The sequence below is a fragment of the Nothobranchius furzeri genome, chromosome 9, assembly GCF_043380555.1.
Source record: "Nothobranchius furzeri strain GRZ-AD chromosome 9, NfurGRZ-RIMD1, whole genome shotgun sequence".
Lineage (NCBI taxonomy): Eukaryota > Metazoa > Chordata > Actinopteri > Cyprinodontiformes > Nothobranchiidae > Nothobranchius > Nothobranchius furzeri.
This window is the reverse complement of record NC_091749.1, coordinates 43,412,193-43,484,281: the sequence shown is the minus strand read 5'-3', so window position 1 is coordinate 43,484,281 and position 72,089 is coordinate 43,412,193. Positions and strand designations below refer to the sequence as shown.

General features: G+C 44.4%; 1 protein-coding gene across 1 annotated transcript; it reads right to left on the bottom strand.

Moving 5' to 3' along the window:
• Positions 1-18,760: 18,760 nt before the first annotated feature.
• Positions 18,761-44,144, bottom strand: LOC107381739 (mothers against decapentaplegic homolog 6). The gene is made up of 4 exons (XM_015953580.3): positions 42,858-44,144; positions 41,726-41,779; positions 41,286-41,363; positions 18,761-19,819 (listed from the first exon to the last, which is right to left on the bottom strand). Exons 1-4 carry the CDS (start codon positions 43,591-43,593, stop codon positions 19,185-19,187), a joined length of 1,503 nt encoding a protein of 500 aa, XP_015809066.3. The 5' UTR covers positions 43,594-44,144; the 3' UTR covers positions 18,761-19,184.
• Between the last annotated feature and the right edge of the window lie 27,945 nt (positions 44,145-72,089).

Sequence of the window (72,089 nt, the reverse complement as noted above, 5' to 3'; positions counted from 1 at the left end):
GACCAAGTTCACAGAGAAACGCCTTGCAAGGCGATGCCTTGTGAGGCCAGGCGCCTTGTTTACGAGGACACTGTCCTTCCTCGGTCAAAGAAAACGGTTAAATGGAACAGAATTACATCACGTGACCGTGATTTCTGTGGAACGTAAAAAATATAACCTTATCTCCCATGTCACGTGATGTGACACGGGAGATAAGGTTATATTTTATACGTATACGTTTCAATATAAATGTATAACGAGCCTTTTACTTTTTAAATTGTGTATATTGTCAAATTAAATATATAAGCGAGTTACTAACCGCTAGTCACCGAAACTGGACCTACTAAGCAACTAACCAACCATAGATAACTTCTTTGGATCTTAAAAAAAAAATACTTTTTAAATTAGTTGACTTACTTTGAAACTTGAAAGTAGTTGACGGTTTTTGATCCACCATCCTTTTGAAAATACAGCGGTGTACTCTGGGAAATTTTTGGCCAAGGCTAGGCTACAAGATGCCTTCCGTGTATCCTTGCTCAGCTAGCTAAATGGCTAACAGCTGGAGAACACACACCTTGGTAGAACATGAACATTGGAACACACCTTGGCCGTACCTGATGACGTATCTCCTAGGAAACTGGGCTGGGCCAACACCTCAAGGCAAGGTTTCATGGCATTGAGAAACACCCCCGCTGTCTTATGCTCACCTCAGATCCGGTTCCCTTTTAGCAGAGGTGTGACCAAGTCACTGCTTTACAAGTCACAAGTAAGTCACAAGTCTTTCCAGTCAAGTCTTGAGTCAAGTCCAAGTCTGACACAACCAAGTCCAAGTCGAGTCCAAAGTCAATGATGTGGAAGTCCAAGTCAAGTCCAATTCCTTAACTTTGAATTTTCTAGTCATAATCAAGTCATTTGTCCAACTTCAATTTAATGACAATGATAATGAATAAATTCCAGAAATAAAGCTTCTTAAAGCTTAAAGCTTCTTTCCGGGGTATTTCTCTTATCTGATGACACCATCTAGTGGCTGACAAGCATATCACACAAAAACTCTGTTGCTTTGTTTGTTTACAATTGCAACTTCATGTTTCTGTTTATAAATGTGTTTCTGTAGCCAACACGCTGTTTTACGAGTATAGTCATCAGTAATTAAAGGATGTTTTTTTATTATGCAGGAACTTTCCCACTGAACGGGTAAAGCAACCATGTTTGCATTGATGAATGAGATGAATGGGTGACAAAAACAATCAGGTTCAGGAGAAAGCAGAGCCTCCTGAAGTACCGCCCCACCTCCCCAGCAGGAGGAAACCCGAGCTGGGTCAGTACCGCGCTCGAATCGACCGCACTGCCATCCACCAGAGCCAAAACCTCATTCTGGAAGTTTGGAAAGCAGAGCGCTGCAGTGACAGCATTTCCTGCATCCATTTACAGTCCCACAATATGGAAAACATTTCAGCCTCCTAAAGGAGAAAAGTCAAGTCATCTTCTGGTTAGCCTGCGATTCTTTTAGGGTGGCATTTTGGGTAAATTTGACATTTGCAAAGGAAATCTTTTATCTGTGAACAATAACAAATGGAAAACAGGAGGGGTGCGGGTTTGAAGACTTGATTACGCGGTCTCACAGCAGAATTGTTCTTTGTGAAATAAATTATATTTAAATTTCTGTGAAAGAAGTCAAACGTTCTCCACGTCTCTGGAAAATGTGCTGCAGCTATTGTCTGGGTGGTGTGGCTCCGGGCCAACATAACCAGGCATGATATTTACACGGACCACTACGAACCCACTATTTAACCAACATATGCTGTATACATTTCAATGGTTTCTGAAGCTGAAGCTACATTTACTCTAAAATATCTGGGGAAGACCAGAAATGACATTCTGACCCTGAGACTGAAGCGAAAGATGCCCATCAGGGTTTAAACTTGTCTACGTGGCTTTAAAGAACATTTCATTTTCTAAAAGCAGATGATTTATGCTAGAATAAACAACAAAAGCATACATTTAGTTTAAACCTTTCCTTCATTTCTAGTGAGAGAAGAATCAGGCAGAGGGTTTGTTAATGTTGAGTTGTTTCCACAGAGATCCTAAATTAAACCACAGTTTCATGTTTTTCTGGCAGGGAAAGAAAAGAAAACGTCTCCAAGTTTGGTGTGAATGACTCAACGGCAATTAGCATGATTTTGCTACAAGTCAGCCATTTGTGTCAAAGGTTTATCGCATCAAAGTTATACCAGGAAGGACAGTTATACTGACCCTAAATGATGTGAGTGACGTGTTGAATTTAAATAATAATGCACTTTAATAATGTCTTTGGTTTTTTGTTCTTGAGTTTTAATATTAGATACATGACATGTAGCAAAATAATGAATTTTTAACAACACTCTACGAGATATTTTTCCTCTGCAACAATGAAATGTTCTTTTTAAATGATGATGGACTCCCAGACAGTGGGTTCGTGTAGTTTGTGCTGCAGCAGCTGCTCTCAACTCTGCTTTTTCAGAGGAATAATTAACAATAACAGCACGTCACCTCTCACTCTTGAGCTTGGGCGTTTTTCTAAACTGGCGGTGCGTTGGAGCAGGACTGGACTAACATGCCTTAAGGCAGATTTGTATAATTGCAAGAAATACTTGCAAATGTTCCACGACTTATTAAAAAGTTACAGTGATAGACAACTTAAGACATGACAGGTAATTACTGAGATAATCTTTTCTGAATGTGTGTTTTCTTTCACAGGAACCAACAAATAAATAAATCATGCATTATTCACTTTTTTTGTGATCTCTTTGCAAGTTTGTTTGAGCCTCTTGGATTTGATCTATTTTCAGGAACTCGTGAAGTGAATTAGAAGAAAGAAAAAAGTCTTTGGGTGATCTGAGGGGTTTAATGGGAGCTGAAGAGTCTCTTGGCTGCTATTCAAGAGGCAAGCAGCTTCAGGCCGTACTGGTTGTGGCTCACAGCCGCTGAAAGAGAAGGCTGTCTCCAACCCCCCCCCCCCCCCCCCCCCCCAACACCACCACCCGCCCCTCCCGTGTCTCTGTCTCCATATAATTACGCTGAGGCTGACAGACATGGTGCTTAAAGTAACAAAACAAAGACAGGCTGGAAAATAAACAGCGCCTCAGTCATTCACTGAAAGGGCGAGTCCGAGAAGTGTACACTGCTCAGTTTTTACAGTATTAACTTAATGGGGACTGGAAATGGTTCAAGGTAAAAGCAGAACGATGTCCTCGGAAGCCACTAAGAAGACAGTAACTCAGAGAAACTTGTATAACTAATCATTTAATGTATTATCCTAGAAATAAAACTAACAGACTTCTGGGAGGATGTGTGTTTTCATGGGAGTTTCAACATCACAGTTTATTACTCATCAGTTAAAATGACAAGCTCTAGGATTGAATTTCATAGTTACTTTCTCAAATCAGTAGAAAGAGTAAAAACAGCATGCTTTGGTTGGCTGTGTAATTTAGATAATAAGAAATGAAAATTAAAAGGGAACCTAAAGGAAATGAATTATTGCACTGAGGTCATGCGGACCTGACCTTTTTTGTGAATACGTGTGATGAAGTGTTTGGATTTTTTAACATGATTAACTTTAGTAGCAGCTCAGAGCTGTGGTGGAAGATTTATTTTAAGTTTTTGTTTTGTTTGGTTCAAACTTGTGAGTTTCACTTTTCGTGAAAGCGTTACAACAAGATATTAATCAAAGGAGCCAGATCATGTTATTTTAAATGTATGAGTACAAAGGTAGGCACAGTGTATGAAACAATATCATCGTTGGCACTACTGAGATGTCGTCGTCGTTGTCGTCATCTTCCTCTGCTTATCCGGGTCCAGGTCACGGGGGCAGCATCCCAACTAGGGAGCTCCAGACCGTCCTCTCCCCAGCCACCTCCACCAGTTCCTCCGGCAGGACCCCAAGGCGTTCCCGGACCAGATTGGAGATGTAACCTCTCCAAAGTGTCCTGGGTCGATCCGGGGGCCTCATGCTGGTAGAACATTCCCGAAACACCTCCCCAGGGAGGCGTCCAGGAGGCATCCTGACCAGATGCCCAAACCACCTCAACTGACTTCTTTCGATCCGGAGGAGCAGCGGTTCTACTCCGAGTCCCTCCCGAATGTCCGAGCTCCTCACCCTATCTCTAAGGCTGAGCCCCGCCACCCTACGGAGGAAACTCATTTCGGCCGCTTGTATCCATGATCTCGTTCTTTCGGTCATTACCCAAAGCTCATGGCCATAGGTGAGGATTGGGACGTAGATCGACCGGTAAATCGAGAGCCTGGCTTTCTGGCTCAGCTCTCTCTTCACCACGACAGATCGGCTCAGCGTCCGCATCACTGCAGACGCTGAACCAATCCGCCTGTCGATCTCCCAATCCCTCCTGCCCTCACTCGTGAACAAGACCCCGAGATACTTAAACTCCTCCACTTGAAGTAGGACTCCCCCGACTCAGAGTTCGCAAGCCACCCTTTACCGGTTAAGAACCATGGTCTCAGATTAGGAGGTGCTGATCCTCATCCCAGCCATTTCACACTCGGCCGTGAACCTACCCAGCAAGAGCTGAATGTTAGAGCTGGATGAAGCTAGGAGGACCACATCATCCGCAAAAAGCAGAGACGAGATTCTCCTGCCACCAAACTCGACACACTCCACACCACGGCTGCACCTAGAAATTCTGTCCATAAAGGTAATGAACAGAACCGGTGACAAAGGGCAGCCCTGGCGGAGTCCAACCCTCACCAGGAACAGGTCCAACTTACTACCGTCTATGCGGACCAAACTCACGCTCCTCTGGTAAAGGGACTGAATGGCCCTTAACAGAAAGTCACCCACCCCATACTCCTGGAGCGTCCCCCCACAGGGTGCCCCTGGAGACATGGTCATAAGCCTTCTCCAAATCCACAAAACACATGTGGATTGGTTGCAAGGGTATAGAGCTGGTCCACAGTTCCACGACCCCTCCTCAGAATGCTCGTAGGTGGAATTGAGGAGCTCCTCTAATTATTCCTTTCACCACCCGACTATAGCCCCAGTTGACCTCAGCAGCTCCCCATCCCAACTGTAAACAGTGTGAGCGAGTTGCTGCCTTCCTCTCCTGAGGCGCCAGACAGTTTGCCAGAACCTCTTTGGCGCAGATCGATAGTCTTTCTCCATGGTCTCACCAAACTCCTCCCATGTCCGAGATTTTGCCTCGGCAACTGCCACTGCTGCACCCCGCCTGGCTATCCGGTACCCGTCTGCTGCTTCCGGAGACCCACAGACCAGCCACGCCCTGTAGGCCTCCTTCTTCAGCCTGACGGCTCCCCGAACACCAGCGGGTACGGGGGTTGCCACCACGACTGGCATCGGCCACCTTGTGACGACAGCTAGCAACAGCCGCCTCAACAATCGCAAAGTGGAACAAGGCCCACTCGGAGTCGATGTCCCTCATCTGCTCCAGGACGCTGTCAAAGCTCTGCCGGAGGTGGGAGTTGAAGACCGTCTCGACAGGTTCTTCTGCCAAGCATTCCCAGCAGACCCTCACCCTATTGAGATGTCATTTATCTTAAATATCAGTTACGTTTGTCAGTCTGGTTCTATACCCAAATTAAATAATTGGTTTCAGTGAAACTCCGCCCACACCCGCTCCAACAAAACACACCTACAAGGGCACCTTTAGAAAGGCATATATTGTCTACATTTTGTTCCAGTGGTGAAAGCACCTGTGTTTCATTTTGCTTTTGCCATGTGCTGACACTGGATCGACTCCCGCTGTCAGCAGTAACTTATTTAGCCAGCTAAAGCAGATTTCATTGATTGAAATTTCAGTTTTATTGATTATTTTTTGTAAAATATTTTGAGTCTCTAAAGATTTTTGAATTTGGTCATTTCCAAGCAGCTTTTTATTTGATTTACTTTGCTCAGCTCACATGGACTCACACAAACTAAGAAAGTAAAAAACCAGATTAGCCCTTGTATTTGAAATGATTTACCAATGAAGGGTTGAAAAGATAATACTGCAGTGTAGCTGAAATAAAAAATAAGAAAAAAAAAGTTACTGCCCAGGAGTCGAACTGATGCAAAACAGCACACTAAGAAATTACACTAACCACTAGGCTACCAAGTCTTTTACAAATATGTTGTCACCCATCACACATGTTCTGTGCTGGTCATTACGTGCGTCTGTGGACAGGACTCATGGCTTTTACAAAGGTGTTTTGTCCCCAATGCAGAAGGAATTTGTCAGAATATCTACTCTGGTACCGGTGGAGGTTTAAAGCAGTCATGTGACATGAAGGACACATTCGCAACTGCAGCATGAAATCGATTCTAGGAGAAAGTGCGTTAACGTCAGTGATCTACTTCCAAGGGAGGAGGCAGGTTCTAGATCCGAGACAGCATCAGGGGGAGGGGCAGGGCCTGATGATGCACTTGGGCTACTTTCTCCCATCTGCAGGCAGGAACTAATGTTCAAAAAAATTGAAGTTGAGGCAGGAAAATGCACGAATGCAGCCAATAAAAGTTTTGTGTGTATTTTAAAATGACAATATCACATTGTAAAAAGCAAAACAATGGAATGTTTCACGATTTGGAACCTTTTCAGCACATGTACAACTTAAGTTCCTTTTTTCTATGTTGTTGCTGGAAACTGTCTGAACTGATGGATTTTTCCACACCAGTAAACATAAAAACATTTACTTTTTCTGTGCCTGGTAGTTATTTCCTGGTAATAAATGAATGAGAGCCTGCTTTGGGCTCGTCTACCATGACTGCTTTCTTGTGAGTATGAGGATCATAAATGGTGACGTGGCCTTGGCCACGAATCAGTCAGTAGATGTTTGAGCTGTCTGCGGTTTCACACTCAGGAGAGCTGGCTAACAGCAGAGGTATCGATCCACGCTCACTCGGAGGAGCAACGTGACAAAACACCATCAAGATGATGATGTGAGAGAACAGAGTGGTAGGTTTCTCATTCACAGCATGTCCAGGTTCCTGTAGATTTATTCTGACAAAGTTCATTATTCAATAAACAATTGATATATTATTAGAAAATGTTGCTGAACAGTGTAAGGAATTGTATTAAAAATCAGTTTTAAACAAGAGGGATATTCCAGTCAGTAACTGGCATCATGTCTAAATTACTGAATCAATCATTACTTTCATTTAATTTAATCTCCAGAATATATTTTTAGCTGTACTATGTTAGAACATTATTAAAAGGCCTGAAACAAGTGTTTTAAGCTGGCTTGTTTTCCAAATTTGCTATTTCAGCTTTAATGACATCAGCTACTTCAATCTATGTTTAGCCATTTCACATAGTCTCTGTCACAAATCTTTATAAATAATTACTGTTTCACTCACTAGACATCGGTGGCCATTTTTAATGGAAAAACTGACTTTATAATTGAACTGATTGATGAGCTAATGGCTAGTCTGAACTGGCTAACACTAAACCTTTTCCCTTCTGTTTCAAACAACTTTAATCTACAAATTTAAAATGTATTCAAAATCAAACTTCTGTCATTTGCACAGAGTGTTCTGCCTATAAACAAGCATTATTATCAGCAGCAGCATGTTGCATTTCCATTTCCTCCAATGATCAGTTCCTGCAGGGATTTCTTAATATCTCTACCAGTTAAATGTACAATTTGTCAAGGTTTCAAACAAAATGTTGCATAAATTGTGGAGGAATGTTTGGGATGACAGCGATCTGTACCACAAGCTAGCATTAGCTAGTCTGGTCAGGCCCACCTGGACTGGCTAATAGCAATAAGAACAAAACAAAAACTGCATCAATGTCTAAATTAATATGTGTAATTGTGTCTCTGGGTATTTAAATGAACTAAAGAGCTAATGAAAAAGAGGTTATGTGACCTCTGTTACAAAAATAGTAAATCACAAGTCTGCTGTTGGAACCAGTTTAACCACAGATTTACAAAAACATATTTTCTGCTCGGCTTTCCTAACCTTGCCATTTCTGGTCTGGCAGTTGCTTTACGCTTTTCCATTCTTTTCTCCCTTTTCTTTGTGAATTCCTGGTTTTTAGTCCCTCCAGTTTTTCTGTGCTACTGTCTTGGTGTTGTTGGCTCAAACAGCTGCAGTGATAATTAATTCACTTCAACTGAAAGTAATCATCCTCCTGCGGCATATCTTCTCCATGATTTGTCAGTTTTTTGGTAGAGATCAGGCCAAGTTTGGGTCTGTTCTGATTAAGATTCTGTCTAGGGCCCAATCCCAATACTCGCACTTGCACCCTTGCGCCCCTCAATTGCGCGTTCTCGGCCAGGGGTGCAAGTGCGTAGGGTGTCCCGATTCTCAAGTGTGGAAGTTGACCACGCCCCCACTGCACCCTTAATCTGCACTTCACCCAAGTCCGCAGCGACTAGCATCCCTGCATGCGCTGTGATCGATGACGCAATGCTCCCTGTCTCAATTCTGCAATTATTTGCACACTCGTGTACTATGCACTCGAAGCCTTACAGCACACTTTCTCCAAGTGCACTTTGCTGAAGTCTGCAGGGCACAGTGCGAGTATTGAGATTGGGCCTAGAACTGCATGTCTGTGTGCTCCACCATCAGAGACCCTCCTGGAAGAAACATGGAAACAAACAGTTTAATCCACTTTATACCATTCTCATCTGGAGAAGCTCTGGGGAAACAATGGAACAACCTTGAATCCTATATGTGATGCCTCCTGGCAGAAGGAGAACAATTCTGAGGTCAGTAAGCATTTTCTGTAGAATAATTAAATAGTCTTTTGCTTTTGTTAAGAGTCATAGTTTGCTTAAATATGTCAAGATAATAAAGAAAACTATTGGTGCAACAATGTTCTTGCTTTTTATTTGAATAATTGCATTGGTCAACATTGCAGACAAAGCTAAAACATCAGTTCAATCCTCAGAAATCTCAATGTTTATGCTAATTAAATTTGTCAAAAGTGATTTAACTTTTTAAAGCTGCGAAATCGTAACTCAAAATCTGTAAAACTGTCTGAGTTAGTGATGTGATGTGATGGTTGATTTCTGCTATCACTGTAGAACCTCATCTGTGTTTGAACCATTTTGATCCAGTTGAGCTTTCATAGATATAAAAAATATTAGCTTCATCTAAACCTTCAACTTGCATTCTAGATCCAATCCCAATCAAATTATTTAAAGATGCATTTCCTTTGGTTACTGCCCCCATTCTAGATATAATCATTCTATCCTTAGTAAATGGATATGTACCACAGTATTTTAAGGTTGCTGTAATCAAACCTTCATTTAAGAAGCCTTTTCTTGATCCAGATGACCCAATGAATTATAGACCAATATCTAACCTTCCATTTGTATCCAAAGTCCTGGAGAAAATAGTGGCCATCCAAGTATGTGAGCATTTAAACACTAATGCTCCGTTTGAGGAATTTCAGTCTGGTTTTAGAGAGTATCACAGCACTGAAACTGCATTAGTGAGAGTTACAAATGATATTCTCATGGCCTCAGATAAGAATCTTGTGTCTGTTCTAGTCTTGTTAGATCTCAGTGCTGCCTTTGACACAGTAGATCACAATGTTCTTTTAGAAAGACTTGAACATGTTGTAGGGATCAAAAGAACAGTGCTAGGCTGGTTTAAATCCTACCCGTCTGATAGATTTCATTTTGTAAATGTACATGACTAATCTTCTTCACACTCCAGGGTTACTTGTGGAGTACCACAGGGTTCAGTGCTTGGACCAATTCTTTTAACTATATATATATATATATATATATATATATATATATATATATATATATATATATATGCTCCCAATTGGTAAAATCATTAGACAGCATGGGATAAACTTCCACTGTTATGCTGACGATACTCAGTTATATTCATCCAGTAACCCTGATGAACCTAATCGGTTGGGTAGATTACAGGCTTGTCTTGAGGACATAAAAAATTGGATGGCTCTAAACTTTTTACTTTAAAATCAAGACAAGACGGAAGTTCTCATCTTTGGACCAGAAATCCAGAAAAGCAAATTGCTTAGTCAATCACCTGACCTGAATGGCATTACATTAGTCTCCGAGAACAAAGTAAGGAACATTGGTGTTATCTTCGACCAGGACTTGTCATTCAAATCCCAGGTTAAACAGGCTTGTAGGATTTCCTTTTTCCACCTTCGGAATATTGCTAAGATTAGAACCATCCTTTCCAGGAGTGATGCTGAAAAACAAGTTCATGCATTTATTACATCAAGACTGGATTACTGTGATTCATTACTCTCAGGAAGTCCATAGAATGTAGTTGAAAGTCTTCAGCTTGTCCAAAATGCTGCAGCTAGAGTTCTGATGAGAATTCTTCCCTACATTGGCTACCTGTTAAATTCAGAATAGATTTTAAGATCCTCCTTCTCACATATAAAGCTCTTAATAATCAAGCTCCATCATACATCAGTGATCTGATTGTTCCATACGTTCCTAACCGAGCACTTTGTTCTCAGACTGCAGGTTTACTGGTGGTTCCCAGAATATCTAAAATTAGGATGAGAGGCAGATCTGTTAGTTGTCAGGCTCCTCTCCTGTGGAACCAGCTCCCAGCTTTAGTCCATGAGGCAGACACCTTGTCTACTTTTAAGACTAGGCTTAAAACAGTTTTATTTGATAGGGCCTATGGTTAAAATCTGATGTTAGCCTAGATCTGGACAAGTGGGGGAGTAGAGGGAGGTGGAGAGTACAGTTGGTAAAGATGGCTCTCCCTTGCACTGCCTCCATCCAACATGCCTCCATCTAAAAAGGCTAGGATATCCGTAAGGCTGGGCAATTAATTGAATTTTAATCTCAGTTACGATATGGATTTTTAACGATCATGAAAAGAAAAAATCCGATTATTTTGTTCCGTTCATTTGTTTCCCCGTGCTGCTTTGTGTGTAGCACAGCGCAGCACTGCATGTAAGCCTGTGACGACGCTCTCTCACATTAGCCACGTTGTGTGAGGCACAACATAACACAGCACCGGGAGCCCGGGAGACTCTGTCAGACTGCTCTCCCCACAGCCAGCCCCATGTGTGCTCGTCTTCAGCAGCGGTGCTAAAGTTTCAAGCAAGGCTAGTGTGTTAGCAGTCACGCAGAAAAGATAAGGGGGAGACAATGACCAAAGAAAGACAACCGCTGGTGGAGAAAAAAGGAAAAATCGCTTCTGTGGTATGGAAACACTTCAGGTTTGAGGAAGCAGATGTGTGTCAGCAAACAATAATATGTAAATATTGCCATGCCATTGTGCGTGCGCCACAAAGCAACACGAAAAATCTTTTTAGCCACTTAAAGTCAAAATAAAGTGTGATGTTTGACCTTGATTCATGAAGGATGATTGAAAACAATTGGCTTTCACATTTCATTTTTTTACTATTGAAAGTAGTTTCAGTAGGTTGTGGAAGTTCATGGAAAAATGTTCTTTATATATGTATTCTATTTTAATACAGTGTGTTTTTGTACATTTCAGTTGTTGTTGCACTTTACACAAAGTTACACGTTTAGTTTGGGAGAATTAAAAGTCAGTTTTGCTAAATGTCTGTAAAGCTACAGATGATAAATGTTAAAAAGTCAATGTTATGTTCAATAAATGACTTAAATCAAAGTTACTGAATAATCGTGTTAAATAATCGAGATATCAATTTCATTCAAAATAATCGTGATTTTCATTTTTGCCATAATCGTGCAGCCCTACTCTGTAGTTATGCTGCTATAGGCTTAGACTGATGGAGGACACACTAACCACTTTTCACACACTACTACTTTCTTCCACAATCTGCTCTTTAACTGTACTATTTCCTGCTATTTCAGCTGTTAACTTAATTTTTCTATACGTGTTTTTCTCCCCAGAAGAAGCTACATTGATGTTCTGCTGAGCTGTGGTGGCCTCATGGAGGGGGCCATCGTCTAGCACACTGCTGCTAAAAACTTAAACTTTCTCCCTCTCCTGATAATAACTTTTTGCTTTCCTTGACGTTGGATGTGCTACTACTAATTTACCTGTTTAATCATAGATTCACTAAGATAAATAGAATAAAGTTTATCTCTCGCCAAATAGAATATTTACTAAGCAATCACAATGTAACCATAGACACATTGCTTTGTGTGTGTATGTGTGTGTGTGTGTGTGTGTGTGTGTGTGTGTGTGTGTGTGTGTGTGTGTGTGTGTGTGTGTGTGTGTGTGTGTGTGTGTGTGTGTGTGTGTGTGTGTGTGTGTGTGTGTGCTCTGTCTTCTCGATCCCCAGTGAGTCATGGTGGATGGCTGCTTATACTGAGCCAGGATCCTCTGGAGGTTTCTTCCTGTTAAAAGGGAGTTTTCCTCTCCACTGTCGCTAAATGCTTGCTTAGTATGAGGATTGCTGTAAAGTCACTGACACTAGTCAGTTACTTTATGCAATTTGCTGGGTTCCTTATATAGGATTTTTTTTTCTGATTGGCTTAATGAACTGACCTGAATTGGAATGTTTATTATGCGAAGTGCCTTGAGATAACCCTTGTCATGATTTGGTGCTATATAAATAAAATTGAATTGAATTGAATTGAATTTGGCGCTGTATAAATAAGATTGAATTGAACTGAATTGAATTGAAATGGATTGAATTGAATTGAATTGAAATGAATTGAATCCATCCAGTGATTCATGAAACAACACAACAAACACTCGGAAAGGCAAATCTAATAAGTCTACTTTTCACCTTTTTAAGGCAGGTGATGATTGGAAAACCCAAATTCCTGGCCTGGTTTTATTGGTCACTCTCGTTTGTATGGCTAGAGGTTAGATTAATAGGTATTTATAGGTATTTATAGGTATTAACACATTTAATCACATTTCTTGAGAAAAGTTCAAATAGTCTTCAGGTGGTAGTCACTACTCACTAACAGAAAAAACAGGTTAAGATGTTTTTTTATTTCTACAAGCACAAAAAAAATTAGCTCATAATAACAGAAAAATTTACTTGTCGTATTTATAATTTATGTTTGTGTGCCAGTAGGAGCTAAAACGACCTTTATAGGGTGAAGGAAGCCCCTTCTGCCCCTTGAGGCAGCATATAACTTGAACCTCTCTGCCCTGAGGTCTCAGAGTCACATATCTTGGGAGAAGCTGTAAGGCTTTACAGCAATCCATGTTTACACCTCAGAAAAAACTAACTATGACCAGGTTGGCATTTATTGTATCATGTTCATCATGGCAGAGCCTTCAAAGTAATAAAGGAAACCTTGATCTGATAAGACAAAAAGAGAACCGCCGACCACACTAGCAGTCAAATTAGAGTCAATTCAGGAGTTTTCTGAATCACAGAGCTCAAAGACAAATTAAGGATCCAGATTGGAGGCAAACCTAACGATTATCCTATTGTGCTTGTAAGTAATAGTTAAATATGTTTTCTTTGTGCATGCTTTAGCTTTCTCCAGGTTTGTAATTATTTCTAAATATGTTTGTCATGTGGTAGTGATCACGTCTGTTATCGATCGTCCAATCACCCTACGACCCACTTAAGCTCTCTTCTTACCTGTCAGTCATTCAGTCTTTGATGTTGTCTCCAAGCTCCTCAATACTCACACACCTTCAAATCCTCGTTTAGGAGTCTCAACACTCATCACCACCTGGGGCAACTGTTGAACCACCCTTATCCAGTCCCGCTAGCTGATCACGTTGCCGGCTAAATTGTTGGCTAGCCGCGTGTAGCTTCTAGAGTAGCAAGCCAATATCACCCAGGGCTCGGACTTTTGTGTTTGTATTTACCAACATGCAACAAAATTCCTCCTCTCAGGATCTTTCTTCATTGTTGGTCATATTTTATACCGGGAAATCTGTTAGTCAACAGTAAAATGGCTAGCTAACATGCTAGTGCTGAGGTGTGCTTCCAGCATGATTCCTGCCTGTTTATTAAATCTTTTTCTGCTTGAACACAGCTGATTTGTTGATTTAGTGATGAGCTGATGAAGGCTGAGTAGACATTTCAGCTGATAACACACATCGAGGAGGAGAGTTAGTTTTTACCACTGTGAATTAAAACGGACAGTAGGGGGTGTTAAAAGACGCCAAAACTTCCTTAGTGTGCCTTGAAAGCACCATAACCACAGCTTCAGATCTGCAGATTAAATTCTAAAACAATCCACCAGATTAAGATCTGTTATGCAGGACAAGCTACATGCTGCTAATGTTTAAAATGATAAAGGAATCCTCTAGGTTGGATCCTTTAAGGCAGGCATGTCCGAAGTGTGGTCCTCTGAGTGATTGTGTGTGTGGCCTTCACCTGAACTTCTAGAATGATGGCTTTTGTCTCTCCAGTAAGCTGTTGACATAAATCAACACTTTTCTTATTTTTATATTCAGATTTTTATCAATATGCCTATTTGGACCTAATTTCATGGTTTTTGGGAGGAATTTGACCCAAATGCAGAACTGGAAGCCCTCCAACAATTCTGCAGATTAAAAAAATACAAACACAACCAAGGATTCTAACAAATTTTAGTAGAAATTAATGGAACTAACATTAAATAATGTTTGCATTTTCAATTTGGCCCTCATCCTGAAAAGTGATTTAAAGCAATCCCTGACCTTAAGTAGGGAGAATAAAACCCTAGAAAATATCTTCCATTAATTAAGCATGCCTCATAATTATAACATTATAATGTGTTCAGGGGTAATTACACAGTGTGGAGGTGGAGCTGGAGCAGCAGTGGCAGAATTAACCAGGTTTTCTCCAGTTCAGCCCGAGGTCACCAGCAGCCCCCACAAAAAGCCTCTTCTACTGCTTTCTGCCTGGGATGCGTTCCACCGCCTTCATGACTGTAAATCCCTACAAAGTAAAACAATTAGGACAGAAAAACGGGCTTGGGAGTTCTCATGTAAGGCAAAAAAACAAAATAGGAATGGAAAAGAAACATGGTTGGTTTTTGAACAAGTCCTGCCAACAGCTCTCCCACCCCAGCCCCTCCTCTCAAGCCTTTCACTGGATCCAAACCGCAAATCCCACTCTTTGCCTGGAAAAGCAAAGGGGAGACTTGACAGAAATATATATTGGAATTTTTTTCTTTCATAGGGGGTGTGTGGGAATGCCCAGAGCTTTCAGAAAAGCTGTTACTGAGTTAGCAAAATAAGAGTTTATATCTTAAATAAGGTTTTTCCCATAACCATGAGCTCTATTTAAAGCCCTGACAGTACTGTAACCGTGGACGGATTCTGGAATACTGCAATACTTAATTTGTTTTTCTCGGAAGTGCTGCAACTTTCTAATCAAACTCCCTTTGCTTTCCAGGCTGACGTTAATTACAGGTTTCAGCATTGCTGCCTGCAGAAGTTCTAGTTCAAAACAAAATTGCCTGAGCTGAGTCAGAGCTGCTGCTTCTCTTTCACCCTTTTAAAGTCAAATGGGAGTTTAAATAAATAGCAGTGCTGTCACGATGCCTTCATGCTAAAAACAAAAGAAAAACCCTTCCTGCTGAAGTGGGGTTGGACCAGCGCGCCTTGCTGTGGTTTTCTGTGTAATCTCTCAGTTATGCACTTATTTTTTTACCACTGGCATCGTTGGGCTTTGCAGGGTTTTCCATTTCTACTCGTGCTTTTAATGCCAACATGATCGTTATAGTTTCAGCCTGCGTGGAATAGCACTTGTGTCAGCTTTAAAATGAAGCTTTTACAGAATTTACATCTAGATCCATCCAGCATAGCTGTTTCTGGAGTCAAATCCTTTTTTTTTTGTTTGATTATGAGACTGCTGCACTCTATATCCCACAGAGCAAACCAGTTTACATTCCTTCATGTGCTTTGCGTGTAGAGCGATGGCAGGATGTGCAGTGGTTGAAACTGATTACAGCAGATAACCAATATTTTGCTTCATCTTTTTATATTAAAAAAAATAATAATAAAACAAGAAATATGAATGTTGATTTGTGTGAATTTTACCTTTTAGCCTCAGATTAGATTGCAGAGATTCTCCCGTGGATTATGAGACCTGCTGGAGGAAACAGCAGCTGTTTTGTTACTAAAATTTATTTTTATAAATAATAACTGCATGCAAACTTAAACAGGGTGGCTATTGGTTTGAATTCATTTGCATGTTGCATTTGGCAAAGCATAAGGAGTTAGGAGCTTTGATTTTTGCAGCCCAGCTGAACCCCCCTCAGAAAACAACCTGAACAGCATTCCAACCGCTTAGCGACTATTTAGTTTTACTTTAGGGATCATTAGCTTTACTCATTACTTTGTTTTTTTTCTACTAATTTCTTCCAGGCCAGAAATTCTGCGCAGCTTTTGGCATTTATAATACACACACACACACACACACACACACACACACACACACACACGCACACACACACACACACACACACACACACACGCACGCACGCACGCACGCACGCACGCACGCACGCACGCACACACACACACACACACACACACAATCGCAAAATAAAATATTGACTTACACCTTACCATAAGGATCCCTTTATTAACATTACTTAACGCATTATTGTGCATGAATAAGCTATTTTTAAATAAATGAATTATTAAATTAAGTATTAACAACTGTTTAACCATTATGTAATGCATTACTAAGCTGACACCACCCCGGCCTTTTGTCCTAACCTAAAATACACTTAATAGTTAACAATATTGGTAATGTTAATAAAGAGACCCTAACTGTAGAGTGTTACCAAATATTTTTGTGTTTTCTGTTATTTTTACCTACTCTGTTCTCTTTCTGGAGATAACTCAGTGACTCCGGTCCATTGTTACAAACTGTTAGGGAGAGCAGAGAAATATACAGTACTGATAATTGACACATTTAAGGAAAAACTTGAACCCACTGTTGAAAAACTCCAGTGTCCATGTTGCCATTTAGATCATTTTTACATTGATGCAATTAAAAGAAAAGAAAACGGCGCAGAAACATTCATCTTTATCACAATGAAAATGAGTAATATCTGAGCTGTGTGTGAGAATCCTGCAGAGAAAAAAATAATTACAAGTTTTTCATCCATCAATCCATCCACCCCATTTTCTTCAACTTATCCAGAGTCGGGTCGCTGGGACAGCAGCCTAGTCGAGAGGCCCAGACTTCCCTCTCCCCAGCCACTTGGGCCAGCTCTTCTGGGGGAATCCCAAGGCGTTCCCTGGCCAATTGAGAGACATAGTCCCTCCAAAGTGTCCTGGGTCTCCCTTCAGGCCTTCTCTCGGTTGGATGTGCCCGGAAAACCTCAGCAGGGAGGCGTTCAAGAGGCATCCTGACCAGATGCTCGAGCCACCTCAACTGGCTCCTCTCGACATGTTTTTTGGTAACGCTTCGTTTTACAGTCCCTTAATTACTAAGTACTTACATGGTAATTACATAGTAAGTTAAAGTGTATTATTGTGTAACTAAAGTGAGTAACTGTAATAAAGTATAGTTATTGTGTAAAGCAGTATATACTGGGAATGATTAATAAAAATAAAAACTAGAATCAAACCCGAGTTACATGGTAATAACAGTTTAAGAACTCAGAAACACTAATACACTTTAACTTACTATGTAATTACCATATAAGTACTAAGTAATTAGAGGACTGTAAAAGAAAGTGCTACCAGTTTTTTAAATATTTGAAATAAAATCACAAAAATGCTATTGTAATTACTTCTGTGTACTATTTCATCACTTTTTTATTTCATTTATTAATTTTTATTATCAACCAAGTTTAGCTGTACTTGAAATTTATCATTTTCAGACACCAGTTTATCCCTGTTTGTTACTGTTTAAATGGATGTCAATAAAGTAAAATAAATAGGTATTTTGAAAAGTAGTAAAGTTCAGAGAACAATTACTTAAATGTGCTGGCTCTATTTAACCAAATCATGTCAGATTCTACTGATCTGTTCTGTGGGGTACCCCAAGGCTCTGTTTTGGGTCCACTGTTGTTTCTACTGTACATACACCCTCTTGGATGGATAATTGATTATTTTCATAATGTCTCTTATCAGCTGTATACAGATGACATTCAGCTGTACTGCTCGTTTAAGGATTCTGAGTTCTATAAACTGTCTGAACTGCTATAGTGTCCATCAGCTATCACCAGCTGGCTAGAAGATAACTTCCTTCAGTTAAACTGAAAAGACTGAATGTCTGATCACTGCCCCTGAGAGCATGGTTTCCCTGATTAGGCAGCAGCTTGGTCATTTAATTGCTGCTGTCAAATCAAATTTGAGGAATTTGGGTGTTGTTTTTCAACGATCAATGTCTCTTGAAGGCCACCCAAAAATGCTGGTCCGAAATTGTTTTTATCACTTAAGAAATATCTCCAAACTGCAAAGGTTGGTGTCAAAACATGCACTTGAAATGGTTATCCATGCCTTTATCTCCTCCTTTCTCGATTACTGTAACACACATTTCATATGCTTTAACAAACAAGCCCTTGACCGCCTTCAGTTGGTCCAGAACTCTGCAGCGAGGCTCCTAACTGGAGCAAGCAGGAGAGCTCACATCACTCCTATTGTGATGTCTCTGCACTGGTTACCCGTTAACTTTAGAATCCATTTTAGAATCCTGACTATAACTTTCAGGGCTCTACATGGTCAAGCTCCTCCTTATATTTTTCATGATTTCATGTTTTGTTTTGATCTATGTGAAGCACTTTGTGATTTCCCTGTCTGTGAGGAGCGCTATATAAATAAAATGTACTTATTTACATACTTACCATAATATAATATAATATAATATAATATAATATAATATAATATAATATAATATGATATAGTATAATATAATATAATACAATATAATGCAATAGAATCTAACGTTTGTTGAGACATTGTCAGTCAAAACCATAACAAAAGATTTTATTTTATATAAATGCTTTATTGACAACGTTTGTCGCGTTTTGATGGAACTGAAAAATAATGAGAACATAAACCAAGTTTTTGTGACTTTTACAGACACATGAAATCAGTAATGCATATTTAGAATCAAAGTGCATATTCTTGTTCCTTTTACATTGTCCATATACACATAATAAACATTATACATAAATAATTGCATCATAAAAATGACTCAAGTATTGACATGTAAAATATATATTTATATAATATATAAATTTATATTAAATCTAGGTAGATTAAAATTGGGATACTGAGTCCAGACGAGTGTGTGTGTGTGTGTGTGTGTGTGTGTGTGTGTGTGTGTGTGTGTGTGTGTGTGTGTGTGTGTGTGTGTGTGTGTGGTGTGTGTGTGTGTGTGTGTGTGTGTGTGTGTGTGTTATCTGTGGTTGTTGAGCAAAACCTCTAGCCAGCAGGGACAGGAGGTGATGAACTGTCTGGAGTAGCAGGGGCCCCATCCTTTAGCAAAACTGATCCGGACACTGTGGGGGTCCCAGGGCCCCTCCTCGGACTCAGGCTTCACACCATTCTCCCTCATCCAGCTGGAACGTTCATAATCAAACACCTTAAGGGAGAAACCTGGCATCACCCTGTTCACGCTCAGCCCAGGAGCGCTGGGTGGGTTGAGTGTGGGTGAGTGGACAAACACCGGATGCTGGCTGCGATTGTAGATCCAAACTCCATCCGGCTCTCGACTCAGAACAATGCCAAAACCGATTTTTCTGCGAATCTGTTGTATGCTGCTGCTGCTCACTCCAGCTCCGTTGCTGCGATGTCTATAAAGGTCTGATGTGCCGTGGCCGCCCAGGTCATCCCGGCGGCTGTGGTAGGCGTTTGCGTGGAGCTGGCCGAGGCAGAGGCCAGTGCCCTGAGGTAGGTCATAGAAGATGCTGAGCGAGGGCTCGTAGGCTGGATAAAGGCGACCCATTCTGGTGCGCTGCTCCCAGTAAGCAACGCTGCACCAGTGAGAGCGATGTTCGCCAGATGTGGAGGAGCCGATGGAGGTACCAGTGTCTGAGAGGAGGAAAACAAGAGGAGAAGTTAGTCATCATGTTAAAACCCACTAATCTTTCTTTCACCGTAATATAGATGGGGGTTGATTCTAGAGCTGGGAGGGTCCAGGGCGGGCCAGGGCCACCCTGACAGCTGGCTTGGACCCCCGCATTGCCCCCCCTGCTGAGGGCCGAGCCAAAGCATTAATAAGTTAGAATTTTGGCTAAAGTGAAATGTGGAACCAAAGCATGTAAATTAATTTATCTGAAAATGAACGGAGATGCTTAGACAACTAATTTTATGTTGTTAGTGATGCAGCTGATTCAAATATTGTTAGGGTGGGGAGGAGCAGAGCTCTCCCACACTTGAGCTGATCAGCTAGCTTCAATTATTATGTTTACACAATTGCTGTATGTTTTTAAACTGTGCAGCCAGACTGCACAATAACTGAGAGGACGGCTCTTAGGTTTGTTATTTTTCTGCGGGGTGAGTGTCGTGCAGTGCATCATTGTTTTGGTCTATAACCCAGTCTATATGGAAACCATCCTATAGTTTGTGTTTTCGGTCTCCATTATTAATCCCCAAAAGTTCAAAGGCACACAATGAACATGAGTTTATGTAATTAATTATTAGCAACATTAACCTGAAACAGGTACTGTAATAAAATCTTGTGAAAAACAAGTCAGAATTGTAGTGTTCCAGGTGGTTTGCTGCCTTCGCTGTTTATCATTTTAAAATTAAAGTGTGAAGAGTCTTGAATGAGTCAAGAATGGCTTCAAAAAGTGATACACAGATTCACAAATGGGCCAGTCTGTCTTGTGTAATGGTTTGAAGAAAATGTTTTGTCTTTATTTAATCCAGCATTTCACTTTAATTAGTCACCTGTCTGTCTGAGTCTGAAAGAGAACCAACCCACTTCCTCCACTGACATCCCTCACCATCACCCTCCATCACTCCCTTCAGCTCCTGAGTTAAAGAGCAGTGGAAAGGGGAGTAGAGGGTTGGAAGCATTCAGCTCTCTGTCGACCTAGCACAAGCTTGTGAATCCCTGACCCCCTCCCCCCCCCCCCAGCCCTCATGCTATCAGCTCACATTAACTCCCACACAGAGTGATGCCATTATTTTGCTCCAGAGACTCTATTGACACAGAGGATTTAAAGAACCTTGTGCCCGTGGCCCCATTCCTTTCATATTCTGGGTAACCCCCCCTCATCCACAGATGGACGCTCCGTCGTTAACAAGCTGCTTTGAGGTGAAACCAAGATGGAGACGCTGCTCGGTTTGCCATTTCACCAAGTTCTGTTTCAGATGCTCCAAGTAGGGGTTGTGCGGACAACTTCACACACACACACACACACACACACACACACACACACACACACACACACACACACACACACACAATCGCAAAATAAAATATTGACTTACTCCTTATGATAAGGGTCCCTTTATTAATTGTGCCCTCTGATGCACAAAGCACAATTCCAACACACATAAACACACACAAAATTGCACTTCTCATCTGAGGCCCACGTGTGCCATTAGTGAATTCCAGACTGGCAACTCCTGCAGTTTGGAGTTTTTACAGGCCTCCAATAAGGGAGCAGCAAGCAGGATCTCTCCTGCTCTTTCTCCCACTCAGTCTCTTTCTCTGTCACACACACACACACACACACACACGCACGCACGCACGCACGCACGCACACACACACACACACACACACACACACACACACACACACACAGTTTTACAAGCTGTGCTCTTCCCTGTAATAAGGCAACACAAACACGTCTGGGGAATCACAGGGAGACTTTATGAGCTCATGATCAAATTAATTCCAAATGTAAACACAGAACAAACCTTGACTTTTTGGAGGTTTTTAGGATGCATGATGTAGCAACTTTATGTCATTTTGTATCATATATGAGAGCAAATGTCATGTTTGTTTGAATCCATCAAAGCTGTCTGCTGCACATGAAGAGACACAGACACGTTAAAATCCTGGAGTTTGGATTCTGCCGAGTTTTAAAGGAGTCAAATAATCTGCTTTTTTCTTGTTTTAAGCTAACGTTTGATGTGCTTGGAAGTTCAAATCTCTAAATCATGATTCCCATCAGTGTTTGACAGTCCGAGTGGAACAGAAAGACATGTTTAATGTTTCTGGCACAGTCCTTGGTGTCATCACGCTCAGCCTGGCTATCATCCAACCAAAGGTATGACAAGCTTGTGTAAGAAAGACGAGGGAGACAGAAAAGGAAGAGGAGGGGGGGAAGGAGGAGGAGGAGGCCGGGAGATGGAGGATAACTGACTTTTTCAATGGAATTTTTAAAGAGGGGTTCAAACTAAAGGTTATCAGCGTATTTATGTTTGTGCGGAGGAAGTAGAAAAAGCGTGTCGGTGTGTGATGTTGAATGTGCATGTCTGGATCTGCATGTGAGGGCTGGCAGCAATTACAGCGTCCTGCAAGCGTTTAAGCCAACCGCCATTTAACAGCTCTGTTTACCAATTAGATAAGTGGCCTTTGTTATTTCACCTCACAATCACTGTTTCTTAGTGCCAATCTCACTGAGGCGTCCACTATGGCTCACAGATGCCTCCTGACCAAGTATGGTGGAAAAACACCAAACAATACATTTTAATCATAAAAAACAGTATTTAACATATTAATGGTTTGATATTGAAGATTTGATCAAACTTAACTGACACTATTGCCTCCATCTCTATGATAGAAAAAAACATATTTGTCCTAAATGAATCCAAGTTTGCAGGACAACATCTGACTTAAAGGAGACATATTATGACTTTTTTTTCTTAAGCTATAAAAGTTCTTTGGTTGATACAAACATCTTTGCACAAATTCCCTCCCACATGATGCGATTTCAGCTATTTTATTCTAGAAATTCCAGCACCTACCAGAATGAGCCATTTCAGGGTTTGGTTAATAAGAAAACAAGCTGTAGCTAACCCCCGCTCTCGGACTGCTATAAGCTGAGAAGCTCCGATGCACATGAGAGGTGGATCTATTCAAATTTCCCCATTTGTGAAATCACAAACAACTTGTTTTAGGCATGCAATGTCTAAAACCAAACACTGACAAGAAACGGAATGATGGGTTTGTTTCATGTTTTGAGTGTTCAAAAAGGCATAAGAGACCCGCATGGCACATGGTGATCAGAGATCTTTAATGATGATAGTAACAACTATTTTAGGCTGGAGAAAACAGATAAAATCTGCACTTTTTTGAGGTATCTCTATATAAAAGCTATAAATAAGAATCATTCTTCCTACTGTAGACTTCTTGAATGGCCAGAAAAATAGAGTTTACATCTACAAGGACTGATAGGCTAATAACCAGACTGAGCACAGAAATGACCTAACGTTTTTAAAACAGCTCCTAAAACTCATGTTAATATTGATTTACAGCCCTCTTCATCACCATCATCTTTTATTACATGATTATTTACAAACAGTGACACGTATAACGTTTGCTAACAGGGATCAAATATGAAAGGATTCTGAAATATTTCTGCAAAATTAACCACATAATGTGAAAATGACATTGGTGAAAAGTTAAACTAGGAATACATGACCTACTGTAAAATGTGATTTAAAGCTGTTTTACAACTGCAGTGATGCAATTTAGTCCTGGAAGCCCTCTGAACAGCCATTAGCTCACCAGTCCTGTAGAGCTGTATCTATTTCTCTGCTCAGAGGCTGTTCAGGAAGTCATGGTAATATTGGTAGTAGTATTTGTTTGTTTATAATGGTTTCCCAGATGTGACACACTTCAAAATGGCTTTGGATCTACCTGATTCTCACTTTAGCCTGAGCCGTCTTCACCTGTACGAAGTGAACTGAAGTCAGGGAGGAAAGAAGGGGATGTAGCGGATCGGGGGGAAAGACCAGGTGAAAGAGGGAGCAATGGGGAGGGAGAGAAAGAACCTGCCAAGCATAACCAGAATCCATGGAAAAAATGAAAAGAGAGAAAGAGACTGTGAGAAAGAGAGGAAGGGAGGGAGGGAGACCCTCGTCTTTCATCCAGTGCCAAGGATTAGATTCCCCTCTAGTTATTAGACTCTTCCACTGTGCTGAAAGAACTGGGTGGGTTGGAGGAGGAGGGGGGTGGGGGCGAGAGTGAAGGATAGGATTTAGCCACTGACCATTGTCGGTCGCATGTCAGAGGCTTTGTTATGATTCCATTTGCTCAAGTTTCCTGCCAACATCTCCGAAAAGTAGAAATAAAATAAAAGAAAAGAAAAAAAGAAAAGAAAAGAAAAGGAGAAAAAATCCCTCCCTCTGGTCTCCCTCTCTCCACACAGAAATGGTAGATTCTGTTGTTTGAGACAACTATCATTACCGGGCAACTTCAAACCAGCAGGCCACATTTAAGCTGGCGTCTCAACTATCTCTGCCATCAGTGAGCGGCCTTATCAGCAGACAAGGTCTTTAGAGTCCAACACACGCATGCACTCACACACACACGCACATTCCTGAACACACACCTTTCCTTCTCATTTTTTTTCATTGCAGAAACGAAATAAACGTTTGCTAATAATGATTTATGTTCACTTAAAGGGGCTTTTTACAGGCAGCAGGACATGTTCTCTAATAGGTGTGTGTGTGTGTGTGTGTGTGTGTGTGTGTGTGTGTGTGTGTGTGTGTGTGTGTGTGTGTGTGTGTGTGTGTGTGTGTGTGTGTGTGAAATTCCTGCACAGATTCAAGAAGCAGAAAGCTCCTCAAGAAGGAAGAGCGAAAGTAACCAGTTTCCTGCATTTCTTCTGCTGACTTCAAAGTGCCAAACGGCCAGAGCCGCTCAGGCTTTCGTGCGTATTGCTGCACTCCTGAGATCTCAGGTCTAACATCATGACCGTATTGTCATGACACATTCGACATTTTAGAAGGAATTGGGTTTTATTTAATTTGTTCTGATTAGCTGCTTTTTCTATTATTCAACACTCCCTTTCATCTCTTGTTTTAGATAATTAGCTTATAGTCCCAGGATTTATTGTAATTCTGCAGCTCCTCCATGCACATCTGCAAGTATTATGACACCTCGACAGATTATGAATTTAGTTCAGATTCCTTCAAGATGAATTCAGTGAATCTAGAGACAAAGCTGTGCAGGAGCTGGAGATCTCTCTCTCTGGTTGACAAGTCTCCCCTCCCAACACATTCCTGGACAGGCCCTCTTCCTCAACACTTCCTCCCTCCCCCCCGCTCCCAGAGTCACAGGGGTCAAGTTGACAAGTCTCTCATTGAGCCTCACGTGGTCCCACTATACGGCCTTCACTCCTCACAACATAATTACGCTCATTTATTGGTGGAATAGATCTATTTGTTCTGCTCTGACTGGGGATTTATGAAATTCCTTCTTATTTGGAGGAATTGTCAGCTCGCACAGAAATACAATGGTGTGGAGCTGAAAACACACTCAAGACGCAAAAGTCACACAGTCAGGAAATGCTCGCTAAACGCATTTTGTCACAGTTTCCGTGTTTCAAATAAAACATTTTTAAGTAACATTTAAAGTCAGAATTTTGCACCTGTAAAAGCCAGCTAGCAATGTTTTGGAAAAGGGTTGGCGAGATAATTTTAGCAACTTCGCTGAACCGGCGACAGTTTCCATAGAGTCAGAGTAGAGTCCACATCTGCAAAGAATCTTTAGGTTCAGCAGCATGGCAGTGTTCCATTAAAAGCCAAATTGCGAGTTGGCAAAAACTCTGAGGGAACGACAGAAAGCCACAGCCAGTCATGTAATTTAAACCTTATTTTAAATTGTGATTGCCTGACAACAGACTAAAAGAGAGGGAGGAGTAATGTGAGTTACAAAGACAGAGAGAGGGAAGACGAGAAACAAAGAGCGCAGGGGAGAGAGTGGGCAAATGACAGCAAGTAATACATATTCTGCTACTTGTTTAGAGAATGTCCTCATCAGCAGAAGTGAAAACAGAAATAACAGAAAGATGGGCTTAAATAGGATGACGTGACAAAAAAAAAGCTCAGATTGGAACCAAGTTTCATGACTAATAAGCACAGGTGTGGACTCGAGTCACATGACTTGGATTCGAGTTAGACTCGAATCATTATTTCAATTACTTCTGACTTGATGATAAAATCTATTAAGACTTATGACTTGAACGCCAATGACTTGCGACTTGAATTGGCTTGCATCTGTTGACTTGATGATGATGACTTGAGCACATTTGATATTTTAGCACAAAAGTGATATGACATGGATAAAACCATAAATCATTCTTGGTTCTGGTTTTGTAACTTGTAACTTCAGTTGAACTTTCTGCTTGTTTGAGCAAATAAATGAAGCTTTAAGAAACTTTATTTCTGGAATTTATTTATTATCATTGTCATTAAATTGAAGTTGGACAGATTACTTGATTATGACTTGAAAACTCAAAGTTAAGAACTTGGACTTAACTCTGACGAATTCAAGTCCAAGCAGTCTGCACAATCCTGAACGAAAGTCCAACAGGATTCAGGGTCTCCATCGTACCGGTACATCTGGGTCCACGGGGTCCTGGTTGGTCGGTCTATTCTGTCACGTTGTGGGGATAGTTAGGACCCAAAGTGCAGATACCCAGATGACACGAGGCAGGAGATGAAGTAAATAATCCTTTATTTGCAGGATGAAAACAAAAGTAAATCCCAAAGGCAGCGAGCAAAAAAAAATAAAATAAAAAGTCCTGACCACAGGACAACGAAAGCTCTCTTAAAGCACAAAAAACCTGGAGACCAAAAGCTCACACAGAGCACGAGTAACAACGCTGACAAATGCACAATGGACCGACAACAACACAGAGACAAGACAGGGCTTATATAGACTGGGAAGATGAGAGGGAGATGAATTGCAGGTGTGTGGAGAGAGGGACCAGGTGAACACAATTACTAAATCAGGGAGGAGCCTGGGAGAGGGATGTCTGAGGAAGGAATCCTAGAGGGCAAATGGGGAACACCAGGAGACACATGAGGAAGTCGCAGACATGACTCATGAGGGCGCTAGAAGACACAAAAGGAGCACCTAGAGACGAATGGAGGACAAAAGGAGACACATGAGGTGAGACGCAGACACAGACCATGACAGCGACTTGGTCACACCTCTGCTAATGAGCCTTAAAAACCAAGTTCACAATTTTTTTCAATACATTTGCTGCATTCGCTTAAGTATAAATCAATGTCTTGAGAGTCCATTTCTGAGGGAAAAAAGCTCTGGTGCTCCTGTTTCAGAAACTAAAAGTCAACCAGAGAAGAGGGTAGCAGAAGACGGCACGATTTGGTGTTTTATTTCCTGATTTACAGACATCTCTTCCTCTGATTGGCTAACAGCAACTCAACTCTTCCACTGACTCAGTTTGCTTTGCAACGTTGATGTTTTGTCTCGACAAATAATACAAGCCTGAAGGACTTCTGCCATGTTGTGGAGTTGCTATAATGCTAACGGTTAGCTGCTACATGCTCAAACTTTTTCTGCAAGGCGTTCTCTAATCTCCTCTGTGTCTGCCGCTAGATTTGTTTGGTTCTCGTTTTATTTTTTTGAGAGGGGATGGCGGTGCTGTTGACAAAGGAAGGAAGCAGTGTCCTGACCAATCACAGGCTAGCGATCTCCGTCACTTTTGACAGATAGTTAGAAAAGCAGGCTCTACTCCATTCATCCTTGCGAGTCTGTTGGAGAGCCCTTGCGACGACTCGTAATGGCGTTGCGTGTCTCTGTACTGACACAGACGGAGAAGTATAAATTAGGCGTTAGCCTGCATCTTGATCTCAGAGTGACAAATCATATCTCATAAATAACAACAGTTTCTCAGAGAACTTGGTCTTTAATGCATGCTCTGTTAGGAACCCCCAAATGTTCGCTGCTCATCAAATCTGAGCATTTTGAAACCTCAAGTATTTTGTATCTTGAGGGATTCTAAACATTTTTAATGTAACGGGTTATTTTTTATTTTTGCATTAAAGACTTCAAAGGCTTCAGCAGCTCATATAGCACAACTGTTTAATGAAACAAACCCCTCCTTTCCACCGGAGCCGTGATGGAGCCGTCAGCAGCACGTCATAGCTGCTGATAGGAACCGCTGTGGTAAACAGAACCTTTTCCACCGGAGCCGTCAGCAGCACGAGTCGGCCGCGTCTTAGGAGCAGCATGTCACGGCCCTTACACGCCAGTTCTATTTTCTACGCGTTACGCCTCTGAAACGGGTCAAGTTCGACATTTTTGGGGAAGGAAATACAGGAAATCGGACGCGGAAATGGAGCGAAGCTTGCTGAGATTTTCAGAATAAAGAAACGTACTGCCTTCCGGCTGCTTTACTTTTAAAAAAAGTTATCACCTAGCTAGCGGCCTCCTTTGTTTTTCCATAATGGACGACGAAAGGTTAATTACTAAAGTAGAGAAGTACCCAATCCTGTTTGATCTCAGTCACAGTTTTTATAAAGACAACGTCAAGAAGGATAACGCATGGAGTGACGTATCTGTGGTTTTGGGGTAAGATGGTGAGTTATGTGAGCCATGTTGTGGTTTTCTCCTGCTTGTTGTTGTGTTTACTGACAAAGTCACACGTGATTTTGCTAATGCCGCGTGACTTCGTGCTCTGTCGGTGACAGCTGCTCCCCTGCTGCTTCGCATCTCGTGGGAAGGGCCAAGCAGCAGCATACGTGAGCAAGACGTGCTGCTACAGTAACGTGCTGCTGACGGCTCCGGTGGAAAGGAGGGGTGAAGAATAGCAGAAGACATGAAACTGATTTTTAATTCATGACATCAAGCTTATTATTTTAATGAAGCAGACTTCTGATAATACCGGTGTCTGAGAGGGTAATATTACAACTTCCTGTATGGTAGCTCCACCTATGTCTAACCACTTATGGTTTATGAGCTGTTTCCAGTGATTTAGGTATGTTTTCAACACCTGATTCTTCATCTAATGTTAGTTGAATGTATGTTAATGCAGTGACTGTTCCCCTCTCTTACCCAGTTCAAATCCATTACCCTCATTACAGCGATGGCAGTAAAACCTCCACCAGCGAGGAACCGATAAGTCCCTCATCACACCACCTGTTCAACAAGCTCCAGCACGTAGAAAAATTATCATTTCAATTGCTGCTTGGTATTTAATCCCCCCCCCACACACACACACACAGCACACTGGTGAGGTTAAAAGCAACAGTCGTCACCATAACAGTGAGACTCTAATTTTATTATGCTTTTTCACTCGGTTTATGGCCCAATCAGATGCCAGTCATACTCTGAATTGCTCTGTAAACCTCAACGGAAATCTGCTCCCATGTTTGAAAAGGATTTGAATTAATTGTCAGTTATATCAATTAACCCTTTATTTTCCGTCCAGAAATGTCAGTTGAACTCCTCCTTGAACCGTCACCTTATCGTGGTGGAGGAGTTTGAGTGCCCTAATGATCCTAGGAGCTATGTTGTCTGGGGCACTTAGTGCCCCTGGTAGGGTCTCCCATGACAAATTGGTCTTAGGTGAAGGGTGAGACAAAGAACGGGTCGAAGGATCTTTCATGGCGGTGAAAACGAAGAGTCGGAGTACCCGGCCCGGAGGGTTACCGGGGTCCCACCCTGGAGCCAGGCCTGGGGTTGGGGCCCGTGAGCGAGCGCCTGGTGGCCGGGCTTTCGCCCATGGGGCCCGGCCGGGCCCAGCCCGAACCGGATACATGGGCTCGTCCAACTGTGGACCCACCACCCGCAGGAGGAACATGAAGGGTCCGGTGCAGTGTGGATCGGGTGGCAGACCAAGGCGGGAGCCTTGGCGGTCCAATCCCCGGACAAGGAAACTAGTTTTTGGGACATGGAACGTCACCTCGCTGGCGGGGAAGGAGCCGGAGCTTGTGGCAGAGGTTGAGCGGTACCGGCTTGATATAGTCGGACTCACCTCGACACATTGCATTGGCTCTGGAACCCGAGACCTGGAGAGGGGTTGGACACTCTACTTTGCTGGAGTTGCTCCGGGTGAGAGGCGGAGGGCTGGGGTTGGCTTTTTGTTAGCCCCGAGACTCTCTGCCTGTGTGTTGGGGTTTACCCCGGGGGACAAGAGGGTAGCTTCCTTGCGCCTTCGGGTCGGGGAACGGGTCCTGACTGTTGTTTGTGCTTATGGGCCAAATATCAGTTCAGAGTACCCACCCTTTTTGGAGTCCCTGGGACGAGTGCTAGATAGTACTCCATCAGGGGACTCCATTGTCCTGCTGGGGGACTTCAATGCTCACGTGGGCAATGACAGCTTGACCTGGAGGGGTGTGATTGGGAGGAACGGCCCACCTGATCAGAACTCGAGCGGTGTTTTGTTATTGGACTTCTGTGCAAGCCGCAGTTTGGCCATAACGAACACCATGTTCGAACATAAGGATGCCCACCGGTACACTTGGTACCAGGGCAGCCTAGGTCACAGGTCGATGATAGATTTTGTAGCCGTATCATCTGACCTGCGACCGTATGTTTTGGACACCCGAGTGAAGAGAGGGGCGGAGCTGTCAACTGATCACCACCTGGTGGTGAGTTGGATCAGATGGCAAGGGAACATGCCGCGTAGACCTGGCAGACCCAAACGCATAGTGAGGGTCTGCTGGGAACGCCTGGCAGAAGAACCTGTCAAGACGGTCTTCAACTCCCACCTCCGGCAGAGCTTTGACCACGTCCCGAGAGCAGTGGGGGACATTGAGTCCGAGTGGGCCTTGTTCCACTCTGCGATTGTCGAGGCGGCTGTTGCTAGCTGTGGCCGTAAGGTGGCCGGTGCCAGTCGTGGTGGCAACCCCCGTACCCGCTGGTGGACACCAGAGGTTCGGGGAGCCGTCAGGCTGAAGAAGGAGGCCTACAGGGCGTGGCTGGTCTGTGGGTCTCCGGAGGCAGCAGACAGGTACCGGATAGCCAAGCGGGGTGCAGCAGTGGCAGTTGCCGAGGCAAAATCTCGGGCGTGGGAGGAGTTTGGTGAGGCCATGGAGAAAGACTATCGATCGGCTCCAAAGAGGTTCTGGCAAACTGTCCGGCGCCTCAGGAGAGGAAGGCAGCAACTCGCTCACACTGTTTACAGTGGGGATGGGGAGCTGCTGACGTCAACTGAGGCTATAGTCGGACGGTGGAAGGAATACTTTGAGGAGCTCCTCAATCCCACCAATGCGCATTCCGAGGAGGAACCAGAGCTGGGAGGCCTGGGGATGGACTGTCCGATCTCGGGGGCAGAAGTTGCTGAGGTAGTCAAACAACTACACAGCGGCGGAGCCCCGGGGGCGGATGAGGTTCGTCCTGGGTATCTCAAGGCTATGGATGTTGTAGGGCTGTCATGGTTGACACGTCTCTACAACATTGCGTGGTCATCGGGGGCAGTTCCTAGGGAGTGGCAGACCGGGGTGGTGGTCCCCATCTTTAAGAAGGGTGACCTGAGGGTGTGTTCCAACTATAGGGGGATCACACTCCTCAGCCTCCCTGGAAAGGTCTACTCCAAGGTACTGGAGAGGAGGGTCCGATCGATAGTTGAATCTCAGATAGAGGAGGAGCAATGTGGTTTTCGTCCTGGCCGTGGAACTGTGGACCAGCTCTATACCCTTGCAAGGGTGATGGAGGGGGCATGGGAGTTTGCCCAACCAATCCACATGTGCTTTGTGGATTTGGAGAAGGCTTATGACCGTGTCCCCAGGGGCACCCTGTGGGGGACGCTCCAGGAGTATGGGGTGGGTGGCTTTCTGTTAAGGGCCATTCAGTCCCTTTACCAGAGGAGCGTGAGTTTGGTCCGCATAGCCGGTAGTAAGTCGGACCTGTTCCCAGTGAGGGTTGGACTCCGCCAGGGCTGCCCTTTGTCACCGGTTCTGTTCATCACTTTTATGGACAGAATTTCTAGACGCAGCCGTGGTGTGGAGTGTGTCGAGTTTGGTGGCAGGAGAATCTCGTCTCTGCTTTTTGCGGATGATGTGGTCCTCCTAGCTTCATCCAGCTCTGACCTTCAGCTCTTGCTGGGTAGGTTCGCGGCCGAATGTGAAGCGGCTGGGATGAGGATCAGCACCTCCAAATCTGAGACCATGGTTCTCGACCGGAAAAGGGTGGCTTGCCACCTCCAGGTCGGGGGAGAGGTCCTACCTCAAGTGGAGGAGTTTAAGTATCTCGGGGTCTTGTTCACGAGTGAGGGTAGGAGGGATCGGGAGATCGACAGGCGGATTGGTTCGGCATCTGCAGTGATGCGGACGCTGAGCCGATCTGTCGTGGGGAAGAGGGAGCTGAGCCAGAAAGCCAGGCTCTCGATTTACCGGTCGATCTACGTCCCAATCCTCACCTATGGTCATGAGCTTTGGGTAATGACCGAAAGAACGAGATCGCGGATACAAGCGGCCGAAATGAGTTTCCTCCGTAGGGTGGCCGGGCTCAGCCTTAGAGATAGGGTGAGGAGCTCGGACATTCGGGAGGGACTCGGAGTAGAACCGCTGCTCCTCCGGATCGAAAGGAGCCAGTTGAGGTGGTTTGGGCATCTGGTCAGGATGCCTCCTGGACGCCTCCCTGGGGAGGTGTTTCGGGCATGTCCTGCCGGCAGAAGGCCCCCGGGTCGACCCAGGACACGTTGGAGAAGTTACATCTCCAATCTGGTCCGGGAACGCCTTGGGGTCCTGCCGGAGGAGCTGGTGGACAAGGCCGGGGAGAGGACGGCCTGGAGCTCCCTAGTTGGGATGCTGCCCCCGCGACCCGGACCCGGATAAGCGGAGGAAGACGAGACGAGAGACGAGACGAACCCTTTATTTTCTACCTGTCTAAAAGTAACTAGAAAAAAACCATCCACGGGAAACCTCCGTCCATTTGTTTTCTGAACCACTTCTTCCTCCTGGGGTCGTGGGGAGCTGGGGCCTCATTTATAAAGTTTGCTTACGCACAAAACGGAGACGGAAAACTGCGTAAGCAACTTTTCACGCAAACTTTGGGATTTATAAAAGAAAACGTAGTGGAAAAATGTGCACAACTTTAAGCTGACTAATCCCAAAATTCCACTACCTCCGCTCCGCTCCGGCACGAACTCCGCAGCAAAATCGGTCCCGTTGTAGTCAATCAGAGCTGTTCCACTACTGCGGCACCTCTGGTCTCCACACCGGAGCGGAGCCGTTGTAGAGAGCGTACCAGTAAAAATTGAGTTTGGAAGCGAGCGGCTGCGGAAGGCGGGGCGGAGCGGAGGTAGTGGAATTTTGGGGTAAGGACCTGGCTTACGCATATTTTAGACATGGAGAGTACCTGCAGTGCAGCTGGTGCTAATCCTACCCACCAAACCAACAGAGTGCTGTGATTGGCAATGCACAAAACTGTTTGGACAAATGATAGATCTGCTGAGGTTAGCGTGGCTAGACCAACCTGCAGAGCAAAATCCTTTTGCCTTCTGCTACGCTCTGTCTAGATTTCTAGCTACTCAGCTATAGTAACAAGGAATTGTAGTTTATTGGCCTTAAAGCTGTCTGAGTTGTATCTGTTTTTGGCATTTCCTGAAGCTAACTATCTGTGGTGGCCATCTTGAATTGGGTCGTTACCTGCATCTGTCTCCTGGATTAATCTCTTGTTCCTGTTTCATCTCCTAACCATAATTTATCTGCTCTATCATCCTATATATATATATATACATATACATATATATATATATATATATATATATATATATATATATATATATATATATATATATATATATATATATATATATATATATAACACATCAATAATGACACAAAGGTTTCTTGTGCAAATGTTTGGGGACATATTGAGAAATAAGATGGAAGTTATCATTGACTCCATATTGGCTTAGTCTCATTCAGAAACAAGAGGTGACAGAACCATGTCTGAGAAGTGGAGGTGCCCTCAATATGTCATAGAGACACAAAACTGAATTTACAGAAACTCAAACGGTCAATTTAAATGATCAAGGATATCAATTACTAGAACGTGCATATTTTCATACTGTGAGAAAGCTGTGATACAACCTGCAGACATGCAGAGAGAACATCAAAACCAGCAGAGCAGACACTGTGTGTGTTAGTATTTAACCAATCTGTACAACACATCTTTATGACAAACCTGACTGCAGAGTGAGCTGCATCCTAAGCTGTGTGCCGAAGAGGAAAAGTTCACTAGTAAACATCCGTCTTAAATCACAGATCCGCTGCTCTTTGGCCAGTGTATAAGCTAAAATAAAATAAATCAGCTTTATTCCATCTGACCTTCACCTGTTATCTATCTCCATGGTCTTAAATGCTCACCTACTTGGCTTTCTGTTGTTGCTTTGTTTTAAATTAGGAGCTCTTCCTTGGTCATTTAGATTTTGGTGTTTTCAGCACTGCAGCAAAGTTTTTTCTTTACCCTTAATAACGACTAGATGAACATTAGTTATATAGAATAGACTTTTTTGATCCCACAGTGGGGAAATTCACTTGTTACAGCAGCACTTAAAAGAATAATTTGAAGATAAACAATGACAAGGTTATTATTTATATGGTTAGGGTCAGTCATGAAAATGAATGGAAGTCAATGATGAGCGTGTGTGCGTGCGTGCATGCGCGCGCGTGCGTGTGTGTGTGTGTGTGTGTGTGTGTGTGAGTGAGTATATAACAAGTCTGACTGCAGGTCTGGGAGTGAGCTGCATCCTAAGGTACCTCATAGAAAAAGAACTGTGGTGGAAAATATTCGAGGAAATGGCCACTAGTTAATGGGCCAGCACTTGTTGTTGAATTCCATAGTCTAATGTGTCTCAGTCAGGCATAAGAGCAAGTGTTGTACTTGTGCCAGCAAACAGTTTGTAGGTTCAGGTCACTGAGAGGACCCATTGAGATGCAGACACAAAGATAATCACTGGATTCATTCAAATGTGGGACTTTTCTCTGTCTTTGGAATTTTTTTTTGGACTTGAAACATGATTTCTGCAGGTTTGAGTTTCTGTTAGTCAGTTCTTTACTAATGAGCCTCAGCATAACCTTGTTTAAACTGTGTTGACCTGCACTGACCTGGGAAACTTCACACATAGGGAACTAAACTCACTAACAGGCCGACGCAAGCCCTTAAATCTGCCTCCGTCCAGAAATGTCAGTTGAACTCCGTCTATTTCTCAAGTATTAACAAGATAAGTTCAAACATGTATCCCAGAGTTTGTCCCCCTTTATCTCCCTCCCAACTCTTTCACTTCAGGACCCCCCCCCCCCCCCCCCATACCTTCCCAATTTCCCGGCATTCCTCGGCCGCGCCACATCAGTCAAAGGCCTGATTCATGGGGTTAATGCTGCTGAAATTCAGACGGGCTTTTGAGACAGGATGTTTGGCCGATACCTCGCTCTGCTTAAGAAAACAAGCCCCCAAAATATGATTAGTGAGGGCAGACGGGGAGCAGCGCTCATGTCTCACTTCAGTTGATCCAGGCCACTCTAATGCCCACTAAGTATTACTGCTCTACTTGTTTCCACGTGTTGAGAAAAAGGAGCGGAAGCAAGGTCAGCTAATGTTTGACTGATTGGCAAAAGCTAACAAGGACATGTCTAACTATTAGAAAATGTTCTTAGATAGACATTTAGAGTTATGTCAAAGAACCAAAGTGTCAAACGTGGAATGCAATTAAACAGAATTTAAAATTAAGTAGGACTGCCACAAATTATTATTTTGATAGTCAACTAATTGGTGATTATTCAACTAATCTGATCTTTTGTAAATTGTAACTTGTGGTGCCATCATGCAGCTGCTCTAACATAACCACCATTAGCTTCTACCTTGAAGTGTTATCACTTGGCGTTATCTGCTACCTACAAATAAAAACAATTAGGAGAATAGCTCGTTCAGCTATTCCTAACAAGCTTTGCAACTTGTAGACAATAAGGAATTCAAAAAAGTGGCTTGGTACCAAGGTTGTTTAGTGAAGATTAAAGCTTTTAAATCAAATGTCATAAATCATTAGTGTTTGTAATGTTAGAGCAAATACATGGCACATGGGTTAGGGGTAATGAGATCACTGTCACTGCTGTTAATGTTAAAGTTATCAATGCAAGTAGCTCACTGTTGACATTAATGTTAGCAGCTACCTAGCTGGGGGGCTGGTGCCTATCTCCAGCAAACAATGGGCAATCAGGCGGGGTACACACTGGACAGAGCCAGTCCCCTAATTTTCCTTGGTGACCTAAATAATCATACTGACTAAAAATGAAAACAAGTAACATGACAGAATTACAAGCAGATTTAGATTTGAGACAGAGAAGACAAGTCATTAGAAATAACACAGAAATATTTCATTGGCTTATGAAGAGCTGGATTACCTGGCAAGTCATCCTAAATATGTAAATATACTGCATAGTCTAGCCACGACCCACTGAAACAACCCAGACATGGGGCAGAATCTACGGTTGTCTTTGAAACTGTCTCCACATGCAGTTGGGCAGCGCTAGGACCAATCGGAGCAATGAACAACGTGACATAATCATTGCTACTAAATCAGTCAACAGGGCAGTCCACCTTACAATGTCAAAGAAGAAAAAGCAAATGCAAATCTGTTTTCTTTTAAATAAAGGACTGAAGTACCTCTACCAGTTGGGAATGGGGAATTTGGGTTCAAATCCCGGTTTTGGTCATACCAAAGACTAGGGCCAAATCATGACAAGAGTCGTCTCAAGGCATTTCACAAAGTAAACATTCCAATACAGTTCATTTCATTAATAAAGCCATCTCAGTGGCCCAATGGTAGAGTGTCCGCCCTGAGACAGGGAGATTGGGGTTCGAGTCCCGGTCGGGTCATACCAAAGACTTTAAAAATGGGGACCCAATGCCTCCTTGCTTGACACTCAGCTTAAGGGGTTGCATTGGGAGGGTAAACCACTAAATAGCTCCTGAGTGCGACCATGGCTGCAGCTCACCGCTCCCCATGGGGATGCATCAAATGTGCTCTTGACTCAAAGAAAAGCCCAAGTCTAAATTATCCAAAGTTGAAGCGAAAGCTGTTTCAAATTAGCAGCATTCCTGAGCTGACGCCATCTTTGTAGTTTTTCTAAAGATGGATTATATCCTCTCACATATGACTGACTGTGAAAAGATTTCTCACCAATCTAAATGAGGAATTGTAACATTCCCACTTATCTTGCTGTTTATGGAAGCAAATATAGATCTCAAGATATGTCGTGTGGGATCATCTCACAACCAACCTGCTCCATCACAGAATACGACACACTTAAAGACGTAAAAGTCAGATGAAATATGACATGAGGTTGCTTTGAAACACATCAGCCGTGTGTCTGATTTGAGACCAAGTGTCACGGATCATTCAGGTCAGATTTGAAGTCTAAATGTTTCAAATTGATTTAGTCTGTTGTTATTTTTCATTTCACAAAAAGACTATGTCACGATTCAGTGTTGGTAGGACCCAAAATGCAGTACCCAGGATGACACGAGGCAGAGATGATGAATAAGTAAATCCTTTATTTTAAGGAGAACAAAAATAAGTCCAAAGGCTGGAAGCCAAAATCCAAAAGTCCAGATAACAATCTGGAGATCCAAAAACACTCAAGACACGTGAAGACCAAGAACACTAGTAATCCAAGACGAGACTGACAGAATTACAAACAATGGACCGACACAAGACAGAGACAAGACAGGGCTTAAATACACAGGGAGGAGTAATTAGGGAAAATAGCAGCAGGTGTGTGGGGTGAGGGCTGGATGGAAGACAGGTGACAATAATTTATATAAATGGGGAAAACAGGACCAAATGAGGACAGGTAAACCTAAAACACAAAAACTAAACCTAAAGACTGAGGGAAGGACTCACACATACACACACTGACACACATAAACTCACACCTACATACACTGAACTGGGGAAGGGACATGTGTACACACACACACACACACACACACACAAACACCAAACAGGGGCAGGTCACGCACGCACACACACACACACACACACACACACACACACACACACACACACACACACACACACACACACACTGAGCTGAGGACAAAGAGGCTGGAGCTGACCTGGGAGGAATGATCTTAAAAGGGTAACAAAATAAGACACTTTAACTGAGACGCAGACAAAAGACACATGAGGGTGCTATGAGACACAGAAGGGAATCTAGAGAGGGATGGAGAAACATCAGGAGACACATGAAGGAAGATACAGACGCAGACCATGACAGGATAGATATAATCAAAGAACCACTTCTGGCCCTCAAGCCTTACTTTGCTCATATGAGTCCTGGATCCACAAGACCATGAAACAACGCTGCCAGCTGATAAGGAACAGAAAAACACAGTGCTGGGAGGTTGCGTGACACTAGCTACAAATCACACAACAAAAGTGGAAAACAACCTAGTTGCATGCAAGAAGCACACCTTTGCCTCCAAGGTGTATTATTTATATATTCATTTATAAAAGAGCCCCTCTTATAAAAGATGTGAGTGGTCTGCTGCAAGGCGGGTCAAAGCTCCAGGAAGTATCTGTGCTTAGAAAAACTCAGGTGCAATAAAACCTAAAGACAAGTGCTACAGTGGGATGATTTGGAAGTGAAATGGAAAAAAAAAAAACAATAAAAGTCACAAACAAGCTAATAAATACTTTTTTTACTGCCCTGCGTGACGTTAAACGTCACCTTTTTGTTTATCTTTGGCACCACATTGATATAGAAGTCAGCCTTCTTGTAAACATTATAGTGAGATGAACAATGTCCATTCCAGGTCTCAGTCATTTGCGTATCACAGCAGAGGGGAGACTTCGTACAAGTAGTGCAGACAGAGCGTCTCATCTGAGAAACAAGTTTTCACCCAGGAGAAAGTCAGCTCTTATTTAGACATACAATGAAAATGTAAAAGAAAACGTGATGAGAAAATGTGTGTGTGTGTGTGTGTGTGTGTGTGTGTGTGTGTGTGTGTGTGTGTGTGTGTGTGTGTGTGTGTGTGTGTGTGTGTGTGCGCGCGCGTGATTATTTCCTGATAGAGCCCCTATGTGAGCACACACTGAGACGATCTTATCAGAGAGTCAGACAAAAATTCCTCCCTGTCTCACCCCCTTGTCAAGTGCACACACACACACACACATGCACGCACGCTGAACAACACATATTGTTGGAGTCACGGTGGGACGATCCATGCAGATATAAACATACTAACCTTTCAGGAGAAGTTTTTTTTCTTCATGTCAAAGCAGGTCTGTTTTCTGCGGTTTAAAGGGAACGTTAACCAAGCCAATGATAAGGAGGCCAGGGCAAAGGTATGTAAGGACCACGCCCTGCAACCACTTCTTTTTTCTGGCTAGGCTAGGCTACGTAGATGCTTTTGAACTAAAGATGCTAAAGTGGTAACGAGCATGCTTGCTTTGCTCACATTCAGATGATACATGTAAGGATCACCTGAACCAAACAAAAAGGTGTATGAAGATTCCTGAAAAATCAGTCCAAAATCAACAATTTTTTTTATTTACCAGCTACAATAAGCTCTCTGATTCATGTGGGGTGCATATTCAGCTTACTTCTTGTTATTTGACCAGATCCTAAAAGGATTCATAGATGTTGTCAAAATGAACAAAAAAAGACTGCATGCAGATTTTTTGGCTGCCTCTGTTTATCTAAGTATCGCTTCTACTTATGCTCTTGGCCTGAGCTCCATACTCGACTCCAGGGTTCTGGTGTGGGGGCAGGGGATCAGAGACCACACACACACACACACACACACACACACACACACACACACACACACACACACACACACACACACACACACACACACACACACACACACACACACACACTCTTGTACGAAAACCAATGTGTTTCCTCTCATTTCAACACTAGACAGCTCCTTTCCAATTAATCTGCTTGGAAACTTCTCAGAATCTAAGCCTCAAACTTGTTTTCTGATCAACTCCTGGCTCTGACCAAACACACGTTGGAGGATTTGGGGAAATGGCTTCCAATAATAACACTCGTTTTGTCAATAAATGAACTTGCATGAACCAGTGTAAGCTATAAACTATTAGTATTTGAGAAAAGTAGCTATGTTTCTTAGAACAATAAGAGAGAAAACAGGGGAAAGTGAGTTCAACTGTGCAAGTAAAAGTTGTAAAACTGTATTGTTGTTTATTTCTATAACACAACAAGGTTATGGAACTGTATTTAGGTTTTAGTATAAACACATCTACAACTAGAGATGCACAGATTCTGGATCTCAGGGCTGATACTTATTTCTGATTTTGGCTGATCTAATGTTCCTGAGAGACCTATAACCAGCAGAAGACATAATATTGTTAAATTTCTGATTAACTAGAAAGTTAGGATTCTCGAGGTAAAAAATCCATCATGAAATATCTGTTGCTGTTAAATTAATTGGTGTTTGTGTGACAGCGAGTTCACAGACCGGGTACTAACTGGAATGTTTTTCATGCTGCTTGTGATGTAGCTCTCCGAAGAAAGTCTGATTTCTGAGTTGGCCAGTCCGGATGAATATCTGCCCCTTTCCGATCACCAGTTGTTTTGCACCAGCACAACTTAATTAAATAACTTCAACTTTAATTGTCAACTTTTTAAAAAGTTTTAAATGAACTTTTGCAACACAACCAACCCCAAACGTATCCCTCTGAGAACTTTGCCAACTCTTCGGACAGCTCCGTGATGCTGTGACTACGCTGCACAGACTTAGGTGCCCATTCACCTTTCAACACCATCCGCAAGTGAGCCCAGGGAGGCTTGATTGAGTGGGTTTGTGGGTTTCTTCTAACGCTACATGGACCTCTCCACCCGACCCCAGCACGTAAACAAATAAAGCTCCAGTTTCATCATCTAGAGGGGGCTGTTTCCTGTCCCAATGCAGCCCTCAGCCCCCCCTTGTCTTTCCACATATACACACATGCACACAAAACTCTACACCGCCGCCTCATCAGAGCGGCCAGGATGGCTCCCCCCCGCCCCCAAAGTGCCAGCCTCTTTCCACTGCTCAATTGCAGAGAGGAATGAAGGGATTTGAGGGAAGAAAGAGAGAAAAAAGGGGGGGATGGGTGGTTAGAGAGGCAAAGGGGATTGGGAGTATACATGGGGATCTTATTGCAGCCCCGTCCCGGTGAAATATTTTGCTGTGAAGAAAGCGTAGACGAAGGAGAGACAGAAATGCTACACTGCTGCGGCATGTAGATAGCCAGACCCCCAGACCCCCACCGAGCCCTCAATGCCACTCTCACAATGGGAGCTTTATGCTCGGGAGGTTTGGGTTGGCTTGGCAGCCTTTGAAGATAGAGGAGGAAAGCACAACATGATAACGCCAGTAAATATAATTTACTCTCTTGTGTAAACACCTGAGGAGGAAGCATGTTATGTGTGTTTGCATTAATGAGTGTGTGCAAACTTTTTCCGTTTGTGCCTTCAAGCTTATTTGTGGGTGAAGCCTTGTGTGCAGAAATGCATTTTATTTTTCCAGCCTCTAACGTTGTCGAAGAAAAGAGAAAAGAACAAACATAGTTGTGCAGAAATACTGAAAACTTGACTCACCTGTGTAGTCTCTTGGCATAGCGTGAGGCGGACTGGAGAGAAGAGGGGGCGCAGTTTCAGTGTAAGACAGGGCTGAGTCTGGATTTAGGGAATTAAAAATGAAATAAATAAGAAAAGAGTCAGATCCTGGTCCGACCGAATCAGTTCTTATTTAAAGTGTCTTTTATATGGAAGGTTTCAACGTGTGGCAACCCCAGAAAAACAGTAACAGCATAATCAACAGATCTATCCACCTTATTGGTTGTTTTACTCCCTGGAGCCACACTGACAGGATTCCTGAACAACTATTTTCGCTCAAACAGATCTTCACACCTAATAACTGGGTGTCCCTTTCAACAACAGGAGCTTTACACAGATAATCCACACTTCCAGTCTAAAAATATGATGGTGACGACACACTCTAGTGTCATCTCCTGGTCTGTTGTGTTGCTAAAACTCACCCAGTAGCTTATGTTCATCTGAATGAGACAAAGAATATGGGGGTGGAGGGGATTCTGTAAAAAAAAAAAAAAAAAAAAAACATTTCATCTACTGCTCAATAACACAGAAACGATCAAAATGTAAGGAAAAGTTTGTTGTTGAGTCAAAAACACTAAACTATCTGAAGAAAGTTTCTCAGAATGAACATGTCGGGAACAATCTCAACATTGACGATGCCTGGCAGGTTTGACTGAAGTAAATGTGTCTTGTTGTGTTTTACGTGGAAAGAAAAACACTTTTTATTCATGGAAATCAGTTGGGATCAGTAAGAAGAACTGTTTCTAATTCATAATCCATAGTTCTCCTTATGAGAAAAAAACATTGAAACATGGGAAAAGTTGATCTCCAATGTCTTTATTAACCACATACTTTAGTGTTTGTTATTAGATTAACATTTGAGCTTTTTCTGCTTGTGTTACAGACTGATTCACTTTAACTTCTGAGTGAAATCGGCTAAAAGCTGCTGCTGGGACAGTCAGTCCCCAGTCCCGCCTGTCCAGAGTGGACAGGGTTTTGTGGCTGTGGCCCCTTTAAGAGCAGAGCCAGTAATTGCCGGAGTTCTCAGTCAGTCAGATACCCAGTGCGTCAGCCTGGCGCCAGCGCTATGCAAACTGTATATTATCGGCACTCCTTCACCTAAATAACAAGCGGAGGACCTCCTTGTCAGAGGGAAAAGAGCCCAGTTGCAACCTGAGAGCGACCTTCATTCGGACTGTGGGAAGCAGTAACAGTTTTGGTGGAAAAACGATTTAAAATTATGAAATAAAACTGGGAAGTTTGTGGAATTTTACAATTATTTACTTTTCAGAATAAATCAGTTGTCCTGTGTGTGTGTGTGTGTGTGTGTGTGTGTGTGTGTGTGTGTGTGTGTGTGTGTGTGTGTGTGTGTGTGTGTGTGTGTGTGTGTGTGTGTGTTATCACCTCTCTCTGCAGCTACAAGAAAATGAATTTAAAGTAAATATCCATATATATTTTTGTCCTTGGGTGTAATTAGACACAGGCAGGCTCTTCACCTGCAGGGCTTGAGGAGTCCCTCATGGATCTGGCTTCGTGTCTGGTACTTTCTGAATGATTCTCATCTGCTGTCCTTACCTGGCCCGCACAGCCGGCTGTAGTGATGGGGATTGCAGCACACCTTCGCGCTGTCCGCCGCGCCGAAGCTCTGACAGTGGAACAGCGCTTTGAGTCGTGTTGACAGTGGCAGGTCGCTCCACCGGAACAGCCTACACAACAAATACTGAGGAGAGACGTGATGCGCTTCGATCCTCAACTCAGTCCTCGGCACCATGACGCACTCGCCGCTGATCCCTCCTTTGGTTTCCACAGCCTTCACCAGGGCGTCCAGGGATCTCTCTTTGAGTCTCTTTAGAAAAGCGTGCGCGCTGCTCGCCAGTTCCTCGTCCAGCCCCGCGCGCCTCGGTGCGCACCGATAGGGGCCACCTCCATCTTTTCTCAGGGCCCAGTAAGGACTCCGAGGTCTGAGACCCCATTCCCCAAACAAACAACACGTCACCGTGCTGCTCTCACCCTCCTGCTCCCCCCCGGGGTTCCGGTATTCCGGAACGCACATGGCACCCCGTTCGTCGTCGGGTTGCTCCTCTTCCTCCCTCTCCACCCCTTCAGCCAGGTCTCCAGCCTTTGCAGAGAGTCCTGGGGCCGGGTCACAATGTGTCACGGGCTGCTGCTCGTGGAGCGTGCCCGAGTATCCACTCCGTCCTGCCCTTGTTCCTGCATCGCCTCGCCTGCTTCCATACCGCCCGTCGCTCTCGGTGACCAGACGGCTTCTCCAGAGTCGCCGAACAAGTCCTGATCGTTTCGACTTGAACATACGACAACCTAGACAGTTTTGGATGAGCCCAGTCGGTCCCGTCCGCCTCTGGGAGGATGCCACATCGATTTAAACTTGTCGCCAAAGACCAGGAGTCTGTGCACGGTGGGCGCAACATGCGCACCTGGTGGTCCCCGTTTTGTGTCTCTCTTGCAGCATCAGAGAGTCTGACTCAGACCCGGGTCGCGCCGCAGAGGGACCCAGTCACAGCCTTTCCATAAAGCCCTCAGCTCCACAGCACTCTGGAGATCCCGCACAAAGTTCAGCATTCATATTCTTCAGCTCAGGAGCAGCCTACACCGACCACAACGACAAACCCATCAGAACCCCTACTTCCTCCCGGAATAACTCCTCACAACACCAAAGTCCCGTTCTGCAAAAAACAAATCCAACGCCAGGGTTCCGTTCCAGAGATGATCGGGAGGCTCCGGTACCGAACTCCAGGACGGACTCCGTGCTGTTGCTTCTAGAGAGTTGGAATTACTCCGCTCTCCACTCCCCTGCGAGTCTTTTTCGGACACACACACACACACACACGCACACGCACACACACACACGCACACGCAGAGAGAGAGAGAGAGAGAGAGAGAGAGAGAGAGAGAGAGAGAGAGAGAGAGAGAGAGAGAGAGAGAGAGAGAGAGAGAGAGAGAGAGAGAGAGAGAGAGAGAGAGAGAGAGACTCGCCGTTGCGCACACGGGAGTCAACTCAGACAAAATAAAAGCATAAGATTTTTTCTAAACAAAAACCTGGAATGTTGGAAATGATGTCTAAATGACAAATAATTATAGACTGTGACCGGTTTTTAAACTGTTTATTTTTCTTTATCTTAGTAATGAAAAAAAAAAACATAAAAAGCTCGTTACTGGCAGAATAGCAATCACAGAGAATACACTCTTTAAACAAAAATAATTGAATTTTGTTTGATTGAGCCACAATTTTTAATAGTTCATTTATTTCTGAAGCACACGTTCACGTTGGCAACGTTGTTATTCATCTAAATGCTGGTGTAGTTTAGAAGCATTTTAAATGCCTTTTGTTGCAGAGCTTCCTGTGAAAAGAACAAAAGTCTCCTAAATTACTGAAATTTAAAGTTGTTGCGTTAGTCAGCCCTGAACGTCAAAAGTATAAAACAAACAAAAAAATAAATAATTCAAACAAATTGATGAGATAATGTATGCTTTTATTTTGAAACTCTGTGACTGCACTTCTTGTGTGGCTCTGTCTAACTTGACCCTTTGCGTGCACCGCTCTCTCTCTCTCTCTCTCTCTCTCTCTCTCTCTCCTCTCTCCGGGCCCCAGAGGAAAGCTCTGGAGCCATTGGTTGATTCCCGCTATCATGTGCCAGTCTAGACAGTTTGGCGGCTGGGAGCTGCACTGATTGTTGCGCAAACACGGTTTCAAGTTTCTTAACTCTTAAAGACGCAACATCCTGCAGCTGAGCACCACGGAAATGTTCAGCTGCTATAACAACAATAATAACCAACAACTAGATATCACGCAGAAATCAGCACCAGCTCTAACAGTAGGCTATTTATAGATCTGATATGTGCCCGTTTAACTACAACTGAGATAACAGACTCAGCAGCTGATGCAGATACTAATTGTCCATATTAGAAATTTAGCACTCATATGTTTATTTTTTTGTTTGTTTTGTATTTACGGAAATATAAGCTGTCAGGTTGGGGACAAACAACAGTATTTATTAGTTAGTTAGTTTGTTTGTTTATTTATTCATATGTGCAGGGCATCATTTTTTAATTTCTGATATTTCATGATTATCTTCCAGTGTTTTAGTGCTATAAAATAACATTTATTATTATAGGCTATTTATTTTTAGTTTTCATTGCTGTTGTGTTATAAAGGTGAAACTCAAAAAATTAGAATATGGTGCAAACCTTTGCAGGTGTTGAGGATTCATTAGCTGATTATGGGACACTTGTATATCATTGCATAATTGTGTAAGCTCTTTTCACAATATTCTAGTTTTCTGAGATTTTGAATGTGGGGGTTTCATCAGCTGTAAACCATAATCATCACAGTTATAACAAATAAAGGCTGGAATATCTGACTTTGCATGTAAACAGTCTATCTCATGAATTAGTTTGACCTTTTTTAAGTTAAATCAATGACATTAGTGATGCACCGATATGAAATTTTTGGGCCAGTACCGATATCCGATATTAAGATCACTGTTATGGCCAGTAACCGATATTTGCCGATACCGATATACTGACAACAATGCTTCTAAAATCAGCAGATTTAGCATAGAATGAAAATTTTTAAAGCTGAATTTACCTTACTATGTACACACACCACTCACATTTACGCTTCTGAGATTATTACAATCACTGTCAAATTCCATGTTTGGTTCTTTTTTAAAACACAGAAAAGACAGAAAAGGTTTTAACCCTCCCACTGTCCTAATGGGTGTGACCCCACGAGGAAAGTTGACCACTGAGCAGGGCTGATGGTTTATCCCTTGGGGCCAGGTAAGATGGGTGAGGAGTGAGCACCACCTCACCCCTGCCACATGGACCTCAAGGGATAAACCATCAATCCTGCTCAATGGTCAACTTTGCTCCTGGGGTCACCCTTAAAGACAGTGGGAGGGTTAAAAAAGAGCCAAAAATGGAATTAGAAATTAGACAAAGCAAGAACATACCAAAGAAATCGCTGTCAAGTGACTTAACAATTGCACATCACCCCCCTCACCCTCTGAAACTGTCACGAACTCCTCCGGTTAACTACATTTCCCAGCATTCTCGCCACCACTTCCCAACATTCCTGCCACCAACGTGGCTTGCCAACGTCATCACGCCGACCCTATTTACGGAAGCACCGGTGCTCATTCATCACTCAGTCATCGTTCCTACCAGACTTTGAATCGAGTTCTCAGGCTTACCAGCCCTCAAACCCAACACAATAATCTATCCACGCTGTCTACTACCAGTAAGCCAGCTTCCTTATCCTTCCGGAACTGCTACAGAGACATGTTGGGCCGCTGGGTCTTTGTATATCTGGATGACATCCTCATCTACTCCCGCACGGCCGAGGAACACATCTGGCATGTTCGGGTCGTTCTGTCCCGCCTCCTGAACCACAATCTGTACTGCAAACTGGAGAAGTGTGCATTTCACCAGGAGTCCACCTCCTTCCTGGGTTTTACCATCTCCTCCCGGGGCCTGAAGATGGACACTCAGAAGGTCCAGGCAGTAGCTCAGTGGCCTCTACCCACGACCCTGAAACAGTTGCAAAGCTTCCTGGGCTTCTCGAACTTTTACCGGAGGTTTATACGCAACTTCAGTTCCCTCGCAGCGCCTCTGACCTCCCTCACCAAAGCCACCAACCAGCCTCGCCCTTTCCGCCTTACTCCAGAGGCTGTCTGTGCCTTCCATGATCTGGTCGGGCGCTTTGTTAAGGAACCCATCCTCCTCCACCCGGACCTGACCCGACCCTTCGTCATGGAGGTGGACGCCTCTGATATGGGAGCGGGGGCCATCCTCTCACAACTAGGCCCGGACTCTAAGCTCCACCCATGCACTTACTTTTCCCGGAAGTTCTCCCCCACACAGCAGAACTATGGGGTCGGCGACAGAGAACTGCTGGCGATAAAATTGGCCCTGGAAGAATGGCGGCAGTGGCTCTTGGGTACCACTGACCCTTTTCTGATCTGGACCGACCACCAGAATCTCATCCACCTTCAGACTGCCCATCAACTCAATCCTCGTCAGGCTCGGTGGGCCCTCTTTTTCGAGCCGTACAATTTCCATATCGCCTACCGGCCCGGCTCCAAGAACCTCAAGGCGGACGACCTCTCTCGGCGTTTTGCACCCGATTCAAGCCCCCCGGAGCCTCTGACCATTCTGCCGGCTCAACGTTTCCTAGCCTCTCTCCAGTGGCCGTTGGAACAATCCATAAGAGCCGCACTTCCTGGCGATCCGGCACCCCCAGAGACTCCCCCAAACTGCCTCTGTGTTCCAACTTCCTGCCGACGAGAGGCACTCACGTGGGGGCATTGTTCACGGCTCGCGGGACATCAAGGCCAAGCCCGTACCCTCCAGTTCCTCCGTCGGGCTCTCTGGTGGCCTTCTATGAGGAAGGATGTCTGCGAGTTCACTGCTGCATGTGATGTGTGTGCTGGATCCAAGTCATCTAACCAACCCGGCGCCGGGGACTTACAACCACTCCCCGTGCCCAAGCGGCCGTGGTCACACATCGGGCTGGATTTTGTCACAGGACTGCCGGCCGTCGACCACCTGGACACCATTCTCACCATCACGGACCGCTTCTCCAAGGCCGTGCACTTAGTGGCCCTGGCCGGCCTCCCCACTGCCAAGAGAACGGCCGAACTGCTCCTCGAAGAGGTGGTGTGGCTCCATGGTTTCCCCCAGGACGTGGTATCCGACCGGGGACCTCAATTCGTCTCATGCTTCTGGAAGGCTTTCTGTCGCCTGGTCGGCGCTTCCACCAGCCTGTCCTCTGGGTACCATCCGCAGACGAACGGTCAGACAGAGAGGGCCAACCAGCAGCTTGGACGTTACTTGCGCTGCTTCGCCTCGTCCCAGCCGACCACCTGGCCCCGCTTCCTCCTATGGGCGGAGCTGTCACACAACCTCCAGACCTCCTCTGCCACGAGTCTGTCTCCATTCGAGACCTGTTATGGGTACCAGCCCCCTCTGTTCGACCATCAGGTGCCTGAGTTGGAGGTTGCTGCTGCCCACACGCTGGTCCGCTGCTGTCGGCTCGCCTGGATCCGGGCCTGTGCGGCCATCACCTGGAACAACACGGAGTATTCCCGTCAACATCACCGCCGCCACTGGCCTGGCCCTGTCATCCGGTCTGGCGACCAGGTGTGGCTCTCCTCCGCCAATCTGAGGATGCCGGCTGGCTCCCGGAAGCTTGACCCTCGCTTCCTGGGCCCGTACCCTGTCCTTAGGGTCATTAATCCTGTCACTTACCGACTGCGCCTTCCGGCTGCTCTCCGGATCCACCCGGTCTTTCATGTCTCCCAGCTGAAGCCGGTGGTTTCCTCTCCTCTCCACCCTCCTCTGACCTTGGTGCCTCCGCCCCATTGTGTGGAAGAGGATCGTGTTTACACGGTCCGCAAGATTCTGGACGCTCACCACCGAGGATGTGGTTGGCAGTACCTAGTGGACTGGGAGGGGTACTGTCCGGAGGAACGCTCTTGGGAACCCGCTCGCTCGTTCGTCGACCCTGCCCTACTGGCTGATTTCTGGGCCCGCCGCCCTGGGAGTTCGGGGGCTGTCCCTCACGGGGAGGGGGGGGGGGGGGGGGGGTCCTGTCAGGAACTCCTCCGGTTAACTACATTTCCCAGTATTCTCGCCACCACTTCCCAACATTCCCGCCACCAACGTGGCTTGCCGACGTTATCACGCCGACCCTATTTACGGAAGCACCGGTGCTCATTCATCACTCAGTCATCGTTCCTACCAGACTTTGAATCGAGTTCTCAGGCTTACCAGCCCTCAAACCCAACACAAGAATCTATCCACGCTGTCTACTACCAGTAAGCCAGCTTCCTTATCCTTCCGGAACTGCTACTCAGTCTCTGCTCTCTCCGAGCGCTGTCTCGCCGTTCCCAGAGTAAAGCTGCGTGCTCTGTTTAACCCAACGCTAGCCACTCCACGTCTGGGTCACACAGTTACGCCACAGACCATCTTCGCTACTCTTCAGTTCAGCCACAAAATCTGACAGAAACAGACAAACAAATGAAAACGAGATGGAAAAAAAATTGGTTGTTAAAATCGGCCCGGTTTTATTTATCGAACTGATACCGATATGTTAAAAATGGCTAAATCTGTCGATACCGATATTGATGCTGCTATATTGTCCATCCCTAACTGAAATAAATTTACCATGTCTCTTAAAGTGCTCAGCATAAATGTGTAAACCCCACTACATTTGTCAGAAAACCTTAAGTTTTCTTTCTGAATCAACTATTCCTATGATACACCATACTTCAAAATACTCTCACGAATGTGGGCCATTGATAAGAAACAAGATTTGTTAATTTGCACACACAAAAAAGTGATTTCCTAACAAATCCATTCAAGTCCATTGTTGCAAAAATGAGTACACCCCAATTATAGTCTTATAAGAAAAGTTACACTTAAGACAACAACATTCAAATTGACAACCAGGTGAGTCTGATAATTCATTTAAGAGGTGTCCAGCAAACAGGTGACTGTAAAAGGGCATTACTTAACAAAGAAAAGTCCTTCCCATTTTATTCTGTCAGCAACGGCTCCACGTGAAAGAGAAATGTCACAAAATCTGAGAAAGGAAATCATTTCTTTACACAAAACAGGTGAGGGCTACAAGAAGATTAGCAAAGCTTTACATATCAGTCAAAATACTGTAGCAAAAGTGATACAAAACTTAAGAAAGGTGGAAGTGCAACCATCTTACAGAGATGTCCAGGCCATCCACAGACGTTAACATCTCAATAGGAGCATCTTCTGATGAGAAAGGGTGGAAGAAAACTGTCATGCATGTTCACTGCAGTTAGCTAAAGCATAGAAGACTACTGAGGCTCTATACTCTGGAGTGATGAGACAAAGATCACTGTTTTTGGAACTAATGATTTCAAAACTGTATGGTGTCATGAAGGTGAGGATTTTAAAAACAAATGCATGGTGCCTACAGTGAAACACGGTAGTGGCAGTGTCCTCATGTGGGGCTGTAAAAGTGCTGCTAGTGTTGGGGAGATGCATTTCATTGATGGTATCATGAACTCAACAATGCACCGCTCTATACTGAAGGAGAAGATGCTGCCATCACTCTGTGCACTTGGTCGTGCACTTTTCCAACACAAGGATCCAAACCACACATCTAAAGCTACTGTTGCATTTCTGAAGAAGAACAGGGTGAAGGTGATTGAATGACCAAGTATGTCTTCTGATCTGAACCCAATCCAACACCTTTTGCCTTCAGAACTGCCTTAATCCTTTGTGGCATAGATTCAACAACGTACTGGAAATATTCCTGAGATTTTGGTCCATGGTGCGTGATAGCATGATGCAGTTGCTGCAGATTTGTCGGCTACATATGGAAATAGCCATCAGAAGATGGGTACACTGTGGTCAAAAAGGAATGGACATGGTGGTGGTGTAAGAATCCTCACCTCATGGATCGTAGGTAACCCGCAGTCGGTGTGTAGCTGATAGGATCAGAAAGGTACAGGATCATCCTGCTGATAGCATGGTCCCAGGACTGGAGGCTGACAAGGTCATTCTCAGAAAAGACTAGTTTAACTGACATGAACCCATCTGATAACAGAGAGGCGGTTGCAGCAGCGGCCTGGGCCCGAGTCACGACACACACACGGGGTGGGTCTGACTGGGGAACCTCATCAAGGATCCACAAGGGGTTGAAGGACCACGGGGTCCCAACAGCAGCACCCTATTTGGCTAGTGAGTCTGTAAGGTCGTTCATCTCTTTATCAGGTCCCGGTGCACGGGAATGACCTTTGACTTTACACCAATAGATCGTTGGTTACGTATTGTAACCCCAGATTCTATGAGTCTAGTCGCAGCCCTTGAGCTAGCTGCTATTGGAAGGATGATCTCAGCATCAGCCAATCATGAAGAGCTTAACTGTACGCCCACCAATGGTGGACACCCCTGTGGGTATATAAGTGGAGCGACTCCACTGTTTGCTTCCGACGGCTGTTGATCCTAACAGAACCAGTGGGGCCATTGGCTTAAGGGCTGCAACTAGACTCAGGGGTTAAAATACGTAACCAACGTTCTATTTCGTCTAGTCTTAGCCCTTAAGCTAGATGCTATTGGAATAATGCGCAGCTGGATGGGTTTATGCCACACTGGTTAGCTCAACCAAATGGACACACCCAACATGTCTCTTTTTAGCGAGGGTCGCTCAGCCTCAGCCCAGGGCTTGAAAGGCTGAGGCAGCCAGAGAGAAGAGTGGGGTTCCCACTAAATTATCATCCACAAAAGGATGAAATTCATTCAAGTAGGGCTGATGTGGTACCATAATGCTTTCACTCAGCCTGCTGAGGTCCAAGCACTGAACGAGTGATGGATCCTGAAGACACATCTCGTAAAAAATAACGAGTAAAGGAACATGGGGAAAGGTCGAGAATTGGTCTCATTCCTCCCGACTTCTTCGGTACTACGAAGTAGCGGGATTAGGAGCCTGAGAGCTCTTGTCCGCAAGGGACTTGGGAAATGGCGTCCTTGGACAGAAGTTCCCGTAGCTCCAGCTCCAGGGCCTGAGATTGTTCCTGTGACGTGAACGTCATCTCCACGATCCTGTTGAAGGGAGGAGGAGCGGACTGAAAATGGAGGGTGTGACCTCAATGAATGGTGTCCGATATCCAGTTGCTCATGAGACAAAGGCGACACCATTCTTGCGCGCGTTCCGACAGCGGACGCGTGTTCGAGGTCACGTGAACGTCTGAGGACTGGGTTCGTGCCCTTACCGCCATCGCTCGCTCCAGAGAACTGGGAGCGACACATGAAGGGCTGCGCTCGAAAGGGAGAGTGTGAAACAGCTGGAAGAGGCTGATCCGCAGAGCGTGGAGTCCAAAGTTAAAGGACGAGTGGGAGCCGGGCCTGTGCACGGGGACGACAAAGTGCCAGCAGATGGAGCTGCGTACTGTGTCGCCGCGTGTGGTTGCGATAGCGCCATGACATCCCGTCCCACCCTACGTTGTGGGGGGAGCGAGATGCGTTGGGCCTGGCTGGAAGCTAGGGCCGGTGCGCAAATGGAGTGCACCCTTACAGCTGGTCGTGTAATATGACTGACTGCGTGAACATGCAGGTGTGTCGCAGTGCTTGGTGTGGGGAACATGTGTGAGGATTTGGCAGAGGATTCTGCAGAGGACTGTAGGATTGTGCTTTCAATGTGACGTTTTTTGAGTTTTATTTCAAAACCAAAATCATTCACAGAGTTGACATTACAGTCAGAAGCTCACACATTACCCCCAACGAGTCATTTTTGTGGTTGCTCTCGGCGAGGTTCTTGCGACTGTGATGGCCAAGACGGTGTCTGCTGGCTCTTTTGAAACCATTGGCTGCCAACTCTCTGGTCCCGCTTCGGTTCCACCTCAGCCGAAGGCCGGCTCCGTGGGGCGGGCGAAGCAGCTGGGTGTCTGAAGTTTCCGCGCCGTTCATCCCATCCTCTGGAGGAACGGCCAGAGTGCGAGGCTGACCAAGGGTGGACCAGGTCTCGCACCGTGGCTGACAGTTCAGCTGTCTTCTGAGCCCTCTCGATGACGCTCCTAAGATGGTGACCAAACAGAACGTCAGAGGTGATGGGGCCTTCCAGCATCTCTCTGCAGGTGTTCAGGAATGGAGGGCAGGGCCTTGAGCCACAAGGCCCGCTGGATAAGGGTCTGCCAGGCAGCAATGCGAGCAGAACCGGTGAGTACAGCAGCGCACAGATTGAGAATGGCATCAGCAGTTTTAGTAATGATGGTTTTCGACTCGTCAGGAACGTCAAGCTCTTCCACATTGTGGAAACGCCAAAGGCAAGAAGGGCGATGTTATTTCCTGCAGCGCCGGTCTGGAAGGCGCACTGGTGTGTGCGATTGGTGAGCCACGTCAGCAGCTGGTCATGCTTAGAAGCTGAAACTGTTCGCAGGCCAGCGAGGTGGTTCTTGGCACCACACAGTGAGGCCAAGTCCGGCTCCAGTGGAGGAACGGATGGCCAGCCCTGGTCGGAGAAGCGCTCGACCTTGGTAATGTGCGCATATGTGGAAATTGGCGCCTTGAGCTTAGCAGGTTCGGAGAAGGCGGCAGACCAGCAGCTCATGGCAGTGAGGAAGCCCGGCCAGATGGGGTCTGGACAGCGCGTTTGTGTTGCCCCGAAAATTCCCGCCAAATCATCTGCTTCAGGCAGAGCCTGTTCTGGCACAGCTAGCCCCTTGTGGACCACAGCCGAGGAGATGATGGCAGGTAGCTCCTGGAGCAGTGCTCTAACTGCTGGCAGGGAGGAACGAGAAGGCACTGGAGCAGAGGAGCCCGTTGAGGGAGGCTCGTCGACCTCCGTGTTGTCCAGGAGGGAAGAAGGGCTATGGCAGCCAGCCTCGCCGTACTCCTCGCTGTCGATGACATTGTCCAGTCGGTAGGAGCCAGCCGGCTCCTGGCCGACGTTGAAGAACTGTAAGGCCATGTCCAGCAAGTACGTGTTAGCCACCGGAAATTCCTCGGCGGCGGCGGCGGGGGTGAAGTACTCGACCCGGTGGATTTTTTCAGCCACGGGCAGAGCGGCACAAAACGGGCACGAGGCCTGGGGGTTCAAGGCCAGGCCAGCTTGATGAGCCCCGAGACAGACCTCACATTTAACGTGCAGGTCGCTGCTGGAGATGGAGCCCGTCTGGCAGGCCGGGCAGGTCTTGGCGTCGCTGGACATGGCTGGTGAGTTGAATGTTGTTTTTAGATAATTTGCTCTTTAAAGAAAGCTCTTAAGCTTGGCTTGAAGAGATAATGGAGGCAAACAGTGGAGTCGCTCCACTTATATACCCACAAGGGGTGCCCACCATTGGTGGGCGTACATTTAAGCTCTTCATGATTGGCTGATGCTGAGATCATCCTTCCAATAGCAGCTAGCTTAAGGGCTAAGACTAGACGAAATAGAACTTCATGTCATGTGAGATCACCAAGGCATCACACACCATGAAAAGGTCTTTCTGTTTAATGGGCTTCCTTGTTGGAGGTCAAGAACCTGTTACTCTTCCAAGAGGACAGATGGCAAGAACTAAAGAATTGAGGAAGTGACTTATTTTTTTTTATAAAATTGGTTGTTTACAAATGTTGGCAAACCAGAAGTTGACAAGTGTAATAGTGGGTGTTTACCAAAAGCCTCAGACATCCCTCCTTAGAAACCTAGGAAGATATAAATATGTTAAACATTAATTTATTTATATACCAATACTAATGTGTGAATATACTGGTAATTATTCATTATTAAATTGAAACAAGTAGACCCATTTGGTGCATTTAAAGAAACATTGTAAGAATAAACATTTATGTTGATTCATTCATTTTTGTAAAGCAGTCCAGACATTATTAAAACATTTTAGATGAAACTTTCATTTTAGGTCAAACATAACTTGTAAAGTTAGGAAATCATGTATGAAACCAAATAAGATTCTTTTATTAAAGTATAAAGAGTCACATCCAAGGATTGTCATGATCTGCCCCGGCCTCCCTGACTATGTCTCTCCTGTCTTGATTGACCTTATTGTTCTCACCTGTCCCTCGTTACTCTGCCCATGAGTTCCTGATTTCCCTGTGTATTTATACCTCCCTCCTTGTTGCTGTCTTCGTCGGATCATTGTTTGTTCGTGCGTGTTTTGTCCTGTCTCTCCCGTTCCACCATTAAACCATTTTTATTTTTTCATCCGTGCCTGCTTTCCTGCCTCCTGAACCCTCCACCACACTTGGTCCGCCATCTCCATCCTCATATCATGACAGAATGATCCGACCAACCTGGACTTGTGGTGAGCTTAACATCTGTTCTGGAGGATTTTTTTCTCTCTTTTTCAGCGGAGGGAGATTTCGGCCTGGAGTCTTTGGTTTTTTCGGCGCATCCTACCTGTTTCGGGGTGGTCGAGCCCTTTGGTAGATCCCGGCGCATCCTATTCGTCTTCGGGGTGGTTAGGGTCATTCACACCTCCTGCTGTTTTGCCCCGTCCCGTTTTTCACGGAAGCTGCTGTTTCTGGAGTTTTTGACGGAGGTAAAACCCCCTGTGCACACCAGCGTTCTTCGGAGTGGCAGGGCTGGTCTTCCGCTCCATGTCTGCTTCCCTTCACCTGAGCCTGCCTGTGGATCCAGTCGAGTCATGGTGTGCACCTGCTCAGGACTGTTTTCCGAGTACCTGCTACCGCTCCTGTTTTCCTTGCGTCGCTCCTGCTTTCTTTCTGCTTCCTGGTTCACGCCTGCGGGGTCTGTTCCTGTGGGTCCTTCACGCTGCGGTTCCTGCTGGGTCCCATGCCTGCTGCTGCAGTTCCTGCTGGGTCCCATGGCTGCTGCTGCAGTTTGTTTCCCGTGTTCAAGTCAAGTCTTCGTACAAGTCTTCGTGTTCAAGTCAAGTCTTCGTGGTCAAGTATTCGTGGTCAAGTCAAGTCTTCGTAGTCAAGTCAAGTCTTCGTGGTCAAGTCAAGTCTTCGTGGTCAAGTCAAGTCTTCGTGGTCAAGTCAAATCTTCGTGGTCAAGTCAAGTCTTTGTGTTCAAGTCAAGTCTTCGTGTTCAAGTCAAGTCCACGTGGTCAAGTATTCGTGGTCAAGTCAAGTCTTCGTAGTCAAGTCAAGTCTTCGTGGTCAAGTAATGTCTTCGTGGTCAAGTCAAGTCTTCGTGGTCAAGTCTTCGTGTTCAAGTCTTCGTGGTCAAGTCTTCGTGTTCAAGTCTTCATGGTCAAGTCTTCGTGGTCAAGTCAAGTCTTCGTGGTCAAGTCATGTCTTCGTGGTCAAGTCAAGTCTTCGTGGTCACAAGTCAAGTGTTCAAGTCTTCGTGGTCAAGTCTTTGTGGTCAAGTCAAGTCTTCGTGGTCAAGTCAAGTCTTCGTGTCCAAGTCAAGTATTCGAGTCCGAGTTTCCTGGTCCAAGCTCAAGAGAACCATCGTAAGTCGGAGTTGTGCCGCCTGATCCGAGAGGCCCCTGCTCTGCGACCCTGGTCTAAGCTCGAGGAGACTTTGTAAGTCGGAGTTGTGCCGCCTGATCCGAGAGGCCCCTGCTCCGCGACCCTGGTCTGAGCTCGAGGAGACTTTGTATGTTGGAGTTGTGCCGCCTACCCCAGAGGCCCCTGCTCCGCAGCCCCGGACTGAGTTCTTTGTTCCCGTGTCACGTCTTCTGTGTTCCCGAGTCATGTGTGCCCGAGTCTGGTCTTCGTTGTTCCCGGGTCTCCTGTGCTATGTGGCTTATGGGCGTCTGGTATCCGCCCCTTAAGGGCGGGGGGGCGGGGGGGGGGGGTACTGTCATGATCCGCCCCGGCCTCCCTGACTGTCTCTCCTGCCTTGATTAACCTTATTGTTCTCACCTGTCCCTCGTTACTCTGCCCATGTGTTCTTGATTTCCCTGTGTATTTATACCTCCCTCCTTGTTGCTGTCTTCGTCGGATCATTGTTTGGTCATGCGTGTTTTGTCCCGTCTCTCCCGTTCCACCATTAAAATGTTTTTATTTTTTCATCCGTGCCTGTTTTCCTGCCTCCTGAACCCTCCACCACACTTGGTCCACCATCTCCACCCTCACATCATGACAAGGATGGCCTTGTGCTTTGCAGGCACAAGCAGGAGAGTGATTGTTTAGGCTTTAGATCCTAGAGAAAGTAAACAGCCAACTGTTTTGGTCTGAAGGAGCACACATTATTCCAGGTAGACGAAACCGGTTGCCTGACCCCTAATGTCTTATGACCTCTGACATTACGGACTTTTCTCCGCTACATCAGCAACAATACTCAGGTAATCTGTGGCATTGCAATGATGATAAATTAGTACTAAGGGGCCCAAAACGTGCCATGAAATGTCCCCCACACCATTACACCACCACCACCATCCTGAACCAGTGATACAAGGCAGGATGGATCCATGCTTTCATGTTGTTGATACCAAATTCTGACCCTACCATCTGGATGCCACAGCAGAAATCGAGACTCATCAGACCAGGCAACACTTTTCCAATCTTCTATTGTCTAATTTTGGTGAGCCTGTGTGAATTGTAGCCTCAGTTTCCTTCTGCTGCTGTAGCCCATCTGCCTCAAGGTTTAATGTGTTGTGCAGTCAGATATGCCTTTCTGCAGACTGTGGTTGTAACACACGTTTTTTTGAGTTACTGTTGTATTTCTATCAGTCTACCAGTCTGGCCATTCTCCTCTGACCTCTGGCATCAACAAGGCATTTTTGCCCACAGACCTGTCGCTCACTGGATGTTTTCCCTTTTTTGGACCATTTTCTGTAAACCCTAGATATGGTTGTGAACGGCAATCCCAGAAGATCAGCAGTTTCTGAAATACTCAGACCAGCCCGTCTGGCACCAACAACAATGCCACATTCAAAGTCACTGAAGCTCGGTTTGAACTGCAGCAGATCACCTTGACCACGTCAACATGCCTAAATGTGTTGATACCAAGTGACTGACTGGTTAGTAATTTGAGTTAATGATCAGTTGGACCGGTGTACCTAATAAAGTGGCCAGTGTGTGTGTGTGTGTGTGTGTGTGTGTGTGTGTGCGTGCGTGCGTGCGTGTGTGTGTGTGTGTGTGTGTGCGTGTGTGTGTGTGTGTGCGTGCCACAAAACATGGAACCATAATGCCTTGTTAACACTGTGCAGGCTGTTGCTAGTGGTGTAATGGTGTGGGGGATGTTTTGTTGGCAGATTCAGGTGGGTCCATGTCGAATCTTCTCCATAAAGTTAGATATAGCAGCTTTCATTTCTTCACTGATTAAAGGCTGTCAAGTTGCTTGGGGTAAGTCAACATATCTTCTGTACTTCCTCGTGGTTCTTAGAGCACACTGCAGCTTGTGTTTATTCATTTTTAATCGCTGAAGTCTCATGTTGGCAACACGTTTTTTATTATGTTGAATTCTCAAATCTTTCTTACTTTGATACTTTTCCTTCATATAATTCCTCATGAGAGTGTTATGTCTCGCTTTATTGGTTGAGTCGTTGTTTCTTTCCTTCGTGCATTTTTTATGTCTGGCTTTAAAGTTTGTTTCAGAGTATCTTCTCTTCATCATTTTTTTCTTTCTTGAATTTTAAAAGGGATCATTCTTACATCTGTAGTTGATTTGTCCCTTGATCTGATTTTTTAACAACATATGAGCCTTTCATGGTGTCTTGTTTGTTCAGCCTAAACGCAGCATATTTAACGTATATTTGTCTCTCCAATCTTCTTTTTGAGGTGATTTTATATGTGTGTTCTTCAAGCTGTAACTTGATTCTTTGCTTTATTTTTTCTTCTTCTTTTTGAAAACTTGGAGACATCTGAGTCTTGGCTCCTCCACCTGTCATCAAATCTATCAGAAACCTGATTAAATGAAACAGCTGATTCTTCTTCATCAGCACTGCTGTCTTGATGTCTGACTCTCATAGTTTTTTGTGAGGGTGGTGTTGATTTATTCAACAAGTCTACTTGAGGTTCTTCATCGTTGTCACAAACAAAAGCGACAGGAACAAACATGTAGGTCACTGTGGGACCGTGATTTTGAAGAGATTGCACATGTGGTCAGCCCGAGCTTGCTGAATGTCATTATTATTGCAGTTCCCACATGATGGGGCAGCCCATCCAAAGATTCGGAATGTGATTCAAACACTCCGTGCCTACCAGAGCTAACCCTGAAAACTGCATAGCCCTCAGGACTCACAGGAATGAAAGCATAGCTGACATTTTTGGACAGGCATTCCAGTTGTTCAGCAAGGTGCAATCCCATTTGTGTTTGGTAGCTGTTTCCTTGATTCCATGTGACCAATTCTCATACCTTGCTTTAACACAGTAGGCTATATATGTTTCTCTCGGTCAGTACTTGTGTTGGCATTTCTTCGGCTGTAAGATGGTTGTTTACAAACGTACGATCAATAATGAGCTGCTTTTAGTACCAACATAGAGTTCAGTTCATTGCCTTGCTGACGTACTCTGTCAAGCAGCATTGTGGTAAACTGCAACCCCTCGCTATGATAGGCCAAAAAGATAAGAGCCATGCATGTACACTGGTGATTATGTGAGAAAGGTCTGTACCTGTAGACCTGCAGTCGGACTGGGAATGTGATGCCCTCAGGTGCATTGTCCACCTCCATGTTGGTGACATCAGGTGGAGAGATCTGATGGTTCTTGGGGTCCAGCTTTCTACATCACCTCTTGGCCTTCTCAGTGTTTTCCTCAACGTGGCATCCTCTTTCTTCTTTTAAAAAAAGTTGTTCAGAGTTTTTCCAAATAACTAAATCATGTGTTCTCACCAAAAGACGTTTCTTTACGTTTCACCAGATATCCTTTTAGAAAGTCTGATCTGTGATCTTATTGTGATGTGAGAACGAGATTGTGTTTGAGTGTGCTTAAATATATCTTTCTTTGTAGTTTAAAAGTTGTTCAGAGTTGTTCTGATGAACTAAATCATATGTTCACACCAAAAGACATTTGACTTGATCTAAAGACTTGTGTGTGAGTAGTGACCCACAGATAAGTGTTCTGAGTTGGAGCTGCTTGTTGTAATAGATGAACAGTATGTCCAAGTGTTATGATGTCATCACATCAAAGAACACTTAAGCCTCGCCCCCAACAACTAATTTTCGAGTTGTCAAATTTTCAACAATAATCACTGTTTTATTAAGGGACCTGCTGCTGCTTCAGCAAGCAGGGGCCTTATTGTTATGCACCTGGGGAGTTTTAATCACCTTTATTTTTATCATTTCACAGACATTAATACTTCTCGTGATTATTTTACCTTAATGTCACCCAAATATCATGATTTTGAGTTTTTCACCACAACACCACCCAAATAACATAGAATGCCAATTAAAGTGTTGTCATTATCCAAGGAAACATGAGTATTCCCTTGCGTATTAGGTACTTGTGAGTTTCACATTGACCCTTTGCACCTATGTCAATTGATCACTTTGGTCCACCATATCAGTTGGCAAAAGCATAGTAAACAGTAAGCAAAGTGAGTATTGACCTAAGGTGAAAGTAGCGCTTGAGATTGTTTTTTGTTGTTAGTGTTTTTGTGATGTTTAGCATTTATTAGATTTATTAGAAGAAGTAGCACACCAAGGTGGGGTAACAGTGACTTACAGGAGTATTGAATGAAGAGGAAACGTGGTGACTGAGGTTATTTATTAAGCAGTTTAGCCTGATTTCTACTGGTTGAAGCCCAGTTCACTAGTGGGGAAGATTTATCACATCTATAGAGCTCCAGACATCACGTGACTCTCAGAGAGTAGACGCCATGTTGGCAGGCAACAAAGGTAAACAAAATGAACGGGATCGGCTTGGACTTTACTCCGTCTGAGTTTACTTCACACTTTAAAACCAAAGAAATCGTTTTATATAGTCAGAAATTAAATACATTAAACATCTCCGACCCTTACCGTGCCCCTGGGATACTTTTTAAAAACGCCAGAAGCTGTCGGAGCGGACTTCTTACCGGACCTGGCCAGGGAACGCCTTGGGATTCCCCCGGAGGAGCTGGCCTAAGTGGCTGGGGAGAGGGAAGTCTGGGACTCTGGACTTAGCCTACTGCCCCCCGAACCGACTCCGGATAAGTGGATGAAAATGGATGGATGGATGGACAAATAACATAGATTTACACGTAAGTAGTTTAAATAGAGTGCTGTGCTGTTTGAATGTATAAACTGAACGCCAAGAGAAATCACTAGTCTGATTTTTTTCCGTGAATAAAATAAATATGTCAGGCAGGAGCGTCTCAGGATCTGTCTGAGATCTGTCTCGGTGAGACAGATAATAGCAATCCAAAGTGCTTTTCATGTGTGATCTGACAATTGATCAACCATTGCTTAAAACTTAAATACAGCTTAGCTGGTTAATTGCTGTGATCATAAAACACGTAAACGGCAGCACGCAGAAATCACGAGGCAACGTTTTACGTGATGTTTACGTAATGCTATGAGTAATAAGACAGAAAAAGCCACGCCAAAATAAGTTTAGGAAGCCCACTAAGAATTGTAATGAAAGCATTTAAAATAAATACCATACACAGTTGAGGAAAATGGTTTAAGTACCTGATATGAAGTGGTCACTGCATACATAAAAACCTTTACTCTCGGGATCCCACAGTTTCATTTTAGCCCGGTCAGTGTGTTTTATTTCAATAATCCAACATTTGCGGAGTTCCGGATCTTGGGGAATCCTGTAGATGGCTCATCCCTTATGTTGTCCGCGTCTGTTCTGCATCCTGGTGCACAAAAGGAATCTACCATATTTCTCGTTTGACTGAGTTTTCTGACAATAACAGCCTAGCTGCGGGCTTCTGCCTGCCAAGATGGCGCCGTTTCGATTTGAACTGTTGCATGCCGGGAGAAGTGATGTCAACTCCCGGAGCTCTATAGGTGGGGCTCATTGAGAGCAATATTTACAAAAGTTAAGCATTATCTAGCTTACAAATGTTAGCTTACATCTTCCCTGCTGCTGTTTACCCATGTAAACTTGCCGAATTTACCAGAGTTGCTGGATTTATAACATTATGTGATAAACAGCGTTTCACTTTACACTAGAGCTGATTTTAAAAAAAACAACAAAAAAGTCTGAATCCCTTCCAGTTCAATTAGATTTCAATCTATTCTAAAGCAACAGCAAATCCAGTGTGGAGGCGTGAGTTCAGGGGAACTGGACCACACAACAAAAACAAAAAGCTTCAGACGACCAAGAATTGAGGCTCTGGTGTCACAAGGTCCAAAGATCATTTCACTTTCATTCTCAAATGAAGAAATTTGACAAACATCCAGGCTTTAATGTGGGACAACCAAGCCCCCATAATTCGGGTCTGGATTAGAGCCCTGCACGGACCTAAAATCTGAGCCCGTGTCCGGGCCGGCCCGAGGGGGTGGAGCCCCAGCCCGACCCGGCCCAAAAAGGTTTTCAGGATTCTCTGGCCCGGCCCGAGCCCGAGCCCGATTTTTTTTAACCAGTTAAATGAAAACAAAGTGCGTCAATCCTGACCAATGTGTTAAAAGACGTGCAGGATCCGATCAATTTGTTTTTCCCTCGTTTACCATCACGGAGATGACGGCGCACTGGCTCTGGTGGTAATCAAGTTAAATTTGATCTCTTTCCAACAATTTTCACAAGAAAACAGAACAGTCAAAAGCAGGGCTTGAGTTGACCGGATAGTTCCAGAATAGAAAGAATTACCCCAACGCATGCAGACGAACTGACATTTTATTCGTTACACACATCGCAAATGTAGCTAAATCACCCAAGAAAAGATTCCCATCTGAATATCTGAGCTCCTCAGCGCAGCTCGCTGTCAGCGCATATGTGCACAGGGAGCTGAAGTTGTGGAGAGGGGTTTGGAGTGCATCGCAGAACCAGAGCACATGCGGGAAGATTCCTCCCACTGAAGCGAGTGTTTTCCAAACCCTGTCGCTCAGAGAGACTTGTCACTTAGAAAATGTTCCCTGATTATGAAAATTTGGCTGAATAGTGCTTGTCTCCAATGTGGCGACACATCCAGGAGGAGAATCCCAGAATCTCTTCAGCTCAGACAGCTTATATTACGCACAAGCGTGACGCGTCAACCTGGTCTCACAGTAAGACTGCGTTGGACCTGTTCAGGTTTACGCAGACAATCTTTACATAGAATTGACTTACAGATATAAAATTAATTCAGTAAAATATAAAGCATTTTATTTAAATATCCATTCATTATTTACAAGCACAGAGAGCCGCATCAGATGGATGGAAGAGCCGCGGGTTGTGACATGTTTTCTCCAGGACCAGAGAGGACGCCAACTCAATACATCTCTTTTATTGTGAGGTAATAATTTCTCCGAGTTTTGCGGTTGCGGGCGGGAGTAGACATGCACGCTGCAGGTGCGGGCGGGAGTGTAACACACACGTTGCAGTTGCAGGCGGTAATGGTCAGAAATTCAGCGGGAGCGGGCAGGAGCGGGATGAAGAAAACAGTCCCACGCAGGGCTCTACTGCTGCGTTTGTGTTTCAATTTTTTTAAATGAATTCGATTAAAAATAAAGGCGCCCGGCCCGGCCCGTGTCCGAGGTAATTACACAGTCGTTGGCCCGAAGCCCGGCCCGAGGGCCGTCGGGCCGGGCCGACTCGAGGGCCTAGGGCTTCAGTGCAGGGCTCTAGTCTGGATATGAAGCAAAACAGGAAGTGACAAAAATTGCAGTTCCACCCTCATCCGCTGGGGGCTGGTGTCAGAAGCGAGCAAATCCTCATTGACTCCGGTGTTAAAAATATCAATTTCACAGCAGAAATAAACATGTTTACAGCCTGGTTCCAAAACATGTTTAAGGTTTAATAGATCTAGTTTACACTCATGAAAACTTTGAGGGGGGTGAATTTTTTTTGCCACTCTTCTATTTAAGTGTATTAAATGCCTAAAATTCTGAATAATTAATGAGCATCAGACCCACGTGACCACAGAGCTCTGGGAAAAGGCCTCAGCCTGAGCCTCGGCCTCACCTGAAAACTGTTCCTCGATTTTCAGCCTCTCATCTTAGACCATTAGTTGTAGCGTTTGTGCATTCTTGTTTGGATATTATTTGTGCAATTGTTGGACAAAATGACTTGCTGTGGCATTAATTGCACTAATAAAGCGTCTAAGGAATCTCCACTTAATTTTTTTCGGTAAGTAAAATTATATTTATGTATTTTAGGTCACTGCCGCTCTTGCACTAGCTGAGCTTAGATTATAACATGTACTGTTTAACCATGAAATTGAAATGTAATAGGGTAAAACCCAGTGCATTTAACATAATGCTGCACTTTAGAAAATGGGTTGAAATATGACATGTTGGTGGAGCTGGATTCCGACTATCGATATAGTCTCCTTCTCCTCAGCAGCACCTGTCTACTGCGTGGGCTGCCGGCTTGTGGAGCTCTCGGGAGACCTTTGTGTTCCACCGGGTTGTACCCAGCGGTCAGCCCAGCGCATCTCTGACTCAGAAGCTCTGGTGTTGTGCACAGTTAACTCCGGTTGTAGCTAGGTAGCTACCTCAGTAAGCTTAGCTCCCACCTCCGCGTTAGCTTGTAGCTACATCGCTTCAGTTCGACGGGTGTCATGATTTGATCCCAGCCTTACAGCCCCACCCTCAGCTCCACCTCTTTTCCCTTTTTTGGAATTGTCTGGGCCTGACGGAACCTGTGACGTGGTCAAAATGGCAGTGGTGAGAACCTCCCATTTTGGCACACAAACTCATAATTGGAGGCTATAGACACGAATTGTCCAGTATATATGTCGATGGGGACAACCCAGCTGTGGTTTCAGAGGTTTATAACTGCTATTCAACAATCTGGAGGTCCAGTCTCTGGTTCTTCCTGCACATGCTGAGTTCTTGATCATACAAACTGCTGCCAGTAGTGGGGATAAACACCTTGGTTAGGGTTTCAACCAGCAGCTCCTCTGCCTGTTTGTGAGCTGACATGATGCCTAAGCTCCTAAAGCTTCAGGGAAGTCGTAACTTTGAGTTGAAGGTTGGGGGTCAGAGCCTGTGCTGAGAGAGACCTGCTATCAGAAGCTGTAACTGTGGCGTATTCAATATGAACTGTGAATATGTGAGATGCTACAGGGCTGAGAGTCAAGTTACAGTGTGTGTGTGTGTGTGTGTGTGTGTGTGTGTGTGTGTGTGTGTGTGTGTGTGTGTGTGTGTGTGTGTGTGTGTGTGTCACTGGGCACCTGTTCAAAATGTGTCCTTGTGTGAAACTCAATCAGGTGCAGAGGGAAGACTGAAGGGTTTAGAACCAACAGCTTCATCCTGAAGCTCCACTTGGGTCACGGCGAGCAAGGAAAGTAGCTTTAAGCAAAATTTAAGATCTTAAAAGTTCCTTCACAAAAACAGATGTACTTAGCTCTTATTTTTAAAATGCATCTTTCTATCATTTACTTTAAGTGATTTCAATGACTTACACATTTAGAAAGGAACTGGTCTACAAAACAGCAGCAGGATTGGCGCAGTTTCCGATATCAACAAGCAGGACAAACTGGTTAGACACACACACACACACACACACACACACACACACACACACACACACACACACACACACACACACACACACACACAAGCAGCAAGGGCACGGGGGTGGGGGTGGGGGTTGGAAAACAGGCGTAAGCAGAAGTGGTTGTCTAAAATTCTCACCTGATGTGAAAAGAGGAGTGGTGGGCAGCTCACAAATTTCGTGAGCAGGCCGCTTCATGGCGCTTAACAGCTGATTATGAACGAGGAGTTTCATGGGTCCCCGGAAGAACGAAATAATGAATGCAAGTGAACAGGGCTAAAAGGGCTATTTTCTAACCTGTTTTTGCCTTATGCCTTGAATCACACATATGTTGTACTTCAATTTAAATGAAAAGTAAAGATGTGCGTTTTGACCATACTTCATGAGCTTGTAAAGATCCGTAATTAGCATGACTACAAATCAGATGTCGGCCATGCCCACGCAGTTTCTCCTCTCCCCTAGCATAGCTGTTTCTTACCACATGGCCAAATTTATGGTGCTTCTTTCCTCCTGAGGGAAGTATTTGAAGTTCATTAAACTTACAGCCATTTTCCCTCTGCTTTTCTCCGTGTCTGGTTCGGTGATGTCACTTTCCCTGCAAACAGTCAACATCGCATGGACGTGCAAATCATGTCTATATTGAGTCTGTCTGTCCAGACCACGTCTGTAGGACGTCTGAACTAGGTCTTTACACAGTGGGTTGGTGATGCGCATTTGTAGTCCTGGATGTATTTTCATACAAAACCTAAAATAACATTTACCCCCATTCAAAAAGAAGCACTTTCTTGGTATCAAAATGACTCTTTAAAATTCACATCATATGTGAAATCCATTAGAAAATAGCGTTTTTAGCCCCATTGACTTGCATTCAGTTTTTCGTTCTACCGGGGACCCATGGTCCGGAAGTAGATGTGCGTGACTTAGGCTCCCTATATACTGACTATCAGTGATCAACCTGAAGTTTTTACCCACTAATTTTTACACTTTGATAAAATAAGGGTTAAAAAATATTGTATGGTAAATAAGTAAAATAATACTAACATTAATGTAATATAGGTTAACGATTTTAAACATTTTATTAAAACAAAACTTATTTTTTTCAGCCACTGTCAATTCAGACTATTAAGCTTTAGGGACTAGAAAATTTGTCTAAAAACAAAGGGCTGTTTAAAACTATTTTGATATAAACTATCATCATTCCACAGCTTTGTTAGAGAAGATTCATTCATTCGTTCATTCATTCGTTTGTTTTTTTCATTCGTTCGTTCGTTCATTCAACTTTTATTTATAAAGCCCCTTCCTACTCCCGATGAAGGGAACCCAAGGTGCTGAACACTGTTAAGAACAACTAAAACACAATAAAACAGCTATATAATAAAATGCAGAAATACAACATTTAAAATGCAGTAAAAGATTTTTAAAAAGCCATAAAGCAGAAACAGCCTTCTTAAAAAAACCAAACTGGCATAGCATCACTTGGAGAGCCGGTGGGTTTTAGCCGCTAGTCAATTTTCTCTAGCTCAGGCAAGGCTACCTGTGTAAAAGAGCTTAAAAATGCATAGGGGCGAGAAGGATCAGGTAATTGATCAGCTGACTTCTGAGAGAAGGCTGACCTCGCAGCTTCAGCTTTTTCTAGAAACTCCTCCCAGCTTCCCACTCATGGCTTCCTGCCATTGGTACCAGAAACAGGATCAAGGACAGAGCTTAAAGTCCTAAAGTGAGTACGCTGATCACCTGTTGCTGAAGAGATAGTGTTTGAGAAATAATCCTTTCTTGCTTTTTTTTTAACACATCATAGCATCTCAGCTTCTCTCTGAACCAGTCCAAGATCATTATTTATCAATCAGGATTTTACTCCTTACACATTTAGGACACATATACTGTTGTCTGAGAAATCCTTTAATGTTCAGCTCTGCAGTGACATGTAATAAGACTCATCAGAAACTGCATGAATAATTTTTGTGAAAAGTTCTCTTCTTGGAAAACTGCATTTACTAAAAGGGTGTAGAGGCAGCATCCTTTAGTATACCATTTTACCTAAAGGTTTTCTCTTTAGTGCTGTGTGTTGGTTAACTATTAGGTCAGTATGGCTTCACTAACAAAATAAAAGCATGCTGGTATATGTGTAGGTGTGTGTGCCTGTATGTGGTGAGCGTGGGAAGAGGGTGGTGGTGGTGATGTAAAAGGTTGGTGGGAGAGAGTAGACAGGGTGTCCGGCACCAAACCGCCTCCCAAAATAAGCGCCGTCCCCACGTCTCCTGCCTGTCCAGCGGCAGACCTGCGGGCTCCCAGCAGCAGGAGCAGAGAGGAGTCTGGGAGCAGGCGGCCCGTCACAGGAACAACATGTCATCAGCTCCAATGCTCTCTAATGGCTCTATGCAGCTCCAGAGATATGGCAGACAGTGAATTGCCCCGCCACACACACACATACACACACACACACACACACACACACAGGCATGCATGCATACATAAACATTCAGCCACACACAAACTCCTGCTTCCCACTCCGAACCACTTAGAGGCCAGCACTGGAGCGACTGGTAGGCCCCGTTGTGAAAACAGCCTAGGGTGCTGGAGATAATCTCTAGCTAGACTTCTGGAGTCAGGCCAGGCTGCCTACTTTATCTGATGTCCAGAGGAATCCCTGCATGCAATCATGGCCAAAAGTTAGTGACATTAGCCAACTAAAATATTTATGTTTGCAGCGCTTCCTGGTTTTAGTTCAGCATTTTAGAAAGTGGCTTCTCACACACTTAGCTTTACATCAATTAAAGATTAATTACCCTCAACAAATGGTTTCTTGTATTAGACATCTCTTTTTATCTGGTTTAGGATGTTGTACTCGTGAAACGGGTACGGGATTTTAATTAGTCAGAAATAAGCACATACAGGTGAAACTGGGAAAAATAGACTATGGTGCAAAAGTCAGTAACTATAACACTAAAATATATTTTAGTCCCTGGCTTTTGGAATGGCTAAATCTAGACTAGAATTAAAACGAATTGTAGCCAAAAGGCTGTGTAGCATTCCAGCCGGACTTTATTCAGACGATGCACTCAATGATCATAACGGATGGACCATGGTGGGGTATTCCAACCCATTTATTCATGAAATTACCATAGACACATCGTAAGAGCTGTTCGCCTTCCAGCTAGATGCTAAATTGAAGATGGATGGGAAACTCTAACCTTCTTCTCAACTTCCTTCTGGTAAGCAAAACAAATCCTTCCCATCTCCGTGTTAAAAGAGCACCAGCGTAGTTACCAGCAAACGCATAACTGATTAGCTAACTGCCTAACCTGCTTCCGTTAATAAGTTAAAGGTGCCGTATTTCTGCCAAATAAAGCTTACAAGTTGGGCCCTTGGGTTAGAGAACAAGATAACGAGCATTAACGTTGGCAGTTAACATAGTGTGAGCCGTTTATTTAGTATTTACATGAAGATAAACTGACGAAGATCCGAAACCGGAAGTCAGCGTTCTGAACTTCAAAATAAGAGTCATGTAAACCCAAAAACATGAATTACTCATGGATATTAGTATCTAAACAATACCAAAATAAACAAATAATCTGGGTTATTTACACTCCCACCAATCATTTGTTCCAAATATAAATTCCTTCATCATAGGAAGAAAGAACACAAATGATTTGCAAACACAAACAAAAGGTCTACTGTGCAAAAAAAAAGAAAGAAAAAACTGAACTAGTCACCGTGTAACAACAAGACCAGTTTCTGAACTGGTCGTTCAAGCACTGACTGCTTGGTGAGACGTTCACCATTTTTACCTAGTTTATTGTCACCTAAGCATATCTTTACTCTCCTAACAAGTCCATCTCTGTTCTTTGTAGCTTGTACGACTCTGGCCAGCCTCCATTCATTTCTAGGTAAACCTTCATCCTTCATCATGACTATATCTCCCAACTGCAGGTTTCTCTTCGGGGTGTGCCAGCGTTGTCTGAGGGCAATGTTTGACAAATACTCTTTCCGCCAACGGCTCCAGAACTGCTCGACCAAGTATTGTATGTGGCGCCATCTCCTTTTCGCGTACATGTCTTCCCTGACAAACTTGCCGGGGGGCGGAAGGGCTATAGTAGTCTTCAAGGTAAGTAAGTGGTTGGGTGTGAGTGGCTCAAGACTGTTGGGATCGTTGAGGTTGTCAACAGTGAGAGGACGACCATTAACTATCATCATTGCTTCATAGAAGAAGGCTCGGAGAGAAGCATCTGAGAGACTTCTAGGAGAGAGAGAGAGAGTCGAGTTGAGTACACTCCTGACTGTTCTAATTTGACGCTCCCAAACTCCACCAACATGGCTGGAACTAGGAGCATTCAGGATGAAGTCACACTGATTATCAGAGAGAAAGTTTGCCAGTTTGTCACCGTCTACTTCCTTGAGAGCTTCCTTCAGTTCATTTTTGGCACCTAGGAAGTTGCTGCCTTGGTCAGATTTAATCTGGCGCACTGTCCCACGTATGGCGATGAAACAGCGCAGTCCAATTATGAGGGAGTCTGTTGACAGGTCCTCCAGCATTTCAATATGAATGGCTCTAGAGGAGAAACAGGTAAAAAGAAGTCCATATCTCTTGCGTACACTGCGTCCTTGCTTGCTGTAAAAGGGTCCAAAGCAGTCCATTCCACAGTATGTAAAGGGTGGAGATGGATTCACACGCTCTGGAGGGAGATCAGCCATTTTTTGTTCTTCTGTATGCCTCCGGAACTTTCGACAAATCACACAATGGCGAAGATGTGATGCAACAGCCCTGCCAATTCCTGGTATCCAGTAACCCTTTGTCCTGATCACGTTGATGGTCATCCCCTTGCCTTGATGTTTGGCCCTTTCATGACAGTGTGCTATGATCATCTTCGTGATGTGATGTTCCTTTGGAATGATCATAGGGTGTTTGACTGCGTGAGGGAGATTTGATTCACAGAGTCGTCCTCCTACCTTGATTAAACCATCATTATCCAAGAATGCATTGAGGCGATGCAGCTTGTTGTGAGGTGGCAACTGACAATCCTTCTTCAGTAGCGTAAACTCTTCTGAATATGTTTGTCTCTGCAGGTCTTTGATAATGAAACACTCCGCATCTTCTCTTTCCTTCACTGTTGAGAGACCATTTGATTTATCCTTGTTGATTCGTCGGAGGATACGTGCCACAGCACGAACGGCCCGATTCCAGGATGAGAATCTTGACAGCCGATTTGTAAGAGAGTCCTGTTCTCTGGTTTCTGTGATTAGGGTCCGAGCTTCTTTCACTTCTGGATCTCCCACTGGTAAGTCTGAGATCACTTCCTCAGAGAAGCCGATTTCCCCTTCCCATAAAAACGTGGGACCAGTGAACCAGTTCGATGTTATCAGCTCATTGATGAAGAGGCCCCTAGAGGCATGATCAGCAGGATTTTGGTTGGTAGGTACGTATCTCCATTGCCCTTGAGTTGTGTTGAGATGTATTTTCTGGATACGGTTGGCCACAAACGTGTGGAAACGCCGAGCCTCATTATTGATGTACCCAAGGATGACCTTGGAATCGGTCCAGAAGTACTCCTCGATGTCAGCACATCCCAGCTCCTCCTTCAGAACATTACTAGTTTTCACTGAGATAACTGCAGCGGTTAACTCTAATCTTGGGATCGTGGTGACCTTTGTTGGAGCGACACGAGACTTTGCCATGATTAGGGCACAGTGGATGTCTCCCTTTTCATTTCTAAGTCGCAGATACGAACACTGTCCATAGCCAGTTGTGCTTGCATCGGAGAAGTGGTGTAACTCACGTTTTGTTACCTTTCCAAAGCCTGTCGGTGCATAACTGCGGGGTATGTTTATCTTTTCCAGATTGGTAAGGTCCTTTTTCCATCTCTCCCACCGTGGACGAAGTTCGTTGGTCAGCGGGTCATCCCAGCCTGTTCCATGGAGGCAAATTTCTTGCAGCACTCCCTTTCCTATGAGCAAAAAGGGCGCTACAAACCCTAAGGGATCGTATAGGGAGGCAACTGTCGACAAAATGCCTCGGCGTGTTGCAGGCTGGTCTTTGAGATTGATGTTAAACTTCAGGCAGTCTGATTTAATGTGCCATTGGATACCCAATGCTCTCTCTGAAGGTATACTGTCAAATGTAAGATCGAGGTCTTTAATGTCTGCTACACGTTCAGAGGATGGTATGCTTTCCAAAACCGCTCTGTCATTGGACACAAATTTGTGAAGCCTAAGACCACCTAGGGCACAAAGTCTTCTGGCTTCTTCCGCCAACTGAATAGCCTTGTCTGAGCCATCTGTACTTGTGATCCCATCATCGACATAAAAATCTTTCATGATGAACTGAGAACCTGCTGGGTATAGGTCTTTGTGTTCTGTGGCCAGGTGCTTCAAGCCATAGTTTGCACAGCCAGGCGATGAGGCTGCACCAAAGATATGAACCCTCATCCGGTATTCTTGGGGCTGTGCACTGAGATCTCCTTTCTTCCACCAAAGGAAGCGCAGATAATCCTGGTCCGAGTTCCTCACGTGAAATTGATGAAACATTTTTTCAATATCACACATCAATGCGGTAGAATGCAGCCGGAAGCGAAGGAGAACACCATTGAGATTGTTCATCAGGTCTGGACCAGTGAGCAGATGATCGTTTAGACTGGTTCCCTTGTACTTGGCAGAACAGTCGAATACTATGCGCAGTTTATCTGGCTTCTTGGCATGATATACACCTTGATGTGGTATGTACCATTTCTCTCCCTCCTTCCCTTCATCATGGACCTCCTCTGCATCACCTTTCTCTATGACCTCCTCCATGAACTTGACATACTGTTCCTTGTACCTTTCATCCCTTAA

Bases quoted from the DNA above. Each gene is read 5' to 3' on its own strand.
- LOC107381739 (XM_015953580.3), bottom strand. From the start codon at position 43,593: ATGTTCAAGTCGAAACGATCAGGACTTGTTCGGCGACTCTGGAGAAGC. The intron at 41,780-42,857 runs GTAAGGACAGCA...TTTTTTTTACAG, and splicing joins CAGCCGGCTGTGCGGGCCAG to AATCCCCTCCACCCCCATAT. The intron at 41,364-41,725 runs GTGAGTTTTAGC...CCCTAAATCCAG, and splicing joins AGATGAACATAAGCTACTGG to ACTCAGCCCTGTCTTACACT.